Source organism: Neoarius graeffei, chromosome 15, assembly GCF_027579695.1.
Source record: "Neoarius graeffei isolate fNeoGra1 chromosome 15, fNeoGra1.pri, whole genome shotgun sequence".
In the NCBI taxonomy this organism is placed as follows: domain Eukaryota; kingdom Metazoa; phylum Chordata; class Actinopteri; order Siluriformes; family Ariidae; genus Neoarius; species Neoarius graeffei.
In genome coordinates this window covers 71,177,150-71,249,238 of record NC_083583.1, presented here as the reverse complement: position 1 = coordinate 71,249,238, position 72,089 = coordinate 71,177,150, and the positions used below count along the sequence as shown (strand labels likewise).

The 72,089-nt window shown below is 44.1% G+C and overlaps 1 protein-coding gene across 1 annotated transcript; it reads left to right on the top strand.

Moving 5' to 3' along the window:
• The first annotated feature begins 25,560 nt into the window (after positions 1-25,560).
• On the top strand, positions 25,561-61,321 carry onecut3a (one cut homeobox 3a). The gene is made up of 2 exons (XM_060940626.1): positions 25,561-26,587; positions 61,017-61,321. The coding sequence occupies exons 1-2, from the start codon at positions 25,561-25,563 to the stop codon at positions 61,319-61,321; spliced, it is 1,332 nt and encodes a 443-aa protein (XP_060796609.1).
• The last annotated feature ends 10,768 nt before the right edge of the window (positions 61,322-72,089 follow it).

Genomic DNA, 72,089 nt, shown 5'->3' with positions numbered 1-72,089 from the left:
TCTTTTGGTGGAGAGGGTGGAGACTTCGACTGGCTCTCGTAGCCTGCAGGGAATTGGCCGTAAGACATTCTGTCGCATGTCCCAGACCCGGTGAAACGTAACTGAATTGTCTTGGCCAGCCCTAAGGGTCCCATCTGCATCTCATCATTGCTGAGGAGTGTGCTCCCATCACCCAATCAAGCATCCAGCCAGAGGAGGTCATGATATTTTTTAACCATATTAACATGCCATTGTTGTGTGTTATCCCTGATGTCAAGAGACTCGTCTCTGCGAGCCTACCACACAGATTTAATACTTGTGTCATTTTTAGGGCATACCTAACAACCTGTGTTTTCTTTCTCTCTCTTTCTCTCCCCCCCATCTGTCCCTCTGAGTTACATGTTGGTCCTGGGATTGAGATGCTGGCCTCTTCTGCCCCTCGGACTTGCTTGATCCATCCTGGTGCCCTGTGTCTGGTTGGAGTTTTATCGCATTGCTCCTGTGGAGGATGGCCCCATGAGGACAGTTGAGGGTTATACCTGGAGGATGCTCTGGACTCTTACAATAATGCTTTTATGGCTGAGGACTACAGTTGACTTGCTAACTTTAGGACTGCAGTTGTCATGAACAGTTTTGCACTCAAGTTACCATCAATGAAGAGTTATAACATCAATGAAACTGTCTTCATGTTAAAACTGTTAATGTTATAGTCATGCTGTCTGTTGTTGCCCAAATGAGGATGGGTTCCCTTTTGAGTCTGGTTCCTCTCGAGGTTTCTTCCTCATGTCGTCTGAGGGAGTTTTTCCTTGCCACCGTCGCCATAGGCTTGCTCATTGGGGATAGATTAGGGACAAAATTAGCTCATGTTTTAAGTCATTCAAATTCTGTAAAGCTGCTTTGCGACAATGTTTATTGTTAAAAGCGCTATACAAATAAACTTGACTTGACCATTTTTGAGAGCCGACTCTCTTTTTGTCGCAGCAAGTGTCTGAGCAGCTTGAGCCTATCTGTTTGACTCTTTCTGATGGTTTCCAAAGCCCGCCGATCACCGTCATGTTTTGATCGACTTCTAGGTATAGCTGCTCATTCGTTTTGTGGTCCTGCCACTGATATCCCAGTATCCGCCTCAGAAACTTTCGCTCAGCTGCATCGAGTCTTTCCATGTCAACGGCAGTCATACTCCAGCTTGACGAAGCATACATGAGGACCGGCGCGATCGCTGTTTGGTAGACTCTCAGCTTGATGTTTGTTCTTATTTTGCTAGCCCATAGACATCACTGCAGCATATTGAATGCGCTTGTCGCCTTCCCTATTCTGTAGCTGATGTCCTCCATGCAACTTGATGATGATGTAATCAGTGATCCGAGATAGCAGAACTGGTCGATGTACTCCAGTGCTTCACCAGATATCGATATCGGCAGATTCAGCCTTCTTGAGTATTGCAAGATCAACACTTTACTTTTGGAAGCCTTCAGAACGAGACCGTAGGATGCACCATACCGTGTCACTGCATCGACTCCTTTCTGAAGCTCACTGATGGACGAAGCCCCCAACACCACATCATCTGCATAGTCAAGGTCACTTGCCTTCTTTACCTCAGTATGTCTAGAAATATCACCATTTACATCAACATACTGATAGCAATCAGTTAAATAAGACCTGGGCCAGGAGAGGACTGTTTCCCTAACTCCCACAATATTTTCTAGTCTGTCCAGAAGAATGGAATGATCAATGCTATCAAATGCTGCACGAAGGTCAAGCAACATAAGCAGCGAGACACAGCCCTGATCAGACGCCAACAGTAGGTCATTTACTACTTTAACCAGAGCTGTCTCTGTGCTATGATGAGGTCTAAATCCTGACTGATACATTTCATGGATGTTATTCCATTTATATACATTTCATGGATGTTATGTAAATATAAGCATAACTGCTATGCCACAGCTTTTTCAAGGGTCTTGGAGATAAAGGGGAGGTTTGATATTGGCCAATAATTGGACAGCTGATGGGGATCAAGGTCAGGTTTTTTAATCAGGGGTTTGATAACTGCTAGTTTAAAGGATTTGGGTACATAGCCAATCATAAGAGAATAATGAATTATTTTTAGGAGCGGTTCAATTACTTCAGGTATTATCTGTTTGAATAGACGTGTAGGTAAGGGATCTAGTCCACAAGTTGAGGCTTTTGATGCTGAGATTAATGAAAGTAATTCAGTTTCTCTTAGGGGAGTAAAACATTCTAATTGCTGATCTGATACAGTTATACAGTGGTGCTTGAAAGTTTGTGAACCCTTTAGAATTTTCTATATTTCTGCATAAATATGTCCTAAAACATCATCAGATTTTCACACAAGTCCTAAAAGTAGATAAAGAGAACCCAGTTAAACAAATGTGACAAAAATATTACACTTGGTCATTTATTTATTGAGGAAAATGATCCAATATTACATATCTGTGAGTGGCAAAAGTATGTGAACCTCAAGGATTAGCAGTTCATTTGAAGGTGAAATTAGAGTCAGATGTTTTCAATCAACGGGATGACAATCAGGTGTGAGTGGGCACCCTGTTTTATTTAAAGAACAGGGATCTATCAAAGTCTGATCTTCACAACACGTTTGTGGAAGTGTATCATGGCACGAACAAAAGAGATTTCTGAGGACCTCAAAAAAGCATTGTTGATGCTCATCAGGCTGGAAAAGGTTACAAAACCATCTCTAAAGAGTTTGGACTCCACCAATCCACAGTCAGACAGATTGTGTACAAATGGAGGAAATTCAAGACCATTGTCACCCTCCCCAGGAGTGGTCGACCAACAAAGATCACTCCAAGAGCAAGGCGTGTAATAGTCGGCGAGGTCACAAAGGACCCCAGGGTAACTTCTAAGCAACTGAAGGCCTCTCTCACATTAACATTAGCCAATGTTCATGAGTCCACCATCAGGAGAACACTGAACAACAATGGTGTGCATGGCAGGGTTGCAAGGAGAAAGCCATTGCTCTCCAAAAAGAACATTGCTGCTCATCTGCAGTTTGCTAAAGATCACATGGACAAGCCAGAAGGCTATTGGAAAAATGTTTTGCGGATGGATGAGACCAAAATAGAACTTTTTGGTTTCAATGAGAAGCGTTATGTTTGGAGAAAGGAAAACACTGCATTCCAGCATAAGAACCTTATCCCATCTGTGAAACATGGTGGTGGTAGTATCATGGTTTGGGCCTGTTTTGCTGCATCTGGGCCAGGATGGCTTGCCATCATTGATGGAACAATGAATTCTGAATTATACCAGCGAATTCTAAAGGAAAATGTCAGGACATCTGTCCATGGACTGAATCCCAAGAGAAGGTGGGTCATGCAGCAAGACAACAACCCTAAGCACACAAGTCGTTCTACCAAAGAATGGTTAAAGAAGAATAAAGTTAATGTTTTGGAATGGCCAAGTCAAAGTCCTGACCTTAATCTAATGGAAATGTTGTGGAAGGACCTGAAGCAAGCAGTTCATGTGAAGAAACCCACCAACATCCCAGAGTTGAAGCTGTTCTGTATGGAGGAACAGGCTAAAATTCCTCCAAGCTGGTGTGCAGGACTGATCAACAGTTACTGGAAATGTTTAGTTGCAGTTATTGCTGCACAAGGGGGTCACACTTGATACTGAAAGCAAAGGTTCACATACTTTTGTCACTCACAGATATGTAATATTGGATCATTTTCCTCAATAAATAAATGACCAAGTATAATATTTTTGTCTCATTTGTTTAACTGGGTTCTCTTTATCTACTTTTAGGACTTGTGTGAAAATCTGATGATGTTTTAGGTCATATTTATGCAGAAATATAGAAAATTCTGAAGGGTTCACAAACTTTCAAGCACCACTGTATTGTTAACTACAGGGTCACTTATATTGTCTGACCTTAAATTAGTAGTTTGAATTTTTTGTCGGATATTCTCAATTTTGTCATTAAAAAAATTCATGAAGTCGTTCACATCTCAGATCCATAAAGCAGGAGCTTTACGTGTGTGTGTGTGTGTGTATATATATATATATATATATAATCTCATCATCTCTAGCTGCTTTATCCTGTTCTACAGGGTCGCAGGCAAGCTGGAGCCTATCCCAGCTGACTACGGGCGAAAGGCACTGTGTATACACACACACACACATATATATATATATATATATATATATATATATATATATATATATATATATATATATATACACAGTGCCTTGCAAAAGTATTCATACCCCTTGAACTTTTTCACATTTTTCCACCTTACAACCACAAACTTAAAAGTTTTTTTATTGAGATTTTATGTGATAGACCAACACAGAGTAGCACATAATTGTGAAGTGAAACGAAAATGATAAATGGTCTTCAAAATTTTAAACAAATACAAATCTGAAAAATGTGGTGTGCATTAGTATTCAGCCCCCTGTACTCTGATACCTCTAAATACAATCCAGTGCAATCAATTGCCTTCAGAAGTCATCTAATTAGTTAACAGAGTCCTACTGTGTGTAATTTATCCTCAGCAATACACTTGTTCTGTGAAGGCCTCAGTGGTTTATTAGAGAACACTGAAGAACAAACAGCATCATGAAGACCAAAGAACTCACCAGACAGGTCAGGGATAAAGTTCTGGAGAAGTTTAAAGCAGGGTTTGGTTATAAAAAATGTACGTGAATGTACGTTTAATACAGTAGAGTGATGAGGTGCATATATTATTACTCAGACATAGTTTGAATGAGATGAGATAATGATCTGAGATAACTTCAGACTGTGGAAGTATGACTATATTGTCTACGTTTAATATGAATGTTAGTATTAGATCAAGGGTGTGACCACCATTATGGGTCAGTCCTATGACATTCTGCTTAATCCCTACTGAATCTAAGATGGACACAAATGCTGTTTTTAAAGGGTCTTCTGGGTTATCAAAGTGAATATTAAAATCTCCAACAACTAAAGCTTTGTCTAAGGAAATAACCAGATCTGAGATAAAATCTGCAAATTCAGAAAGAAACTCAAAATATGGCCCCGGGGGTCTGTAAATAATAAGCAATGGAATTGACTGGGTAGACTTATTTTTTGAGGCTACATACATTATATGAGTATGAAGAACTTCAAATGTATTAAATTTATAACCAGCTTTTTGTGTTACACCTAGATAATCATTATAAATAACCGCAACGCCTCCTCCTCTGCCAGTTAGACGAGGCTGGTGTATATAACCGTATCCAGGAGGACTCGCTTCATTTAATGTTATATATTCATTTGGCTTAATCCATGTTTCAGTTAAACAAAGTGCATTAAACTCCTGATCAGTAATGAGTTCATTAACCATTAGCGCTTTAAATGTAAGAGATCTAACATTTAATAGCCCCACCTTTAGATCAAAGGTGCTGGCAGCAGCTGTACAGTCAGTATGATCTAATTTTATATTGATTAGGTTACTGGAACAAACTCTCTGAAAATTTCTACCTTTTTGTTGAGCTCGGGGAACAGACACAGTCTCGATGTAGTGGACCCTGAGTGACGACTCTGTGCAGCTAGCAGACAGTCTCTGAGGAGTGGAAAACGTGCCTCTGGTAGCAGTCTCCAAAATGAAATTACCCTCTCATTGCGCTTTGCTTGAAAATACGGATCTGACTGCAACTCGCAGTGTTCGAGCTGCAGTTCTGATGGTTGCTCGCTGACAGCAGCAGAGACGGGGTCCGTGAATAGCGCAGTTCGTGGTTTCATCACATGAAAATCTTGGAAACGATTGTTAAACTGCTCCTGCAATTTTTCGGTGTCGGCCCTATACTTCTGAAGTAGTTTCTTGCACCTGGGGTTATCTTTTCACATCTCCTCACAAGCAGGAAAGTGTGCCAAATTTGAACGATGGGAAGAAAATCCTTCTATGCTGGCACGTAATTTGCATGGGGGTTATGGGGGTCATGACCCCTGCAAAAATCAGATCCAGCCAATATAACCCCCCCAATATAATCACATCATTCAGATTAATAAAAATATGAAATATCTTGCATGAATAACTTGTTTATTTTCTCTATTCATTTCATTTGCCAGCAAAATAGTAGCATGTTTAATCATCTGGTAATGTAACCCCCCCCCCCCCCCCCCCCCACACACACACACACCCCAAATACTTGGTATTACCCAACCCGCTTTCTCTACCGATTCACCATTTTGCGCAGTCCTGTATGAATTGTTGGAGAAAGTAGTGGCAGGCTCATGCTAACTGAATATGGTAAGATGAAAAGAGCACTAAAAGGCACCCAGACAACAATTTTTCATTGTTGGTCGACACCAATCCCAAATAAAAAGAGAAAAAATCCTGACCAAAAGGAGGTAAATACCCATATTGTTAAGTTAGCTGTTAAGTTAGCTGATGATTTGTTGACTGGAGTTGGCTAGCTAGTTGTTCAATTGCCAGTGTCCTGTGAGGTAAAGCCAGAGGGTGCCAGGGGATCTACTGGACCAATGTCAGTTTTGAATTGCAACTTAAGTTGCTGTTTGCTCCAATATAGTCAAACGTTTTGGGGAGATTGGCATAATTTACTTATAGATGCCATCCGTTCATTGCTGCTGAGGGCTAGTTCAGAGATTACTCCACTCATTTTGAGTGCACGCGCCTGTGTAACACACAGACACACAGTGAATGACGGTGCATGTGAGTAGGCTAGCTCCAAGGTATAAAAGACAAGGATGCAGTCTATGACTGAAACGGTGTGTTGAGGATTACCAGAAACATCTGGTTAGTTGTTCAATAGTTTATGCAAAAAATCCGAAAGATTTAATGTAAAACAATGGGCGTAAAAAAAAAATCTAATGTAAGGGAAAGGAAATGTTTGCCCTATTTACTGGTGTCTTCCACCCCAAGTCACTGCAAACTTTGATGTTAACTAGCATGTCTGACATTTAGCTTGTTAATTATCTACAATCACAGCATTAAAGTGGTCACTAAGAAAACTCCTCTCTTGACACAATAAAATCTTGAAATAATAAAATGAGTCTAATATTTTCCTCATGGGTTAGACAAATTTCAAACCCAGGTAAATTCATGTGAGCATTATAACCAGAAAAATTAAATACCTAAAGTATAACATTGCAAAAAAGATTGTAGGCTGAATATTACAGTATGACAGTAAAATTATGGGAAACACTGAAAGAACATTTAAATTTTTTGTAGCAATCTTAATATGCTAGTAAGACAGCAAAAGGTATTTAAAATGCTTTCTAACTTTTTTGTGAGGGAACATGCATTCTCCAAAACTGATGCGGATATACCCCCTCTCTCAAACCATTTGAACATTAACTGAGATTTTTTTATATATCAGAAGAAGAGGGAAAGAGAGGGCCAAGGAGGTACAGGTGATGAGAGAGAGACAGGTGGCCAGAGAGAGAGAGAAGGAGGCGACAGAGGAGGTGTGGCAGCTGAGTAGGAGAGAGGAGGAGGCGATGGAGGAATTGCAGCAGTTGGAGAGAGAGAGAATAGGAGGCAGTGGAGGGTCAGGTGATCAAAGAGAGGGAGGGAGAGCACAGAGACAGGCGAGACAGGCAACGCAGGAGGCACAGATGACCAGGTAACAGACCTTAAAAAATGAAATTGTGCATGCAAGCACACACTGTCAGGACACTAAACTGATTTATATTTGGTCCATGTGGTTTCCTCACAGAGGGACACATAATGAGGGCAGCAGTCAGGCAAATGAGCAGGTGAGAATGCAAGGAAACATAATTTAGCTGTGAATAGTGTTATTGATATGTACAATACATTCATTTAATAGGATTATTATTTCAGAGAGTGACAAGTTTTCTTGTCATGTTTACCACAGGATCTTGAGCCCCATGTCAGGGACCAGCTGAATACCGGCAACAGGGACAGGGAAGGATTTGATGTTTCAAACATTATCACCTGCACAAAGCCTGTGCAACCTGATCCTAAGTGTATAATAGTGCAGAAGCAAGCTAAATGTGTGTTGTCTTTTCAACAGAAATGGTTCATAACTTTTCCTTGGTTGCATTACAGTGCCACCTTACAAGGGGTCATATGTTTTCACTGTGCCAAAGTTTTTTTTAAATCAGTCAACATTTGCAAGCGTGACCCTGCCTTTGTGAGTGTAGACTTTAGAAATTGGAAAAAGGCTATCTAGAGGTTCTCAGAACATGCAAAAAGTCAGTTGCATATCCATGCCATGAACATCTATGCACAAGGAGGGAACACTGTAGCTTCACAGCTTTCTTCAGCTGTTGCCAGACAACAGGAGGAAGCAAGGTATGGATTGTTGAAGATTGTAGGCTCCATCAAATACTTAGCTTGGCAAGGTTTAGCTCTACGAGGTCATGTGGAAGAGAAGGGTAATCCATCCCAACATCTTAAAGACAAGGCAGAAGATGACCCTGCTTTTCAGAAGTGGTTAGAGACACACAAGCAGGATTACACAAGTCCTCTCATTCTGAACGAAATACTAGGCATAATGAGCAATGACATTATAAGAGGAATAGCTGACACTATTCAATGCCTCCCAGTCACACAGTTTGCCTTGATTGTTGATGGGACACAAGACATATCAGGTCAAGAACAAGAATCTGTATGTCTTCATTATGTGGATCATGACTTAAATCCTCATGAGGAATTTATTGGGATGTATTCAGTGCCCGAAACAACAGGAGAGTATCTTGCAAAAGTAGCATTAGATGTACTTTGCAGACTAAATTTGCCATTGTCAGCACTGCGTGGGCAGACATACGATGGTGCAGCGAATATGTCTGGCAAATATTCTGGTACACAGGCTCTTATTAGGGAGAAACAGCCACTAGCTTTATATGTGCACTGTGGAGCACACTGTGTGAATTTGATAGCACAGAAGGCATGCACAGCTTCTAGAGTTGTGCAAGATGCCCTTGATTGGGTTCATCAATTAGGAGTTTTGTGTGGACAGTCCGGCAAACTCAAACAGATGTTTCATCAGATAGCGATATCTGACCATGGAACCCCAAGTGCCCTGAAACCACTGTGTGAAACTAGGTGGACTGTTAGACATGGTGCCATCCGTTCCGTTTTAACACAGTATGATTCTATCCTCACTGCCTTAGAGGAAATGGCAGGGACTGACTCTCCCACTGCAGCCACTGCAAATGGTCTGTTTCAGCAGTTTATGAGAGGCAGTACTGTACTTGGTCTTGTGATGGCACAAGCAGTTATTGGAGAGCTAGAGTGTCTCAACAGTTCTCTTCAGAGAAGGACACAGACTGTTTCTGGTATGCGGGCTGCTGTTTGTAAGGTTCAGTCTACTCTCAATGACAAGAGAAGTGATAAGGCCTTCCGAAGCCTTTTTGAGAAGGCATTTACAGTTGTAAATTCTTTGCCAACAATGCCAAGAGTTCGACAACCACCCAAGCGCTATAATGAAGAATCAAGTGGTTTCAGTCCTAAAACGCCTTTGGAATACTACAGAGTTGAGTTTTATAAGCTACTTGACACCATTCACACACAGTTCACAGAACGTTTCCAGCAGGGTGGTCTTCTTACCTTGCAAAAGCTGGAGAACCTTGCTTTCTGGAAATATTGATCTGGTGGTTCATGACTATCCAGAAATTAATGCCCAGCTGCTGGAAATCCAGCTACCCATGTGTGGCAGCGGGGGCGTGGTCAAGCGCAGGTCTGTGACAGGAGGGCGGAGTTGGGGAAGGTAAGTGGCAGAATCGCTTCACCTGAGTGTGATTAACCTATGTTTTGTGTGTGTTCTCCCCAGTAAACCGCACCCTATTTAAGGAGGGAGAGTGAGAGCAGAGGGGAGCTCATCCCCGGATGAGACGCTGTGTGTGTGTGTGTGTGTGTGTGTGTCTCTCTCTATTGGGAAAGTTATTGTTAGACTGAAAAGTGTGGCAATAAAGCCTGTACGCAAACCTGATCTCTGTCCTGCCGTCCTCTGTGCTCCACCCACTCAACGGAACTGCCACAGTGGTGCTGAAACCCGGGAAAGTGGAGCACCTGTCCTGCAGCCCCATGGAATCCTCCCCGTTCGCGGACTTGGTCCACGCCCTCGCCACGGCTCAACAGAGCCAGCACCAGGCACTCGTCACGCTCCGGAAGGAGCAGGAGCGCCGCTTCGAAGCCCTGGTGCTGGCTCAACAGGAAGACCGAGAGGCGTTCCGGCACCTCCTCACGTCGGCAGGGTCCACCAGCGCCCCGGCCGCGGGCCCATCTCCCATCACCTTGACTAAGATGGGCCTGCAGGACGACCCTGAGGCGTTCATCGCATTGTTCGAACAGGTCGCCGAAGCCTCGGGGTGGCCGATGGAGTAGCGCGCGGCGCGCCTCCTCCCCCTCCTGATGGGAGAGGCGCAGTTAGCCGCACTACAGCTCCCCGCCGACCACCGGCTGGCCTACGCCGACCTTCGCCGGGCTGTCCTCCAGCGCGTGGGGCTCACGCCAGAGCAGCAGCGCCAGCGCTTCCGCGCGCTGCGAATGGAGGAAGTCGGCAGCCCGTTCGCGTTCGGCCAGCAGCTCCGGGACGCCTGCTGGCGGTGGCTGAGGGCCGAAGATCGCGACGCCGAGGGGATCATTGACCAGGTGGTGCTGGAACAGTTCATTGCCCGCCTACCCGCCGGAACTGCGGAGTGGGTCCAGTGCCACCGCCAGGCGTCGCTGGATCAGGCCGTAGGACTGGCGGAGGATCATCTGGCGGCTGTCCCGGCGGCAGGACAACGGATGTCATCATCTTCTCTCTCCTCTTCTCTCTCTCTCTCTCTCTCTCTCTCTTCCCCCTCCTCCTGTGTCTCGTCCTCGCCCCATTCCCCCACCACGGAGGCGGGGGCCGGCTCCACCCCAGCCGGCCCGCCGCACCCGTGGTGCCCTCCTGTTTCTCCCTTCTGTGTCTGTCTCTCCCCCCCCCTCAGGTGAGTGACCCTCAAACCACAGCTGCAGAGGGGAGGCCCGGGCCGGTTTGCTGGCGCTGCGGGGAACCGGGCCACCTGCAGCAAGTGTGCCGCGATGGAGGTGGGGGCGGTGGTGTGGATCCCCGACGCACCAGAGGCTGCCCTCGATCAGGCCGGAGCGTATCGCATACCGGTAAGTGTACAAGGGGCGACATATCAGGCGTTGGTGGATTCGGGTTGCAACCAGACCTCGATCCGCCAAAGCCTGGTGCAAGACGAGGCATTGGGGGGAGCACAAGGGGTGAAGGTGTTGTGTGTGCACGGGGATGTTCACTGCTACCCGTTGGTGTCGGTCCACATACATTTCAGAGGGGACAAATCCATAGTAAAGGCGGCGGTTAATCCTCGCCTTACCCACTCTTTAATCTTGGGGACTGATTGGCCGGGATTCCGGGGGCTGATGGCACACCTAGTAAAGAGTGGGTCCTGCCAGTTAGCGGGGGGGGGGTCCTGGGGTCGTTTTGGCTGGAGCTGCGGTCGCAGAGCCATCTACGTCATCTCCGCGACAGAGTGAGGAGCCCCCGGCCCCTCCTCTTTCTATTGGGGAATCCCTTGCAGATTTCCCACTGGAACAATCGCGAGACGAAACTCTGCGACACGCGTTTGACCAAGTGAGAGTAATCGATGGTCAAACGCTCCAGCCGAACACCACCCCAACCTTCCCCTATTTTTCCATTTTAAAGGATAGGTTATACCAAGTGACGCAGGACACTCAGACGAAGGAGCGTGTCACCCAGTTGTTAATTCCAAAGAGCCGCCGGGAATTGGTATTCCAGGCGGCTCACTTTAATCCCATGGTGGGACACCTCGGGCAGGATAAAACACTCGCCCGGATAATGGCCCGATTCTATTGGCCGGGGATTCGCGGCGACGTCCGTAAGTGGTGTACGGCGTGCCGCGAATGCCAGTTAGTAAATCCAGCGGCCATTCCAAAAGCGCCCTTGTGCCCCCTACCACTAATCGAGACCCCGTTTGAAAGAATTTGGATGGATCTCGTTGGGCCATTAGATCGGTCAACACGAGGGTACCGCTTTATATTGGTTCTGGTGGACTATGCAACGCGATACCCAGAAGCGGTGCCTCTTCACAATATCTCCGCACGTAGTATTGCAGAGGTCCTCTTCCACGTCATCTCCCGGGTCGGAATCCCGAAAGAGATTCTGACTGACCAAGGCACCTCGTTTATGTCACGAACACTGGCCGAACTGTATGGGCTACTGGGTATTAAGCCAATCCGCACCAGCGTGTATCACCCACAGACGGATGGTTTAGTCGAACGGTTCAACCGCACCCTCAAGAATATTATCAAAAAATTCGTAAGTGAGGACGCACGTAACTGGGATAAGTGGCTCGAACCCTTGTTGTTTGCAGTGCGAGAGGTCCCCCAAGCCTCCACGGGGTTCTCCCCGTTTGAATTATTGTATGGGCGTAAGCCGCGCGGCATCTTAGATGTACTGCGGGAAAATTGGGAGGAGGGACCTTCGCAGAGCAAAAATGAAATTCAATACGTTATGGATCTGCGCGCAAAACTCCACATGCTCACCCACTTAACTCAGGAGAATTTGCGGCAGGCCCAGGAACGGCAAACCCGCCTGTACAACAAGGGCACGCGCCTTAGAGAGTTCACTCTGGGAGATAAGGTACTCGTCCTGTTGCCCACGTCGAGCTCCAAATTAATCGCCAAGTGGCAAGGGCCCTTCGAGGTCACACGGCGAGTCGGGGACGTCAACTATGAGGTTAGGCGAACGGACAGGGAGGGGGCGCTACAGATCTACCACCTCAATCTGCTGAAGCTCTGGAACGAGGAGGTCCCCGTGGCGTTGGTGTCGGTAGTTCCGGAGAAGGCGGAGCTGGGGCCGGAGGTCCAAAAAGGGTCATTGGCATCTCGCACCTCTCCGGTCCCCTGTGGAGACCACCTCTCCCCGACCCAACTCACGGAGGTCGCCCAGTTGCAGGCCGAGTTTTCGGATGTGTTCTCGCCCCTGCCCGGTTGCACCAACCTCATAGAACACCACATAGAGACGCCCCCGGGGGTGGTAGTGTGTAGCCGTCCTTATAGATTACCCGAACACAAAAAAAAGGTGGTTCGGGAAGAACTTCAGGCCATGCTCGAAATGGGCATCGTCGAGGAGTCCCACAGTGACTGGAGCAGCCCAGTGGTCTTGGTTCCCAAGGCCGACGGCTCGGTCCGGTTCTGTGTGGACTTTAGAAAAGTCAATGCGGTGTCTAAATTCGATGCGTACCCAATGCCTCGTATTGATGAGCTGCTCGATCGACTAGGCACGGCTCGCTTTTACTCGACACTGGATTTGATGAAGGGATATTGGCAGATCCCCTTGACTCCATTATCCCGGGAAAAAACGGCCTTTTCCACACCGTTCGGCTTACACCAGTTCGTCACACTTCCGTTTGGGCTGTTTGGGGCGCCCGCTACGTTTCAGCGGCTGATGGACAGGATCCTCCGGCCCCACGCCACCTATGCGGCCGCTTACTTAGGCAGCTGGGCCATAGAAGGTTCACGCTGCACGCTGCATGCTGCACGCTACACGCTACACGTTCACGTGAAGAACCGGACCCTGGGCCATTAAACTTCATGCTTGGATGTTCACGTGTTGCGCCTGTTCTACTTTGACCGAGTAACCAACAATATGGACTCTTCGGATGACGACGATTGCCTCATTCTGCTTTTACTGAGACAGAGGAAGAGAAAAAGGAACAGAATTTGGAGCCGAGAACACTTCCTTCTGAGAGAAACCCGTGGTGAATTTCACCGAACATTCTATAATCTGCTTGACAATCCCGATGAAGAACTATTTTTCAATTATACCATTCAATTATATTTTTTCTGAAGTTTTCCCCTGAAAGCATAGAGTTATCTCCCTAGACCCGTTCTGATTGGCTGGCGCGGCGGTGACCGCATGCATTGACTGGAATTTCCATCTTCACGCCTAGAAAAAAGTGTGCATGTTCATTTCTCGCTTCACGCGTGAAGTGTGCAGCGTGCAGCGTGCAGCGTGAACGCCGTTCTATGGCCCAGAGCAAGTCATGCTACGTTTGTCCACTTTTCTTTACACGCGTGTAGCGTGCAGCGTGCAGCATGCAGCGTGCAGCGTGAACCTTCTATGGCCCAGCTGCCTTAGATGACATCATCATTTATAGTAATGACTGGCAGCGGCACCTGCAACACCTGAGGGCCGTCCTTAGGTCGCTGAGGTGGGCGGGGCTCACTGCCAACCCGAAGAAGTGTGCGATTGGGCGGGTGGAAGTACGGTATCTGGGCTTCCACTTGGGTAACGGGCAGGTGCGTCCCCAAATTAACAAGACAGCAGCGATTGCGGCCTGCCCGAGGCCCAAGACCAAAAAGGGGGTGAGACAGTTCCTGGGGCTGGCTGGCTATTATCGTAGGTTTATACCTAATTATTCGGACGTCACCAGCCCGCTGACTGACCTCATTAAAAAGGGGGCGCCAGATCCGGTCCAGTGGACGGAGCAGTGCCAGCGGGCTTTCTCTGAGGTAAAGGTTGCACTGTGTGGGGGGCCACTTTTGCACTCCCCTGACTTCTCTCTCCCTTTTTTGTTACAGACGGATGCGTCGGACAGAGGGCTGGGGGCCGTTTTGTCCCAGCAGGTGGGGGGAGAGGACCGCCCAGTATTATACATCAGCCGAAAGCTGTCGGTGCGTGAGGGGCGCTACAGCACCATCGAGAAAGAGTGTCTGGCGATCAAGTGGGCGGTCCTCGCCCTCCGTTACTACCTGCTGGGGCGCTCTTTCACCCTCTGTTCGGACCACGCGCCCCTCCAGTGGCTCCACCGCATGAAGGATGCCAACGCGCGGATCACCCGTTGGTATCTAGCGCTCCAACCTTTCAACTTCAAGGTGGTCCACAGGCCGGGGGCGCAGATGGTCGTGGCGGACTTTCTCTCCCGTCAAGGGGGGGGGAGTCGGCTGCGGGCCGGACGGGCGCCCGGCCTGAGTCAGGCGGTGGGGGTATGTGGCAGCGGGGGCGTGGTCAAGCGCCGGTCTGTGACAGGAGGGCGGAGTTGGGGAAGGTAAGTGGCAGAATCGCTTCACTTGAGTGTGATTAACCTATGTTTTGTGTGTGTTCTCCCCAGTAAACCGCACCCTATTTAAGGAGGGAGAGTGAGAGCAGAGGGGAGCTCATCCCCGGACGAGACGCTGTGTGTGTCTCTATTGGGAAAGTTATTGTTAGACTGAAAAGTGTGGCAATAAAGCCTGTACGCAAACCTGATCTCTGTCCTGCCGTCCTCTGTGCTCCACCCACTCAACGGAACTGCCACACCATGTTCAAACATAATTACATGTACAGTTCCTGTGGAGAGGCTACAAACATTCTCAAAGGTTTGCCATTAGAGGTGCGAGGCTTATTCACTGAAATTGAAACTCTGATGAGGTTACGCCTTGTGGTACCAGTCTCGTCCTTTGAGGCAGAGAGGAGCTTTAGTGCTCTTAGACGATTAAAGACTTGGTTACGCACAACTATGACACAGCAGAGGCTGAACCATGTTGCAGTGTGTCACATACATCAGGACAAATTGGACCTCTTAACTAAGAAGTCAGTGTGTACACAGTTCATTTCTTTTACACCGAGACGCAAACAGGTATTTGGTGCTTTTATCTGAATTGCCCAACAATATCTATAGTCTGCTAGTAGTAGTAGTATAGTTGCTGGCAGAATAGACGTCAGTATGGCATCCTGTTTATTTTAGTCAAATACTTGGCATGGTATGGTATGTGTGTTAAGTTGCAGTCTAATATGTTGTAACATACCTATGTGATTCACAGATACTGTAGGCCTACTTTTGTATTTTCATGCTTTTGTTTGGATTTTGTTAGTTTGAACTGGTGATGCCCACCGATATGTAAAATTAGTTTGCCATGTTCAGAATAGAGATGCAAGCTGCACTCCAGTGTGCTACCCTGTATTGTGTGATGTATTGAATGTTGTCATGAATTGTGCATAAGACATTTGCTGTGTGTAGTTTATTGGTGTCAATACAGTGATGCAATTGATTAATCTTTAAGTTCTTGTTTTTTTTTTCATAGATAGTGAACACACACAATCAATTGAGTGGAAGCTGCCACAGTCTTGCTAGCTAGTGCTTAAACATTATGAATTAACTACTGTGTCATTGTGGTATCAAGTGCACAGCTGCAACTACGTTAAGTAAATCAGAGTAAAAGTATCACAATGTATTTCTAATACAGGAATGCCAAATTAGCATGATTCCTTTTAAGCAAGTAAATGATTCAATAAATAAATAAATAAATAAGAGTTTAACCCCCAGTGGTAGACCCAAAGTTACGCCCTTCACTGTAAACCCGAATAAGTTGAGTTTACTTAAAAAAATTGAGGAAAGTGGTTGCCTTAAAAAAAATAAGTAATTATTAATGATTGAATTGAGTACCTTAAACTTACCAGAAGATTGTAAGTTTAAGGTACTCAATTCAATCATTAATAATTACTTATTTTTTTTAAGGCAACCACTTTCCTCAATTTTTTAAAGTAAACTCAACTTATTCGGGTTTACAGTGTTGCTTCTATGAACAGGTCGAGTTTACATTGGAATGCGGTTATGTGTGCATACAGCTCGCAAACAGTTTGGTCTCTCCCCTGCAAATGTGTGTTAAGGTGGTTGAGATGCGAGGTGATGTCTGTCAGAAAGGCCATGTCGCAAAGAAACTGTGTGTCTTTGAGTTTTCTGCAGTAGGCGCTTGTATCACCACTAACACTGTTCTCCAAGAACACTGGTAGTTCAGAGCGCAGTGCAAAAAAACGCTCCAGACACTTCCCTCGACTCATCCATCTGATCTCAGCGTGCATTTGTAAATCCCCATACGCAGCGTCCACTTCATCCAAAAAGGCAATGAACCTCCTGTGATAAAGGTACCTGTTCCCACCTCTGATGAGATTTGTTACTTTGGTCACTAAATCCATAACGTGGCTAAAGTTCAGTGTCTTCATGCAGAGGGCTTCCTGGAGAAATAAAATGCATGGCATGTTAAAAAAATATTTTTGTCCTGCCATGCCAAACTCAGGCCTACATCTCACAGTTAATATGAGGCTACTCACCTGATGTACGATACAGTGCAGTATAGGGCAGTTTACCCCGCTCTGTCAGAGGAGCCCTACGAAACCTCTGTGTCTTCCCTGCATTGTGGGTGCGCCATCCGTAACAACAGTTGACAGCTTGTCAAAGCCACCATATCCACTTGCACCACTGTCAATGGCGTTGAATATATTGGTGCCCTTAGTCGTATCATGCAGAGAAACCAATTTTAATAGCTCCTCGTGCACTTCAAATGAACTGTCAATAGTTCTCGTAAAAATCAGTAGCTGGCTAACATCCATCACATCTGTACTCTCATCCCAAGCCAATTAGAAGTACTTGCAATCATGCATGACTTTTCTCAGCTTAATTTTGACATGATCGTGAATGTCAAAAATTCTGCATGTCACTTTGTGTCGGGACAAAGAGACCGTTTCAAAGTGTTTAACCATGTTATCGTCACCAAAAGCTTTGGCCATTTCCACGGGGCAAACACCTTGACAATTTCCCCATCTAACAATGGCTTCTTTGCTTTGGCAAGCTCATGTGAAACAGTATAAGAGGCTTTGAGTGCTGATTCCTGTGTAGTTGTGGCTCTGGTGAAAAGTTGCTGTTGCTGGTTTACTTTTGATTTGAGGTCAGCTATGACAGCGGCCCTTGCAGCTCCAGTGTACTTCTCATATTTAACTTTGTGCGAGGTGTTGTACTGGCGACTTAAGTTGAAATCTTTCATGACTGCTATGGTTTCTAAGCAAACCAGACACATGGGTTTGCCTTTGAATTCTATGAAGAGATAATCTGCTTCCCATCTTGACTGAAAGGTACAGTTTTCTTGATTGAGTTTTCTTTTTTCTTTTTTGCACTGCTAGTAGCCATGACTCTCTTGTCTCTCTTCCTTGCTGAAGGGGGTAAGGCCCAGGGCCCCGATATTGTTTGTATAGGAAGCGCCTTCTATCGGTCAACAGTGTAATTACAATGGTAAAAAAAAGGCCCCGGTTAATTTTTTTCCTGATAATTAATAATAATTAATAAATGATCGATGGACTGCACTGAGTAAGGAGGCGGGCTGCATGCGGCCCGCGGGCCACCAGTTGCCCATCCCTGATCTACAGTATATAGGTAACACTAGGTCACAAATCTACATTGTTACTCCAGTTATTTTGAGGAATTATGTACAGATCATAACCACTAATAAACTCTAACTTACACGTATATCTATTCTTTATTTCCTTCTGACTTAGATTATCCAAGTAATCCGGTAGTAAAGCTTTTTTTTAGCTATAGTTTTCTTCAATCTGTAGATGTCTGACATCTTCAATATTGCTTGTCTTCAGTATGTAAACAAAGTTCGCTTGTCCCCCAGGACAAGTGTAGCAATGGTTGTTAACCTAAGTGTGACGTCAGTGCAAGGGGTCTATATCTCAAGGCTAACTTAGGACTGTAGCTAAAGTATCAAAAGACACTTTGTCTTCTCTAATCACTATAAAAATAACATTTTGAAAATTTATACCTAACAAAGTCTTATTATATGCAATGTGAATTGCCATTTTTTCTACTTTTCAAAATCAAAAATTGGAAAACATGAAGTCAACAGAAAACAGCTATTTTCTTGAGTCCAACACCTCACCTGGTGTTGGAGACATAAAGCGTGACATCTTACCCCGCTCTCCCCTATAACAGAGACATGAGCGTCGAAGGAAGCATAATTCATTTATGGATTTTTTTTTTGAAAGCCACACAATAATCAAGTATAGGAAATGGCTACACCTGCCAGCCAAGGCGTAGCTGATGATCTTCAAAAGGGACTGCAGGACTTACATGAAAAAAGACATTATAGCTACTGTGAAGAGTAAGCTTAAAGAAATGAGAGTAAACGGAGAAAAGAGAAGTGTGTGTAAAGCGTATATAAAGGAGCAAATTATGAGCTCTTTTTCAATAAGAGAATAGCATCATTATTTCATTACCAGTTGATCATGTCATCCATCGTGATTTGAGAATAAGAGAAGCAGAAGATTTTTCCAGCCGGGTTCAAAAACATCTGCAGCTATTCAGTCTGATCAGTCTGATCTGCAAACATTCACCAGCATGAAATATCACTGCGTAGGCTAAGCATAATGGAAAAAAGTAAACAAAGTATTATTATTATTATTATTATTATTATTATTATTAAATAATAATAATAATAATTTTATCCCACCAATAATATTAATTGTTTTCAGGGTAGTAGAGATCAAGGCAGCGTTTAAAAAATGATCGCCTCACAAAGAATAGTTAATGGTAGAATGAGTATTAAATTGAACACTCTCTTTGTTTAGGTCCACCAGTGAATATTGTCTTAATCTTAAAATATTAAAACCGATTGCATTTTTTTGTAGAATCACAAGATAAATAGCTTTATTCCACTGAACACTGTCGTTTATAGCCTGTAAAAATAAGTTCAAGTTAATAAATTTAATTGACATTAATACACATCGCACTATATATATATATATATATATATATATATATATATATATATAGTGTGTGTGTGTGTGTGTGTGTGTGTGTGTGTGTGTGTGTGTAATTTCTTTTGCGACTCAGTTTAGCTAACTCTCAGAATTATTTTTGATTCTTTGTGTGAATATAACAAATAAACATAAAACATGAATCGTTGATGCCATTTCCAAAACTATCAGAATGCTGATATATTGATCAGGCCGAGATGGTTGCCATTTCTTTTAAAGAGCAACATCAAATACAGAGGAGATCTGAAAATGAACTATCCGAATTCTAAAACACGTAGACATGTATGTTTGTTTGATGATGATTGCTACTGGCATTAAAAACTGCAGACGGGTGACAAATTAAGGGAAACCGATCATCGCGCCACCAGAATAGCTTCAGCAGCTTCAGTGTGCAAATTCGACACGATTTTCATCGTTTTCATCCTCATCCAACCATCCAGTGAGTCTTCGTGCCCTGGTGGATGTGGGAGTTGTCACAGACTACTCTCATCAGGATAGAAATATTTCATCGCGGTATTGATTGAATCCTCCCTCCAGTCTATATGCCTTAAAGATTAGCAATGCGTGACATGTAAAATCCAAATTTCATGGTTTTACTATATATTAAATATTTTGCTTTAAATATTAACTATTTAAAAGTTACACATTTCTTAACATTTCATTTTAATTTAAGACCTAGGCTACAGCCTGTGTATGCAGTTAATGGACCTTGCAATAGGCTATAGGTCAGGTCTGACACAAAGCATCGCAAGTCCATAGCCAAACAATCGATTCATAGACGAATTCATAGAGGCAAATTCTGTACGTGGATCAGAGACTGAAACAGGCTCTGTAGATAGTATACTCATACTGGTCATACCTCATGCTGGTCTCTTATTGCACTCGGTATGACAGCTTCAGACTGGCTTTTGTATACAAAGCATAGCTATTTCCGGTGGTATAAAAATCTTTGCTCGTTCATTTGTTTATGCATGAAGCTGTGTATCTGTAAAAACAGTATGCAACTGTATCAATAAATTTAACAGTGCCAAGGAACGTCAGGGCACATTTTCTGCATGTTCTTTATGTACTCAAGCTGGTAGGGCCCTTATTATTATTTACCCCTGGATGACCTGTTTATCTTCATTAAAATGCTTTTCGAGGAGTGACCAAATAGATGGCACTAGGTGACAGTTGCCACCCTAGAAATAAATCTGCCACACCAATGCTTCTTCAACCCTGACTTCAAAGCAAATCTTAGAGATCTGGAATCTAGAAATCTTAGAATCACACAATTCATTCAGACTTAATAAATCATTTCCAGTATCATGTTTACCTACACCACCATCATTGCCATGTTGTATAAAGAGCAATACCCACAACACTACATTGTATTTAGGCTAAAAAGAAACGATGAAGGTATTACAGGTGCTGTTGTCTGCTCATTTGTTGTGCACCATAAGCACATTTTTTTTTAAAAAAGTAGGTTTGTATATGACTGCACCAAGGTATGTAGTTACCTGACTAAACACACCCACATATGCTTGTTGATTATTGATTTATGTTATAATAACCTCCACCCTGGCATGCAGTCCTTATTCCAGTTCATCCTAAAGGTGTTCAGTGAGGTCGAGGACACTCTGTGCAAGCCACTTGAGTTCTTCCACACCAACCTTCGAGCTGTCTTTATGGAGCTCGATTTGTGTACAGTGGTGCTGGAACAGGTTTAGGCCTCTTAGTTGCTATCTATCTAATTAGATAGATAGATAGATAGATAGATAGATAGATAGATAGATAGATAGATAGATAGATAGATAGATAGATAGAGTATTATATCAAAATGTGAACTTAATGTAGCGTTGGACGAGACGAGCCAAATAATATCACAGTTATTTTTTATTGGAATGTGAAGTAAAATGCAGAGATGAAACTACAAAACAATTATGTTAATAATAATAATAATAATAATAATAATAATAATAATAATAATAGATGGATGAGATTTAGGTTATCTGCTGTATGTGCATTTAAAAGGTAAATACCGGGATACGTTTATTTATTTATTTATTTATTTATTTTTTACAATTCTAGAATGAACATAACATTTATGTACTTTTTAGTCTATTGGCTGAATTTAATTTGATTTACATGCCTATATGTCTATAAGAATTAACATTTGATTTCAAGTTGATTGATTTCATATTTTATATTTCGAATATTTAATATATCACCATGTTTGGATTACTTTAAAATCTTCGTTGTCTAATTTGCTTTTAACTGCGCAATATATAGCCCATATAGTATATATCTGGAGAAACATTTATTTTTCACAACCGATGTAACGGTCCATTAATTGTCCAGGAGCACGGTATGATTATCTATCTATCTATCTATCTATCTATCTATCTATCTATCTATCTATCTATCTATCTATCTATCTATCTATCTATCTATCTAAGGGGAGAATGACTAATCGATGTGGGGTGAGTTTCCCCAATAACGATTAATACAGTGAATAACGAAAAACTTAAAGAAAGATGTTATGTATGAGTCAGTTTTGTGAGAGTTTCCCCCAAAAGTCTTTGCTATCAGAGATGTAACGAACGACTACTATAAGAAGCTATTTGTTTAAAGAACCGAGCCCGAGTTTAGCGAAAAGCAGCACAAGGCGAGAATCAAACAATCGATTCACAGTCCGTAGGCAAAATTAATAAATTAATCAATTATTTATGCAGGAAAAAATAGACGGATAATCAGGAATTAGAAATAGTGGACGATAGACGTCAGAGTAAACAACAGCTTTACAACAGAAATGGCGTTTGTCTGAAAGAGATAGCAAATTATACCAAGTTGGGCCTGTGCCATATTCTAAACAGCAGGGCATGCAGAAACAAAAAAGGAAGAACCGTGTTTGAGGCTATGAGGAAAATTATATTCAGAGCAATTCTTGCAAAGTAAGTGGAGGTTATAACATAGCAGACCTTCAATATCAGAACCAAATATCTTGCCCAATAAACAAATAAATTATAAAATGTTACTCTGTATTCATTAAACACTACTTAGGTTTTCTTTTGAGTGCACGGGGTTATCTTTGTTACATATTTTCTTTGTGTGACACAGTTATCTAGTTAGTCTTTGCACATTTGTATAATTTATATTGCTTTATTTTAGAATCACCTCTTCCATTTCCCGTCCAGTCCTCCTGGCCTTCTAAATTAGGCAGGAGTGTTAGTTTCCCCCCTCCGGTATTCTCCTAAGGCCTTACTGTGAGTGGATGGAAAGAGCTATGTAGACTGTAGGGCCTGTGTGAGAAACTTAGCAAAGGAAATTCACTATACAACCATTTCAGTTGGCTAAAATAAAAGGAATAGACTATACTCCCCAGCAATTTGGTCATAATTGTCTGTAAAAACAGCACACGTCACTCACATTTATTTTTTATGCCACTCACCCATACCTGCACACTTATTACGGATATGGTAGCTGCAGATGGGGTTTTAGAGTCAGGCTATAGGGAAAAGGTATATAGATTGCACAGCATTTCTCTATGATTGAATTCCCCACTGGCATAGCACTGTTAGGGCACATTTTCTGCAGGATTCTCCTGTACCCAAAGAAATAGGGTCATTATTTTACCCAGGAGGACCTTGTTGTTAATCTCTATTAGCATGTCAAAAGGGTGCCTTTGGGTGACAGCTGCCACCCTTGAAATAAACCCTGCCACCCCAATTGCCTTCTGACCTCAAATCACAGATCTCACAGATGTATTTGTCCTGTACAGTTTATTCAGACTTAAAGGGGAATTAGGTAAGACTGCTCTTTCTTTCTTTCTTTCTTTCTTTCTTTCTTTCTTTCTTTCTTTCTTTCTTTCTTTCTTTCTTTCTTTCTTTCTTTCTTTCACATTAAGTTTCTGATTGTTAGGTGTGTTTGACATGCGTGAGAATAGTTTCTTTACTCTTTGATCCCACTCCCCCAATCCTGCCCCTGTTCACGAAGCTCCGCCCCCGTGGCACAATGTCGAGAGAAAGACTACCTCTAAACACAAACAAGTTTTCCGTACCGGAAGGAGTTTTTTTTTTCTTCTTCACCGAGTTAATAAGCCTTTGCAAAGTCTACCGCTTAATCTGTTAATGTTATCATATTTTACATATCTTCCAGATTATTTGTAATATTAAAAAAAACGCCTATTGCACCTTTCATTAAACATAAAGTTGATTTACATTATCATTCTCATGCTGTATAGTGAACAAATTACAATAGGCATACGGAGTTAAAGATAAACTATAATAATAATAATAATAATAATAATAATAATAATAATAATAATAGTTGTTGTTGTTATTATTATTATTATTATTATAGTTCGTAGTTTATCTTTAACTTAATGTAAGTACTTTTAATTTGAGTACTCTTCATATAAAATTATTTTTAAAACAGGTAATAATAATAATAATAATAATAATAATAATAATAATAATAATAATAATAATTTCTTCGTGAAGAACTGTCGGATCACGTTACTCGTTAATTTTACGACCAAGTTTACAGGCTACTTTAATTACGGAAGGTTTCGGGAAACGCTCGTTTATTAAAGAATACGAAGATAAGACATTTCGGGAAACCATCCGTTTCTCAAAGAGCTCACAAACCTGCTGCACAGTTTAGAGCAGTTCTGGGCTGTGAGTTCACAAAAATAAAAATATAAAAATATAAAAATAAAATTAGCTCATTTTTTAAGTCGTTCAAATTCTGTAAAGCTGCTTTGCGACAATGTTTGTTGTTAAAAGCGCTGTACAAATAAACTTGACTTGACTTGACAGCAGTATAGAATATTAACAACAGCTAAAGAGATTAAAGTTACAAATTGTTTGACTAAATATTTAAAGCTATATGAATGACAGTAGGGTTCTGCCAGAACTCAATTGTAAGATCATTACTTAAGAAGTCACATTTTACTCGAATGTCTAGGCTTATTTATAAATTGAATCTTCAGTTTAGCTTGTGTAATAGACTAGTCCATATTCATTAGAAATTTCCTAAGATATGTGTCGAAATAATATAATTAAAGACTGAAAATTCGCTTTTATCTAAAAATGGATATATGATACTTGTTTAAAAAATGACGACGTAACACCAAATTTGCAGAGGCCAGTGATGTCAGTGGTAATGTAGGCGTGCAATAACACACAGCTGCCCTAGCAAGCAACAAACAAACAAACAAACAAACAAACAAATAAATAAATAAAGTTAATATTAACATACAGTATGTTAGCATACACTTTTTATATTAATTTTGTCAATACAAACGTGTTAAGGAATTTTCTTCATTTCCTTTTCCACTGATGGACTACTGTCTGACAGAGTGGTGTGGTCTGTCAGTGGTCTGACAGAGTGGATTTCTACATCTCACTGAACTGTTTGTCAAATCCCTAGTGCATAAGATGAAATAACAAGGTACTTCACAATGGTTACAATTACATGTGTCACATGTAATTGCAACCATTGTGAAGTACCTTGTTATTTCATCTTATGCACTAGGGATTTGACAAACAGTTCATTGAGATGTAGAAATCCATTAATAATTAACCGTTTAGATAAGCTATTTCAAGCTGGCGCCAGGTTTATCAGGTTAAACCGATGACCCAAGGAATCCCCAACTCAACCCTCTCACGGTGTGTGTACGTGTATGCATCCTTGTAATGTGTGCTGAAGCTCAGTGATAGAAAAAGTTAGGTTAGTTCAATGACACTGAGAAAATTTCTCATAACCTGAAAGGTGGCTCGACACCAAGCCAGACAGGTGGCGTCAGAGGCTTCGGGTGAGTTTTAATATTCACACAGACACAATCGCTGCACAATCCTGACTTCCAGTAGTACAGGCGGCACAGAAGGTAAAATAAGCGTGTACTGCTGCGAAGAAGCGTGCATCATGCTGAATTAACTGGATTCAGTACTTCGAGCTCGTTCAGGATTTATTAGCTGCAGCGTGAGACAAGAGGGACAGTGGAAGAGGAAGAGCGTGTGTGTGTGTGTGTGTGTGTGAGAGAGAGAGAGAGAGAGAGAGAGATCGGTGGGCATTTTTCAAGTCATGGAACTTAGGATGGAGAACATCGGGAACCTTCACATGGGTTCACATTCTCATCAAACGGACAATTCGATGAATTCTCCTCACACGAGACAAACGCTGTCGCACCGGAACCTGGTGCACGGCCGATCATCCACTATGGTGTCTAGCATGGCTTCGATACTCGACGGAGCTGGGGAATATCGCAGCGACCACTCGCTGTCCGCTCCTTTTCCCACAGCTATGACTATGTCCTGCGATTCTGGCATGAGCATCAGTAGCACGTACACCACTCTGTCACCGCTTCAGCATCTGCATTCAATATCTACGGTATCGGAAAAATTCGCACATCACCATCATCCGCATCCGCATCACGCGCATCACCAGCCCGCGCACCAGCGCCTGACCGCTGGAAACGTCAGCGGCAACTTCACGCTAATGCGCGACGACCGCGGCTTGGCCTCCATGGGCAACCTGTACACCCATTATCCCAAAGACGTGTCCTGCATGGCGCAGCCGCTCTCGCCGCTGTCCAGCGGTTTAGGTACTTTGCACAACGCGCAGCAGCCTCTTGGAGTTTACGGTCCTGGTCCTCACCTCTCCAATGACAAGATGATTTCGTCAGGAGACTTCGAGACTCACGCGGCAATGCTAGGTCGGGGTGATTTGGGGGGCCACGGTAGCGGAATCATGTCCACTCTGAACGGCCTACACCACCCAGGTCACTCACAGTTGCACTCTAGTGGATCTATGCTATCGGAAAGTGACAGGCACGAAGCCGGAGGCACCCACGCAGGCGGATCCAGCCAAGCAGAGGAGATCAACACGAAAGAGGTGGCACAGAGAGTAACGGTCGAACTGAAACGGTACAGCATTCCGCAGGCTATCTTCGCCCAGCGGATATTGTCTCGGTCCCAAGGTACTCTATCTGATCTCCTGCGAAATCCTAAACCGTGGAGTAAACTAAAATCCGGACGGGAGACGTTCAGGAGGATGTGGAAGTGGCTGCAAGAGCCTGAGTTCCAGCGCATGTCAGCCCTTAGACTCGCAGGTGTGTAAAGGTGCTCGTGATGACACGTTCATATCTGCAAGACGATAAAGATACAGAAACTGTAATACAGGAAATATTTTACCGACGCCAAAACTTGTCGGCCTATCCAAAAATTGTTGATTTCAGAATAGCGTTCCTTCAATTTTCCAATGCTACAAGCCTTTACTCTGTTGTGTCAACTTAAATGCTCTATATTGATTTAAAATATATTACATATACAGCCTATAAAAAGGAATGTATTCGCAAAATTGTTTAGGTGACTGCTTATTGCCTTCTAATCATCAGAATATTGGGAGATGATGGCAAACAGTCCTTAACTCCTTAAAATCAATTTGAAATTACTATATTCCTTTCTTTCTTATTTACTGAATAGAAGGAATGTGAAAAAAGCATATATTTACGAGATTACACAAAAACTCGTGCTCCACCTTTCCCACTCGATAGATCGGTGAAAAGCCACTGCTGAAATTTAAACTGTTCCTTTGCGCATTCAAAGTAGTGCGTGTAAATAACGTGTAAATAAAATTTAAAGGCTAATAAACAGTCCAATTCATAAAACTGTCGCCACTCTTAAAGCTAATAGTTCCTCGAGATGTTTTTTTTCTTTTTTCCCCTCTTTTCAACACTCCATTTAAATCAAGAAGCTGTTTATGTAGTTGATAGTCTGAGCTTCTGAGGCCAGGGGAAAGCTCCCATAATAAAGATTGGGTTATATAATCGATATAGTTTTGTTTATCTGTATTTTATTATAATCGTGAGCAGCATTTAAAACCCGAGCTTTTACTAAATTGTATTGATTATTTCCTCAATATAATATAATATAATATAATATAATATAATATAATATAATATAATATAATATAATATAATATAATATAATATAATAGTCAAGTTTATGTGTATAGCGCTTTTAACAATAAACATTGTCGCAAAGCAGCTTTACAGAATTTGAACGACTTAAAACATGACCTAATTTTGTCCCTAATCTATCCCTAATGAGCAAGCCTGTGGCGACGGTGGCAAGGAAAAACTCCCTCAGACGACATGAGGAAGAAACCTCGAGAGGAACCAGACTCAAAAGGGAACCCATCCTCATTTGGGCAAAAACAGACAGCATGACTATAACATTAACAGTTTTAACATGAAGTCAGTTTCGTTGATGTTATAAACTCTTCATTGATGGAAACTTGAGTGCAAAACTGTTCATGACAACTGCAGTCCTAAAGTTAGCAAGTCAACTGTAGTCCTCAGCCATAAAAACATGACTGTAAGTCTCCAGAGCGTCCCCCAGGTGTGACTTTCAACTGTCCACATGGGGCCGTCCTCCACAGGAGCGATGTGATAAGACTCCAACCAGACACAGGGGACCAGGATGGATCAGGCAGGTTCGAGGAGCAGAACAGGTCAAGTCAAGTCACGTTTATTTGTATAGTGCTTTTAACAATAAACATTGTCGCAAAGCAGCTTTACACAATTTGAACGACTTAAAACATGAGCTAATTTTATCCCTAATGAGCAAGCCTGACGGTGGCAAGGAAAAACTCCCTCAGACGACATGAGGAAGAAACCTCGAGAGGAACCAGACTCAAAAGGGAACCCATCCTCATTTGGACAACAACAGACAGTATGACTATAATATTAACAGTTTTAACATGAAGTCAGTTTCGTTGATGTTATAAAAAATAGAGGTCAGCTTCTCGATCCCAGGACCGACATATAACTCAGAGGGACAGATTTTTTTTTTGGGGGGGGGGGGGGGGGGGGGGGAGAGAGAGAGAGAGAAAACACAGGTTGTTAGGCAGTGTCACCTGAATAAGTAGGAACAGTATACATTTTGCACTGAGTAAGCAGGGACTCCGGCAACTAACTATGACAGCATAACCAAAAGGGGAGAGCCAGAAGGTAACAGGCATGAGGGAGCCCCGGGACATAAAGCAGCAGCCACTACACCGTCAACAAACTCGAGTGAGCAAGGGAGTGGGGACTGACAGCATCCATACATCCCAGTTTACCAAAACACTATGTCTGAGGACCCTCCAGATCTACCGTACACCTTCACCTCATAAACACCATTAACAAAAGGCTTGACTAAGCAGATATGTTTTCAGACTAGACTTAAACGCTGTGACTGTGTCTGATTCCTGAACACTACTTGGAAGGCTGTTCCATAACTGTGGGGCTTTGTAAGAAAAGGCGGTTACGGATGATGAATGGATAATGGAGCTAACCCGTCTGAGTACATTAAATTTTCATCCCATCAGCGTAGGCATCCAGTATAATTTAATTCAACTGAAAATGCAATTGAATCAACTTAAAACAACAACAATATTGCGCATTTAAGCGCAATAAATTACCTCTATTACGGAACAAATTAGGTTTGCAGGCTTGCTTGCTTTATTTGTTTGTTTGTTTGTTTGTTTGTTTGCGTATTATAATATGCGCATGTGCGCAGGTGCCGCGTGGCAAGAGGGGGACTGAGTGTGGCATCAATCAATGCATTTAAATTAGATCACTATTCCAGATTCATCACAGTCACAGAAATCAATGCCGTTGTTAATCTCAAGTAGCCTGTAAGTGCTGAATATAACGTACCGATGCGAAAAATGTTTTGCTATGGCATTAAATTAAGTTTTAGCAATTTGATGCTTAAGACAACAAGAAATAAATTTATCCCAAAATAGGCAGGACAAGACAGGCATTTAAATATTGTATTAACTCTGAAAAAACAATTCAGAGTTCGACGTCTAATCTCAGTGTATTTGGTCAGATCAATACAGCGATCAATAAGGACAGCCAGGCTATCTATCAATTATTCCAGTTCAGCTCTCTTCCCCATGAGGCTCTCCAGAGCAAACTGGATTGTGTTGTGTGATTTCTGTTCTAGTTAAAGAAAAACGGAATACATTTCGTTTTTATTTGCCCAACAGGAAATTTAAATGGAGCAAATTAAAACGTAAGAAAACAATGGCATTTATTTCAATTTTCAACGCTTGAATCAAAAAATAAATAACACCGACATATAGCATGTTTACCCAAAATAAGACTTCCAGATCTGGATTATTTAAGATTTGGAATCCCTTTTTTTTTTTCTTTTTGTGAAAACAGGCTTCGGTAAGAGCTGAAAGTGCAGTATGTCTAAATGACTGAGATGGTGTGATTATATGGAAATATCTGAGATTCAAACAATGAATCGTGAAGCAATGAATTCAGGAGAAAATATCCTTATTTAGTCAACTGCTTCCACCTAACACAGTAATGGCGTATTGTAAATGCAGGTTAATGTAAAAGGAAAAAGAAGAAGAGGAAGAGAAGAAGATCAACCTATACAGTAACATTGTTTATTAAAACGCCTGGGGCTGTCCAGGATATAGGCGCCCCCCCCCCCCCCCCTTTGGTTTTTAAGATGTTTTATTTGTCAAAGGGACGACAAGTAGGACTATTTTCACCACACACGTAAAACTAATTTTGTAGATTATGGTTTACATTGTTTGTCCTTAATATAAATTATTTACAATTAATCCAACATGTCTGTTTCATATAATCATGATAATGAATTGTTGTAGGTGTATCTCAGGAGTGTTTGTTCACACTCAGCGTCCACGTAAGCGCTGCGTATTTCAACATCGACACAAACAATAGCCACGTGAATAGGGCGATGGTAAACACCTCCACAAGGTCCAGCAGTGTTGTCCAGTCTGGCGTTGATGTGATCAATCCCTGCGCTATTCATAGTTCACTCGCCAAACCGATCGATAGGAGAGAATGACCTTTAAATAAGAGTGTAAAGAGGTCAACCGGTTGGAAGCAGCGCATCAAAGGCTTAAATTGCATTTCTTCATCTGCCTTCTAACAAAGGGAGATGTAATAGCCTCCTTTTTCTGTACTTATCAACCCTGAATTTAAGACTAATGACCCGACTCATAAACTGATTTACAAAGACCAATTAAACTGAATTTCTCTTAAATCTGGTCATACATTAACGCGAAACAATGTCATATCTCACAGTAGCAAAGGGCTTTTGGGCAATCTTTTCACTGATCAATGCGTTGAACCATGATAAAAAAAATATAATAATAATAATAATAATAATAATCATCATCATCATCATCATTGACACTGAAATAAAATAGTTAATTTTAAATGTTAAAAATGCGATGAAGATTTTGGTGAGAAATAATTTGTAATGCTTTATTTATTTGTTTGTTTGTTTGTTTGTTTGTTTGTTTGTTTGTTTGTTTGTTGGTTGGTTGGTTGGTTGGTCGGTCATAATTAGTCATGGAATACACAAGCATTAATGTCTTCCCTGTCAATCTGAATACTGTATGTTGGTACAACTCAAAAACAGGCAATTAGTTGCCTAAAAAAGTGTCACAAGTTCGCACAACTTTCAGGCTAAAGATTGGAAATGAAAATATTCTGAAAACTGTTTGAAATAGGCCTATAAATGTATTCAGGTTTTCATAAAGGAATATATAATTAATATAAATGTGTTCAGCAGGTTTTCACAGGCAAGGATCCTTTCTGAACACACATTTTTTGCACAGCAATGTACAAATACATGAGTGCACAAGACCGATAAACTAATGAAACCATCAGTGTATTTTTAGGCCACAAAATAAAGTTAACCTTTATAATCCAACAAAACTTAGGCCAATTATCTTCAAGTAGTGGTGGGTAATGGCAAAAATATGTCCATGATACACAATATCCATGTCACATTAAATACATCGATGATATGTATCACAGTATAAAGGTTTGATGATACTTTAATTTAATGTCTACACAAATCAATACTCAAAATTAAATGAGAATATGAATTAATTTTATACTTTTTGGTAATAATAATAATAATAATAATAATAATAATAATAATAATAATAATAATAACCAAACCTAACTGAGCATGCCAAACTCAGAAAACTCCATCTGACAAACACAGGCTAATGGCCACACTGATAGCCACACATCCAGCAGTTGGTGCTGCTTGGAGTTGGTCAGTGTTTGTCTGGATCAACAATGTGCAGCCACCTTAACCTAACTCTACAACCCCAAAAGCCTAACCCTAAGCCTAAAATGACTGAAATGTTGATTAGCCTAACAGTTGTTAAGATAAATCAAAGAAATTGTCAGCAAACGTGCTGAATGCTCCTGGCCTGAAACTGCTTTTGTAAAACTGCTGGGCTGTAAAACTGCGGCTCTGCAGTCAGAAAAAATGGGAAGAGATCTTTAAGCTATTTAGGAAGATTTATGAAAATTACCTGTGGCAAAATTGCCTTAATTTATGTTATTTGGTAAATATATATTTTATCATCATCATTATTTATTTATTTAATTAGGAATATGATTTAATACGGCGGCACGGTGGTGTAGTGGTTAGCGCTGTCGCCTCACAGCAAGAAGGTCCTGGGTTCGAGCCCCGGGGCCGGCGAGGGCCTTTCTGTGTGGAGTTTGCATGTTGTCCGCGTGGGTTTCCTCCGGGTGCTCCGGTTTCCCCCACAGTCCAAAGACATGCAGGTTAGGTTAACTGGTGACTCTAAATTGACCATAGGTGTGAATGGTTGTCTGTGTCTATTTGTCAACCCTGTGATGACCTGGCGACTTGTCCAGGGTGTACTCCGCCTTTCGCCCGTAGTCAGCTGGGATAGGCTCCAGCTTGCCTGCGACCCTGTAGAAGGATAAAGCGGCTAGAGATGATGAGATGAGATTTAATACTTGAATGAACAGATTTTATGATGTATTTATCACTTTAAATTTTTATTTTGGGTATAACTGATGTTCTGATACATTTCAATGTAATACATTTTAGATGTAATACGATGCAAATAATGAATAATAGTTCTTTTTATATCAGCGGCTGAACAGCTGCTTGCACATTTGCTTTTTAATCCTCTAACCCTGTCAATGGACTGACCTTTGGATAATTAGAATTATTCTGTTAACAGTAGCTACCATCTAATTAGTCCAGACAGGAATCAAGAGTGATAAACAGAATGCACAGTATTTAAATCAAAGAAAACGTAGGCTGTTGTAGCAGTTCCTGATGTGGGTTGAGCACAGAAGCACGGCAGGTGAGAGTTGATGTTTACACAAACCACTTTATTCAGCTTTTCAGCTTGCTTTCCACTCACTCACTCACTCACTCACTCACTCACTCACTCACTCACTCACTCACTCACGTGTTGTGGTCGGGGAGAGAGCCCCTTTCTCTGCTCTCTCTCTCCTTTTATGCTCCATCCCTGTAACTAACACACACACACACACACACACACACACACACACACACACACACACACACACACACACACACACACACACACACACTAATTGACAGCAGGTGGAATGACTTAGCCACTTACCTTCCCCGACCCTGCCCTCCATTCCCAGACTGCTGCTTGGCCATGCCCCCGCTGCCACATACCCCCACCGCCCGATGCAGGCCGGGGAGCCGTCCGGCTTGAAGCTGACTCCCTGCTCCCCCCAACAGGACAGGAACTACGCCACCACCATCTGTGCCCCTCGGCCTGTGGATCACCTCGAACTTCAATGGCTGGAGGGCGAGAACCAACAGGTGATCCGCGCATTGGAATCCTTCATGCGGTGGAGCCACTGGAGGGGCGCGTGGTCTGAACAGAGAGTGAAAGGGTGCCCCAGCAGGTAGTAGCAGAGGGAGAGGACTGCCCACTTGATGGCAAGACACTCCTTCTCAATTGTGCTGCACGTGTTTTCGTGCATCGACAGTTTCCGGCTGATGTACAGCATGGGGCGCTCCTTGACCTCCACCTCCTGGGACAAAACAGCCCCCAGCCCTCTGTCCGATGCATCAGTCTGCAAAATAAAGGGGAGAGAGAAGTCAGGGGAGTGTAAAAGTGGCCCTCCACACAGTGCAGTTTTTACCTCAGAGAAGGCCTGTTGGCACTGTTCCGTCCACTGGACCGGATCTGGAGCCCCCTTTTTAGTAAGATCAGTTAGCGGTCTGGTGACATCCGAGTAATTAGGTAGAAACTTATGATAATAGCCAGCCAGCCCCAAGAACCGTCTCACGTCCTTTTTGGTCTTGGACCTCGGGCAGGCCGCAATCGCTGCAATCTTGTTAATTTGGGGATGCACCTGCCCATTGCCCAAGTCGAACCCCAGATACCATACTTCCACCCGCCCAATCGCACACTTTTTTGGGTTAGCTGTGAGGCCCACTCGCCTCAGCAACTTTAAAATGGCCCTCAGGTGTTTCAAGTGCCGCGACCAATCATGACTGTAGATCTGTATGTCATCTAGATAGGTGGCCGCGTAGGCAGCAAGAAGTGGAGGACCCTGTCCATAAGCTGCTGGAACATAGCGGGCGCCCCAAAAGGGAACGTGACGAATTGGTGTAAACTAAACGGTGTGGAAAAGGCCGTTTTCTCTCAGGATAGAGGAGTCAAGGGGATCTGCCAATATCCCTTTGTTAGCTCCAGTGTCGAATAAAAGCGAGCAGCGCCTAACCGATCAAGCAACTCATCAATGCGAGGCATTGGGTATGCGTCAAATTTAGACACCGTGTTGACGTTTCTATAGTCCACACAGAACTGGACCGTGGTCTTGGGAATCAGGACCACTGGGGTGCTCCAGTCACTGTGGGACTCCTCGATTATGCCCATTTCGAGCATGGCCTTGAGTTTGTCCTGAACCACCTTTTTCTTGTGTTTGGGCAAGCGGTAAGGGCGGCTACGCACTACCTCCCCCGGGGGCGTTTCGATGTGGTGTTCTATGAGGTGGGTACGACCAGGAAGGGGCAAGAACATGTCAGAAAATTCCTTTTGCAACTTGGCTACCTCCGTGAGTTGGGCCAGTGAGAGGTGGTCTCCACAAGGCCCCAGCTCTGCCTTCTCCAGGACTACTGACGCCAACACCATAGGGACCCCCTCATTCCAGCATTTTAAAAGGTTGAGCTGGTAGATTTGCAGTGCCCCACCCCTATCCGTTCGTCTCACCTCATAGTCGACGTCCTCGACTTGCCGTGTGACCTCGAAGGGCCCTTACCACTTGGTGACTAATTTGCAGCTCGACGTGGGCAATAATATGAGCACTCTGTCTCCCAGCATGAACTCTCTAAGGTGCATGCCCCTGTCATACAGCTGGCTTTGATATTCTTGTGCCTGCCGCAAATTCTCCTGGGTTAGGTGCGTGAGGGTGTGGAGTTTTGCACGCAGGTCAAGAATGTACTGGATTTCGTTTTTACTAGGTGAAGGTCCTGCCTCCCAATTTTCTTCAATCACAGCCAGAATGCCACATGGCTTACGCCTATATAATAATTCAAAGGGAGAAAACCCCGTGTAGGCTTGGGGGACCTCTCGTACTGCGAATAACAGGGGCTCAAGCCACTTATCCCAATTATGTGCATCTTCACTTATGAATTTCCGGATTATGTTTTTGAGTGTTTGGTTAAATCACTCAACTAAGCCATCTGTTTGTGGGTGATAGACACTGGTGAGGATAGACTTAATCCCCAGTAACCCATACAGTTTGCACAGTGTGCGTGACATAAACAAAGTGCCTTGGCCTGTCAGGCTTTCTTTTGGAATCCCGACCCAGGAGATAAATCAGAAGAGCACTTCACAAAAAAAAGAGTGCTGAGATATTGTGGAGAGGCACTGCTTCCGGATATTGCGTTGCAAAGTCCACCAGAACTAAAATAAAGGGATATCCCTGAGCTGACCAATCTAATGGCCCCACGAGATCCATCCCAATTTCCTCAAACGGAGTCTCGATTAGAGGAAGAGGACGCAATGGCGCTTTTGGAGTGACCGCGGGATTTACTAATTGGCATTCACGGCATGTCGCACACCACTGACAGACATCCCTGCGAATCCCTGGCCAATAGAACTGGGCCATTATTTGGGCTAGTGTTTTGCCTTGCCCTTAGTGTCCAGCCATGGGAATAAAATGAGCTGCATGGAATACAAGTTCCCGACGGATCTTTGGGATTAACAACTGGGTTACTTGTTCATTAGTTTGAGTGTTCTGCATCACTCGGTACAATCTATCTTTAATAATAGCAAAATAAGGGAAGATCGATGCTGCACTTGGCTGAAGAGTTTGACCATCAATTACTCTCACTTGGTCAAATGCATGCCGCAGAGTCTCATCTCGTGACTGCTCTAACGGGAAATCCCCAAGGATATCCCTGAGAGACGGAGGAGGAGCGGGCTGCTCCTCACTCTGATGCGGTGTTGACGTAGATGGCTCTGTGACAGCTTCTCAAGCCAATGCCACACCGGGATCTTCCCTTGACCTACTAGTGCAGGACCCACTACGTGTTAAATATTCCATTCATTTTTTAAACCCTGGCCAATCAGTACCCAAAATCAACGAGGGGGTGAGACGAGGACTAACCGCCACCTTTACTCTATGCATTTGGCCCTGGAATAGAATATGGACAGACACTAGAGGGTAATGGTGAACATCCCCATGCACACACAACACTTTCACCACTTGTGCTCCCCCTAATGCCTCACCTTGCACTAGGTGTTGGTGAATTGAGGTATGATTACAACTGGAATCCACCAAAGCATGATATGTATCCCCTTGAATACTCACCGGTATGCAATACTTTCCGGCCTGATCGGGGGCGGTTTCTGGCATGTCAGGGATCAGGATTACAGCAACCACCTCCCTTGCGGAGCTCTGACTCTAGAGATGTTCTGGTTCCCTGCCGAGCCAACACACCGGCTCAGACTTTCCCTCTGCACTGGTGTTATGGGTGTCACTCAAATGAGGAGGAGACAACACAGACATGGAAGAGGGAGATGGAGGGTGGCCCCATGTGGACAGTTGGGGGTCGCGCCTGGAGGACACTCTGGACTTTTGCAGTGGTGCTTTTGTGGCTGGTGACTGCAGTTGACTTGCTGACTTTAGGACTGCAGTTGACTTGCTGACTTTAGGAGTGCAGTTGACTTGCTGACTTTGGGACTGCGGTTGTTGTGAACTGTTTTGTGCTTGGGTTTCCATTGGTGGGGGGTTTATAGCATCAATGAAGCTGACTTTATGTTAGGACTGTTAATGTTTAAGTCATGTTGTCTGTTGTTGCCCAAATGAGGATGGGTTTCCTTTTGAGTCTGGTTCCTCTTGAGGCTTCTTCCTCATGTCGTCTGATGGAGTTTTTCCTTGCCACCATCACCACAGGTATGCTCACTGGGGATAGATTAGGGATAAAATTAGCTCATATTTTAAGTCATTCAAATTCTGTAAAGCTGCTTTGCGACAATGTTTATTGTTAAAAGTGATATACAAATAAACTTGACTTGACTTGACTTGAGGTAGGAGGACACCACAGTTGCAACGGGCCAGCTGGGGAGGAGCTAGCTGCTATCTCCGTGGCAGGGGAATGGGGTGGAGAGGGACACAAGAGATGGGGGAAAGAGAGAGAGAGAAGAGAAGTGAGGGGAGATGCCTTGTCTGCCTGCCATCAGAGCCGCCTCCAGATGGTCCTCTGCCAGCTCGATGGCTCATTCCAGCCACGCTGGGCGATGACACTGGACCCATTCTGCCGTTCCTTCCGGAAGTCGAGAAATAAACTGTTCCAGTGCCACCAGATCGATGATCTCGTCGGCATCGTAGTTTTCCGCTCTCAGCCACTGCCACCAGGTGTCCCGGAGTTGCTGGCCAAATGCAAATGGCTGGCCAACCTCCTCCAATGCCAGCGTCCGGAAGCACTGGTGATGTTGTTCCGGGGAGCGGTTGAGCTGCTGCAGGATGGCTTTCCTCAGGTCTGCATAAATCAGTCGGCTGCCAGCAGGGAGCTGCTGTGCTGCGAGCTGTGCCTTGCCAGTCAGGAGCAGGGGGCGGCACACCGCACTCTGCTCCAGTGGCCACCCCCACACCTCGGCTGCTTGCTTGAAGAGGGCGAGGAACACTTCTGGATCATCCTGCGGTCCCATCTTCATGAGGGTAGCAGCAGCAGTGGCCGACACCCCTGCTGACATGAGCAGGTGCCAGAACGCCTGGCGATCTTCCTGTTGGGCCAGCATCAAGGCTTCGAAGCGTTGCTCCTGGTCCTCTCGGAGGGTGATCAGAGCTTGATTCTGGTTCTGCTGGGCGGTAGTGAGGGCAAGGATGAGCTCTTCAAATGGGTAGGACTCCATGGGGTGGTTCTCTTCTGTGTTCCTGGGTTTCCGCACCACTGTAGCAGTTCCTGATGTGGGTGGAGCACAGTAGCACGGCAGGCGAGAGTTGATGTTTACACAAACCACTTTATTCAGCTTTTCAGCTTGCTTTCCAGTCACTCACTCATTCATTCACTCACACATGCATTGTGGTCAGGGAGAGAGTCCCATTCTCTGCTCTCTCCTTTTATGCTCCATCCCTGTAACACACACACACACACACACACACACACACACACACACACACACACACACACACACACACACACACACACACATTAATTGACAGCAGGTGGAATGACTTAGCCACTTACCTTCCCCGACCCCGCCCTCCATTCACAGACTGCTGCTTGGCCACGCCACCGCTGCCACAGCTGTCATATGTATGCTGTCAAAATATGGTTATATTCTATAAAACTTTGTGCTACTATTTAGGTAAAGTAGGTGGGATGCCAAAGAGGTGACTTTGAAACATGATTTGGAGAATTACGTCCTCTCAGGAATAGAGGAAAGAGTATCCAGAAAGTGGGGCAAGGCAGGATTACACCCTGGATTGGATGCCAGCTCATCACAGGGCCTCACTCTCTCTTTCTGTTATGCTGATATAATTATTTGGGGCGGCATGGTGGTGTAAGTGGTTAGCATGGTCGCCTCACAGCAAGAAGGTTCTGGATTCGAGCCCAGCGGCCAGCCAGGGCTTTTCTGTGTGGAGTTTGCATGTTCTCCCCATGTCTGCGTTCCTCTGGATGCTCCAGTTTCCCCCACAGTTCAAAGACATGCAGTTAGGTTAATATAGGACAGCTTTGGGCTGAGGTGCCCTTGAGTGAGGCACCTAACTCCCAACTGCTCCCCGGGTGCTGTTAGCATGGCTGCCCACTGTTCTGGGTATGTGTGTGCACTCATTGTGCATGTGTGTGTTCACTACTTCAGATGGGTTAAATGCATAGAGGAATTTCACAAGTGTGTGATGAATCAATTTTTGTTGTTGTTCTTCTTCTATTTATGCAGCTAATTAATTCTAGACTATACATAAACCTAACCTCTTCCTTAATCTCAGTAATCGAAATGAATACTTGCAGTTCTTTTACTATTTCTTTTGGCTCTTCTGGACAACTTCTTCTTTATGTTTACATAGCCAGACCCTCCACTAAAGACTTTTGAGTAGTTGATGGAGGAGGAGAGCAGAATGGCTACTGTGTCTGTTGTGGTGCATTTGCAGTCTCCGTGTTTGGTTGTTGAACTTCCTGAGGAAGTGATCCTTCTTACTGAAAATGGCAGTTGACTCATGAGCTTTTCTTGGGTGTACCATCCTTCATCTTTGCTGACTGAAGATTAGCATTGAAAATGTGTTCTCACACATTGCTGAAGATGTCCCAAAAGTCACTCCATGTTTTGGTGTAGTAAGAATGCTTGGCATGGTGATGAGAGTCCCAGTGTAGCACTGCAGGATAGCAGCAGGGGTCCATTTGTCTTCAGTAGAGCAGACCATTTCAGACTGTAAAAAGTGTCAAGCATGTTTTGGTTGTGTCCAGTCATTTCTACTTTTTGGACTCATGTAAACTCTGTTTTATCAGATCTGCTTGAAATTTCTTTTATTCCTAATCCTGTTTTTTGCCTGCTTAATGATAACACTGATAATACTCTAAAACAAATTCAATATATAAATTTTTTTTTGCTAGGTTTACATCTGCAAAGAAAACAATTATTAAACACTGGTTTACTCCTGATATTTGTATGAAGTCATTTTGGATCCATAGCCTTATTAGTGTTGTTAATCTTGAACATTCTACTGCATGACTAAATAAAGCTTGACCAGTAACTATAGAAGCCTGGAAAAACTTCTCATCAAATATAATTTTTTGGATGAGACAGTACTGTACACTTGCCAATTTGTACTACTGTACTGTACACTTGCAATTTTTACTGTACAATGCAGTAATAAAGCATAATAATAATAGAACATAAAGCATAAAGCATAATAATAAAGCATCTTCCCAAGTGACGCTGTCCAGGATGCTGAAAGAATAGTTGCTTGCTTTATGCCAGTTCCTCTGTCCTGCTGCTGCCAGTGGTTTACAGTGCTCGCCACCATGTACTGCTTCAGCTGTGTAGGGACTTGGAGCATTATCTTACTTGATAGAGGATCTACTACTGCTTCTGAAGTAACAGATGAGCCAGTGGTATACTGAGCCCAAATGACTTGGAACTCCAAGTCATACCTGAGCTTCTCTATATAATTGAACCTACTTTTTACAACCTTCACTTGAGTGTAGATTTTTTTTTTTTAATTTTGTAACACTGTAGGATTTGGACCATAACTACAGTAAACCTGATATGGGTGTCACTGATTGCTTTTAGGAGCCATGCTGCCTCTAGTTTCAATTCTGTGAGCTGAAGCCCACTGCTGTCAATCCATGAGGAATTGGACAATAGCATCAAAACTGTAAACAATGACTGACACAGTCGCCATTTGACCAGTCCAACTTTGTCCAGTAACCTTTTCAGATGTTCTCCTGTGTACTCTGCAGTCACAGTTGGCTTTTTCAAAAACCGGTAAAGTATGTCACACTTCAAAAAAGGCTTATAGTGCATGCTCGCTGGACATGGCATTATGTGCACTAGACATAGATGATGGTTGAAACTTTGCACATATGGGATTCTCATTCAGCTTTCTCCTGTAATATTTTCTGTACATTGGTTGAGGATCTTTTCTGTGCTCAGGCCTGCTTTTCCCACCACAGAAAAGACCAGGTTTGTCAGACGTAATGCATCACAGTGTTCTGTAGTGGCCATTGCCAGCAGCTTTTTGTGTGTCTCATTATCCATGTCTAGATAGCGGAGCACAATTAACATATTCTTGCAACCAATTCTATCCTTTGTCCTTTCCACCTTCAACATGTACCAGCTATCCCCATTTCCTCAACTATTTCACTGGTCACTATTTCATGCATGAGCGCAGTTATTTTTATTTGAATTTCATGTGATGTGTAGGTAGCATGTTTGGGGATGGCATTAAAGACCTGGGCCAGGGCATTGCTTTTCTTCATCATGTATTCCATCATAGACATAATTAGTCCACACAGATATAAGAAATTCCTTGCCAGTTGCCCATGATTGAGTGTGGAGACCTCATCTCCTGTGGTACTATGAGCACAGTATTGCCTCCAGAGAGCACTGCATTTCAAATATTCCCTGCTAGATGCAAGTTCTGCAAAACCTTTGGTGCTTTCTGTCACAGATGTCCAGTTAGAGAATGCAGTTCAATTAAAGTTTTTGTCACCATTAGCACTAGAGCCAATACTAAACTTCGACATGGAAAGTAAAAGGCAGCATCAGCAACCACTGAATATTCCAGCCACCCCCTTCAATTAAACCACTTCCTGTTAAACAAGCATTTTTGGGTATTGTTAAATATCTGAATTGAGTAGGATTGTGGTGCACCTGGGCTGGCACCACTATCCCAAGATCGACAGGAGCAGTTGAAATGGTGGGGCGGGGGGTGGGGGGGTTAGGGGCTGTAGGCCCAGTTCGACCTTGCTTGCTGCTGGAGTAATGTCTTCTCTGGCTGGTGGAAGTAGCAGATTAAGTTCAGGCTCTGTGCTACTGAGTATTCTGGCCTCGGCTGGGGTCTCTATGGTGTTTTGATTTTTTTCTTACAAAGCCACATTCTCAAATCCAATCTTATTCCTGAACTGCTTTTTGGTTAAGAAAACAAACTCGGCTATGTAATGCAATGGCAAAAGATCAACAAAGTACTTAGCAAGGTAGGTACCTTGAGTGTTAATGATTTTAACTTTTATTATCATATCAAGTTAATAAAACTTAACTTTTATTATCATATCACATACATCATGAGGTTCAAATTTAAGAAATACATTTCTTGGCAATGCACCCTTAACAAACAGCACTGTCCGTGGTTCTGAAATAATAGCACTCTATTTCATAATCATGTTTTAATGCTGTTTGTGCAGTGGGAAAAGAGACTGGATCAGATAACAAGTGTCAAATATTTTATGGTGGAAAACTTCAAAGAATGTGTTTCATTACTGTCATCTCTATGACACTTGCATCTTGGCCAGTGTTGTTTTTATTTATTTTTCTGTAGTGTACAGAAAACTTAAACTGTGTTTTAATGCTGTTTGTGTGTGTGTGTGTGTGTGTGTGGGGTATCACAACATACAACTGAATAAAAAAAGCAAAAAAGCAAAGCCTCCTCTTGTTTTATGGTTAGAATTAGCCAAGGAGGTTGCATTTGGTTACCATACTGACAGTTTGATAGATTGTGCATAATGACATTTAATTGTGCAATTGGCGGGGCTTGTTTCTCTCCTGGGGGCACCCTCCTGTCTGGGATTAGGTCAATGGACTGGGCACTTGGCTAGGAGATGGCCTGGTTCACCGCAGTGAAAGCAAAAACCGTCTTGGTGCTTTTAGTCCCTTTTGGAGCATTGCAAGTGGGTATGGGAGATCTCCATGGGAGTTGGGCACTGGGGAGAAGGTGCACAGACTGGGTCATGCTGTAGTGAGGGTCAGTTACTGAGCAGATGATCCAATCTGATTGACAGGTCAATAAGGGAGTCAAGAGTAGGCTGTTTGTCACAGCAGGTCAGCTCCATGAGCACTTCTCAGTTTAGCCCCTGTCAGAAGGTCACCTTCAGTGCTGGCTTATTCCAGCCACTTCCTGTCACTAGTGTACAGAACTCTAGGGTGTACTCAGGTACTCTCCTATCTCCCTGATGAATAGTGAGTAGTTTTTCACCCACTTCTACCCCCTCAGCCCAGTGGTCAAACACTCACATGAAAAATTGAATGAAACGATCATTTAGGAGGTGGTGTGCTCACCACCATGCTCCCAAACAGCGCTGGTCCATTTCCTAGCCTTGCCAATAAGGAGATTGATGAACTGGGCTATCTTTTGGTCCTGTGTGGCTCCCGTAAGGGTCATGAAGTATAACGACCATTGAAGCAGGAAGCCCTTGTATTCAGAAACCTCTCTGGAGAATTTTTCTGGTCGAAGAGCCATCACAGCTGCACCAGCAGAGGATGAGGGGCATGTCAGGAGGGTTGTGAAACAACAACTGTTATTTGTGACATTCTGGTGTTTAATTCACTTATCATCTGTTGATGTTCTCCGAACAACCATCCCTGAGAATTGAGGTCAGTCTGCTTCACTTCCTCTGCTGCATCCATAGCAGCGAAGTATCCTGTCACAGTGCAGGCACTTACAGATGCAGGCGCAGGGGAGAACAGGTGCATCGCTAACTGGTAACTAAATCGGCAAATGGAAGACGTAGTCAGGTTTGGCCGAGGGTCGGTCGATCAGCAAACAGTATATCAAAAGGCAGGTGAGGAATCAAAGTGAAATAAATGTAATCAAAGTCAAAAAGCACTAGAAGTTGGGCAGAAAGTCAGAAGGCTCAGTATATCCAGGTATGGGACACAGAACGATACTTTGCAGTGAGTGTTTGTGAATGCTGGGCTAATATAGAGTGATGATTAGTGGGATGATGGAAAACAGGTGTACTTCCTGGAATTTAGGAGATGAGGGGTGCTGGGGCATTTGGGAAATGTAGTCCGGAGTGGCCATATTTTGAGACCACTCCAAACTCAGATTTTCAGTGCTATTAATGACAACGTGCATCACAACATGGTTGAGCCTCACAAACAGTCACTTTCACATTCAAAGTCATCTGATTATTGATCACACACCTGGATCTAATCGATCTTTCCATTTGTCCAGATCAGCTACTGCAAAATTGGAGAGGAAAACTCACTGAGAAAGTCAAAATTCATATCACCAGCCCACCTGAATCCATGGAAGTAAGCCAAGTAAGGCTCACTTGTCCTCTCAAGAATGCACCACTGTACTCCCACGAGCAGGTCAAATCACCTTGCTCAGATATGACAAGTCCACCTCAGTACCTATCCAGACAAACATTTGCAATAGATGTGCTGATAAGATGTTCAGTGATTTTGTCTGCTATTTCAGTATTGATGGACCCCATTGTTCTAGGACTCCCCTGATTATCCACCAGCAACCTGAGTCAAAGTGCCTAATGTCATTGTTGCAACCACTTCAGGCAAGTGGTTAAGGCCAAAACAATTGGTCTACTATCTCACTAAAGACTAAAGCCTGTGACTCCTAGTCCCTTGTCTGAGTGAAAGCTTCAGTATCTGATTAACTGGAAGGATATGACCCAGAGGAAAGATGCTAGGTCTCAGCTCAAGGCGTGCTCAATCCCCTCCTCTGTTAATATTTTCATGTGTACACATACACAGTACCAAGTCTCACTCTGGGTATATCTCATGGTGATTCTAGGCTGTAACAATTCCTGTTGTGGGTGGAGCACAGAAGCATGGCAGGCTAGAGTTGATGTTTACACAAACACTTTATTTAGCTTTTCAGCTTTCTTTCACTCACTCACTCACTCACTCACTCACTCACTCACTCACTCAAGTGGTGTGGTCAGGGACAGAGCCCCTTTTCTTTGCTCTCTCTCTCCTTTTATGCTCCCTCCCTGTAACAAACACATACCCCCACACACATTAATTAACAGCAGGTGGAATGACTTAGCCATGTACCTTCCCCGACCCCACCGTCCATTCACAGACTGCTGCTTGGCCATGCCCCCACTGCCACATACCCCCACTGCCCGACTCAGGCCAGGGAGCCGTCCGGCCTGAAGCTGACTCCCCCCCCCCCCGACAGGACAGGAAGTCCACCACCACCATCTGTGCCCCTGGCCTGTGGATCACCTCAAACCTAAATGGCTGGAGGGCTAGATATCAATGGGTGATCCATGCATTGGCATCCTTCATGTGGTGGAGCCACTGGAGGGGCACGTGGTCTGAATAGAGAGTGAAAGGGCACCCCAGTAGGTAGTAGCTGAGGGTGAGGACTGCCCACTTGATGGTGAGACACTCCTTCTTGATTGTGCCATACTTGCTTTCGCACATCGACAGTTTCCGGCTGATGTACAGCATGGGGAGCTCCTTGCCCTCCACCTCCTGGGACAAAACGGCCCCCAGCCCACTGTCTGATGCATCAGTCTGCAAAATAAAGGGGAGCGAGAAGTCAGGGGAGTGTAAAAGTGGCCCCCCACACAGTGCAGCTTTTACCTCAGAGAAGGCCTGTTGGCACTGCTCTGTCCACTGGACCGGATCTGGAGCCCCCTTTTTAGTGAGATCAGTTAGCGGGCTGGTGACATCCGAGTAATTAGGTAGAAACCTATGATAATAGCCAGCCAGCCCCAAGAACCGTCTCACCTCCTTTTTGGTCTTAAACCTCAGGCAGGCTGCAATCGCTGCAATCTTGTTAATTTGGGGATGCACCTGCCCATACCCCAGGTGGAACCCCAGATACCGTACTTCCACCCGCCCAATCACACACTTTTTTGGGTTAGCTGTGAGGCCTGCTTGCCTCAGCGACTTTAGAATGGCCCTCAGGTATTCCAAGTGCTGCAGCCAATCATGACTGTAGATTATTATGTCGTCCAGAGAGGCGGCTGCGTAGGCAACGTGAGGGCGGAGGACCCTGTCTTTAAGCCACTGGATTGTAGTGGGGGCCCCCAAAAAAACAAAAGGGAGCATGACGAATTGGTGTAAACCAAACAGTGTGGAAAAGGCTGTTTTCTCTTGGGATAGAGGAGTCAAGGGGATCTGCCAATATCCCTTTGTTAGATCCAGTGTTGAATAAAAGTGAGCAGCACCTAACTGATCAAGCAACTCATCAATGCGAGGCATTGGGTATGCGTCAAATTTAGACACTGCATTGACCTTTCTATAGTCCACACAGAACCGGACCGACCCTTCCGTCTTGGGAACCAGTCCAAGACTGGGCTGCTCCAGTCACTGTGGGACTCCTTGATTATGCCCATTTTGAGCATGGCCTTGAGTTCATCCCAAACCACCTTTTTCTTGTGTTCGGGCAAGTGGTAAGGGCGGCTACGCACTACCACCCCCGGGGGCGTTTCGATGTGGTGTTCTATGAGGTGGGTACGACCAGGAAGGGGCGAGAACACGTCAGAAAATTCCTTTTGCAACTTGGCTACCTCTGTGAGTTGGGCCAGTGAGAGGTGGTCTCCAAAAGGGGCCGGAGTGGTCAGAGATGTTATCTTTTTCACCTCCGGCCCCAGCTCTGCCTTCTCTGGGACTACTGACGCCAACGCCATGGGGACCCCCTCATTCCAGCATTTTAAAAGGTTGAGGTGGTAGTTTTGCAGTGCCCCGCCCCTATCCATTTACCTCACCTCATAGTCGACATCCCCGACTTGCCGTGTGACCTCAAAGGGCCCTTGCCACTTGGCGACTAATTTAGAATTCGACACGGGCAATAATATGAGCACTTTGTCTCCCGGCCTGAACTCTGTAAGGCGTGTGCCCTGTCATACAGCATTGACGTTCTTGTGCCTGCCGCAAATTCTCCTGGGTTAGGTGCGTGAGGGTGTGGAGTTTTGTGCGCAGGTCAAGAACATACTGGATTTCGTTTTTACTAGGCGAAGGTCCCTCCTCCCAATTTTCCCATAGCACGTCCAGAATGTCACGTGGCTTATGTCCATATAATAATTTAAAGGGAGAAAACCCCATGTAGGCTTGCGGGACCTCTCGTACTGTGAATAACAGGGGCTTGAGCCACTTATCCCAATTATGTGCATCTTCACTTATGAATTTCCGGATTATGTTTTTGAGTGTTTGGTTCAATCACTCTACTAAGCCATCCGTTTGTGGGTGATAGACACTGGTGCGGATAGACTTAATCCCCAGTAACCCATACAGTTCGTGCAGTGTGCATGACATAAACAAGGTGCCTTGGTCTGTCAGGATTTCTTTCAGAATCCTGACCCAGGAGATAAAGTGGAAGAGCGCTTCCACAATACTGTGTGCTGAGATATTGCAGAGAAGCACTGCTTCCGGATATTGTGTTGCAAAGTCCACCAGAACTAAAATAAAGCAATTTCCCCATGCTGACTGATCTACTGGCCTGAATAGATCCATCCCAATTTGCTCAAACAGGGTCTTGATTAGAGGAAGAGGGTGCAATGGCACTTTTGGATTGGCCGCGGGATTTACTAATTGGCATTCACGGCATGCCGCACACCACCGATGGACATCCCCGCAAATCTCTGGCCAATAGAACCAGGCCATTATTTGGGCTAGTGTTTTATCTTGCCCTAATTGTCCAGCCATGGGATTAAAGTTAGCCGCATGGAATACGAGTTCCCGATGGCTCTTTGGGATTAACAACTGGGTTATTCGTTCATTAGTTTGAGTGTTCTGCGTCACTCGGTACAATCTATCTTTAATCCTAGAAAAATAGGGGAAGGTCGGTGTCGCACTTAGCTGAAGAGTTTGACCATCGATTACTCTCACTTGGTCAAATGCATGCTGCAGAGTCTCATCTCATGACTGATCTAATGGGAAATCCCCAAGAGGGGGAGGAGGAGCAGGCTGCTCCTCACTCTGACGCGGTGTTGATGTAGACAGCTCTGTGACAGCTTCTCCAGTCAATGCCACACTGGGATCTTCCCATGACCTACTAGTGCAGGACCCACTATGTATTAAATATTCCATCAGTTTTGTAAACCCCAGCCAATCAGTACCCAAAATCAATGAGTGGGTGAGACGAGGACTAACTGCCGCCTTTATGCATTTGGCCCTGGAATAGAATACGGACAGACACTAAGGGATAATTGTGAACATCCCTGTGCACACACAACACTTTCACCACTTGTGCTCTCCCCAGTGCCTCACCTTGCATTAGGCGTTGGTGAATTGAGGTATGATTACAGCCAGAATCCACCAAAGCGTGATATGTATCCCCTTGAATACTTACCGGTATGCGATACATTCCAGCCTGATCAGGGGCGGTTTCTGGTGCGTCGGGGATCCGGATTACAACTCCCACCTCCCTTGCGGAGCTCTGACTCTGGAGATGCTCCAATTCCTCGCTGCACCAGCACACCAGCCCAGGCTTTCCCTCTGCACTGGTGTTATGGGTGTCACTCCCCTGAGGGGGAGACAACACAGACACGGAAGAGGGAGATGGGAGGACACCATGAATGTGACAGGCCGGCTGGGGAAGAGCTGGCCGCACCTACACGGCAGGGGAACGGGGTGGGGACGGAAATGAGAGATGGGGGAAAGAGAGAAAGAGAGAGAAGAGAAGTGAGGGGAGACGCCTCTTCTGCCTGCCATCGGAGCCGCCTCCATATGGTCCTCCACCAGCTCGATGGCTCGTTCCAGCGACGCCAGACGATGACATTGGACCCATTCTGCCATTCGTTCCAGAAGTCGAGAGATAAACTGTTCCAGTGCCACCAGATCGATGATCTCATTGGCATCGTGGTCTTCTGCCATCAGCCACTGCTGGCAGGCGTCCCGGAGTTGCTGGCCGAATGCAAACGGCCAGCTGACCTCCTCCAATGCCAGTGTCTGGAAGCGCTGGCGATGTTGCTCTAGGGAGTGGTTGAGCTGCTGCAGGATGGCTTTCCTCAGGTCCACATAGACCAGCTGGCTGTCAGCAGGGAGCTGCTGTGCTGCGAGCTGCGCCTCGCCAGTCAGGAGCGGGAGGAGGCGCACCGTGCGCTGCTCCAATGGCCACCCCCACACCTCGGCTGCTTGCTTGAAGAGGGCGAGGAATGCTTCTGGATCGTCCTGCAGTCTCATCTTTATGAGGGTGCAGGCAGCGGTGGCCGACGCCCCTGCTGACATGAGCAGATGCCGGAACACCTGGCGATCTTCCTGCTGGGCCAGCATCAAGGCTTCGAAGCATTGCTCCTGTTCCTTTCAGAGGGTGATCAGCACTTGATGCTGGTTCCACTGGACAGTAGTGAGGGCAAGGATGAGCTATTCGAATGGGGAGGACTCCATGGGGTGGTTCCCTTCTGTGCTCCTGGGTTTCGTCACCACTGTAACAGTTCCTGATGTGGGTGGAGCATAGAAGCACAGCAGGCGAGAGTTGATGTTTACACAAACACTTTATTTACGGTAGCTTTTCAGCTTGCTTTTCAGCTTTCTTTCACTCACTCACTCACTCACTCACTCACTCACTCACTCACTCACTCACTCACTCACACATGCGGTGTGGTCGGGAGAGAGCCCCTTTTCTCTGCTCTCTCTCTCTCCTTTTATGCTCCCTCCCTGTAACTAACACACACACACACACACACACACACACACACACACACACACACATTAATTAACAGCAGGTGGAATGACTTAGCCACTTACCTTTCCTGACTCCACCCTCCATTCACAGATTGTTGCTTGGCCATGCCCCCACTGCCACATAGGCCTTTGTATTTTATGCATGATATCTGATTTAGATCTTGTTTCTTATTTTCTAATTTTGATTCTTGTTTTAGGTTTTTAAAGTCTGTTTGCAAGTTAAAATCTGACCCTAGCTGTCATGTCTGTGTGCGTTCACACTTGGTGCGCCTCACACTGTAACCCACATCCAGACACATTTGCACTCTGTACGCACAGCATGGGTCACAAGGCCTTATCACTATGCACTTGTTCCAGATTAGAAGGCAATCACAGCATGCACATATAAGAAATGTACATGCACACATACTTGGTAAAGTATATGACAGGACCTAGCCTCTGACTATACCAAGCCTATTATTCAGTGTATATACTCTGGTTCTTGACTTTGTTTTGTTTGTTTGGGATCTACCTTTTGTCTTACCTCTGATGTTCTGTTTGTACCTCGTATTACCCTTGCCTGTTTCCTGACTCTGTCTTCACCTGATGTTTTTGTATTGTTTGCATATCTGTTATAAATAAACTCTTCCTGTGATTACATCCGTTTTTGGCCACCTTTACTGACACAAGACAGTTTTTTGAAGGTGATGATGATGGGATAATAATAATAATAATAATAATAATAATAGGGCGGCATGGTGGTGTAGTGGTTAGCGCTGTCGCCTCACAGCAAGAAGGTCTGGGTTCAAGCCCCGTGGCCGGCGAGGGCCTTTCTGTGTGGAGTTTGCATGTTCTCCCCGTGTCCGCGTGGGTTTCCTCCAGGTGCTCCGGTTTCCCCCACAGTCCAAAGACATGCAGGTTAGGTTAACTGGTGACTCTAATTTGACCGTAGGTGTGAATGTGAGTGTGAATGGTTGTCTGTGTCTATGTGTCAGCCCTGTGATGACCTGGCGACTTGTCCAGGGTTTACCCCGCCTTTTGCCCGTAGTCAGCTGGGATAGGCTCCAGCTTGCCTGCGACCCTGTAGAACAGGATAAAGCGGCTAGAGATAATGATGATAATGAAAGGTTCAAAGTGCTTATTGTCATATGCACAGTAAGGACATGTTCACTTGCACAATGAAATTTTTAGTTTGCTGTCCACCATGAATGCCAATAATAAATAAATAGGCAGAAGAAGTAATTACACAGTAAGGCAATATAGTGCAAAAATAAAAGCAAATAAAAGCAAAAGCAACAAAAACAAACACCCAGTGTAGTACAAAATAAAGGTTAAATGTAGTGCAAAATAGGTAGTGTAATACAAAAATAAGGCAATGATCAGATGTAGCTACAGAAGGGCAGTTATGTGCAAATGTGCAAACAATGTAACCAGATGTAAACAGTCAAGAAAACAGCAGCAAAATGGCAGTAATGTGAAAATATGTGCAAACAATGTAATCAGATGTAAACTGTCAAGGAAACAGCAGCAAAATGGCAGTAATGTGCAAATATGTGCAAACAATGTAATCAGATGTAAACTGTCAAGGAACAGCAGCAAAAAGGGCAGTAATGTGCTGTGGCAGTGGAGTCGTGGTCAAGCGTCAGCCTGTGAATGGAGAGTGGAGTCAGGGAAGGTAAGTGGTAGAATCACTGCACCTGATGGGAATTAACCAGTGTTTGTGTGTCTTCCCCAGTGACCGCGCCCTATAGGAGGAGAGGTAGAGCAGAGGAAAGGAGCTCTCCCCCAACCAGAACATTTGTGTGCGTGCATGGGTGCCTGGGAGAGTGAATGGTTGCAAAACTGAAAAGCTACAAATAAAGTGGTTTTTGAGAACTCAGTTCTGGCCTGGGGGCAGCACGGTGGTGTAGTGGTTAGCACTGTTGCCTCACAGCAAGAAGGTCCGGGTTCAAGCCCCGTGGCCGGCGAGGGCCTTTCTGTGTGGAGTTTGCATGTTCTCCCCATGTCCGCATGGGTTTCCTCCAGGTGCTCCGGTTTCCCCCACAGTCCAAAGACATGCAGGTTAGGTTAACTGGTGACTCTAAATTGACCGTGAGTGTGAATGGTTGTCTGTGTCTATGTGCCAGCCCTGTGATGACCTGGCGACTTGTCCAGGGTGTACCCCGCCTTTCGCCCATAGTCAGCTGGGATAGGCTCCAGCTTGCCTGTGACCCTGTAGAACAGGATAAAGCGGCTAGAGATAATGAGATGAGATGAGTTCTGGCCTGCTGTGCTTCTGTGCTCCACCCACCTGGTCTGATTCTACAGTGGTGCGTGAGTGTGTGGAGTTTGGCACGCAGGTTGATAACGTATTGAATTTCATTTTTACTGGTTGAAGGTCCCTCCTCCCGATTTTCACATAGCACATCCAGAATGCCACGTGGCTTATGCCCGTATAATAATTTGAATGGGGAGAACCCCGTGGAGGCTTGCGGGACCTATCGCACTGCGAATAACAGGGGCTCAAGCCATTTATCCCAGTTGCATGCATCTTCGCTTACAAATTTCCTAATTATGTTCTTGAGGGTGTGATTAAACCATTCGACTAAGCCATCTGCTTGTGGGTGATAAACACTGGTGCGGATAGGCTTAATTCCCAGTAACCCATACAGTTCTTGCAGTGTGCATGACATAAACATAGTGCCTTGATCAGTCAGAATCTCTTTGGGGATTCCGACTCGGGAGATGATGTGGAAGAATGCTTCTGCAATACTACGTGCTGAGATATTGCGAAGAGGCACTGCTTCCGGAAATCGCGTTGCATAGTCCACCAAAACTAAAATAAAGTGATATCCTCATGCTGACTGATCTAATGGCCCGACGAGATCCATCCCAATTCTTTTGAACAGGGTCTCAATTAATGGCAGAGGGCGCAAAGGCACTTTTGGAATGGCCACGGGATTTACTCACTGGCATTCGTGGCATGCTGTACACCACCTACCATACGGACATCGCCGCAAATCCCTGGCCAATAAAACCAGGCCATTATTCAGGCTAGTGTCTTATCCTGCCCTAAGTGTCCGACCATGGGATTAAAGTGAGCTGCCTGGAATATAAATTCCCGGCGGCTCTTTGGGATTAAAAGCTGTGTTATTGGTTCCTTAGTCTGAGTGCCCTGCGTCACTCAGTATAATCTATCCTTAATAATGGAAAAATAGGGGAAGGACAGTGTGGCATTTGGCTGGAGAGTTTGAGCATCGATTACTCTCACTAAAAAGGGAGCACCAGATCCGGTCCAGTGGATGGAGCAATGCCAGCGGGCTTTCTCTGAGGTAAAGGCTGCACTGTGTGGGGGGCCACTGTTACATTCCCCTGACTTTTCTCTCCCCTTTATTTTGCAGATGGACATGTTGGACAGAGGGCTGGGGGCTGTTCTGTCCCAGGAGGTGGAGGGGGAGGAACGTCCTGTGCTGTATATCAGCCGGAAGCTGTTGGTGCACGAGGGCAGGTACAGCATAATAGAAAAGGAATGCCTCGCCATCAAGTGGGTGGTCCTCGCCCTCTGCTACGACCTGCTGGGGCACCCTTTCACCCTCTGTTTGGACCACGCGCCCCTGCAGTGGATCCACCACATGAAGGATGCCAATGTGCGGATCATCTGTTGGTATCTGGTACTCCAGCCATTTAAATTTGAGGTGGTCCACAGGCCAGGGGGACAAATGGTCGTGGTGCATTTCCTCTCTCGTCGGGGGGGGAGTCGGCTGCAGGCCGGACAGCTCCCCGGCTTGAGTCGGGCAGTGGGGGTATGTGGCAGCGGGGGCATGGTCAAGCGTCAGTCTGTGAATGGAGGGCGGAGTCAGGGAAAGTAAGTGGTAGAATCACTGCACCTGATGGGAATTAACCTGTGTTTGTGTGTCTTCCCCAGTGACCGCGCCCTATAAGAGGAGAGGGAGAGCAGAGGAAGGGAGCTTTCCCCCAACCAGAACACTTGTGTGTATGCGTGGGTGCCTGGGAAAGTGAATGGTTGTAAAGCTGAAAAGCTAAAAATAAAGTCGTTTTTGAGAACTCAGTTCTGGCCTGCCATACTTCTGTGCTCCACCCACCTGGTCTGATTCTACAAGTGCAAACAAATGTAAACAGATGTAAACAGTCAAGGACAGTTTACAGGGAGGTAATCCATGGTTATAGACTCCTGTCAGCTGTTCAGGAGTCTGATGGCAGTGGGAAAGAAAGAGTTCTTTAGTCTGACAGTCTTACATTTCAGACTTCTGTACCTCCGGCCTGAGGGTAGAAGTGTGAACAGTTCGTGCTGGGGGTGGGTGGGGGTCTTTGAGGATGGAGGCAGTTCTCCTGTGGACTCTGCAGTAGTAGATGCTCTGAAGAGAGGGCAGTGGAGTTTTGGTGATCCTCTCAGCAGTCTTCACCACCCTCTGCAGGCATTTGCGGTCCATTGCTATAGTGCTGCCATAGCACACAGTGATACAGTTGGTCAGGATGCTCTCAATCATGCAGCTGTAAAAGTTGCTGAGGATCTTGGGTGACATACCAAACTTCCTCAGCCTCCTCAGAAAGTACAGCCACTGTTGAGCCTTCCTAACCAGCTGTGTGGTGTTAAGTGTCCATGTGAGGTCCTCACTGATGTGAACACCCAGGCATTTGAAGCTGCTCACCCTCTCCACCTCAAGCTCTTGGATGAACAGTGGCCGATGAGGTCTCCTCTCCTTCCTCATGTCCACTATCATCTCCTTTGTCTTGTCCATGTTGAGGGTGAGGTTGTTGTCTTCACACCATGACACCAGACTGGCCACCTCCCTCCTGTAGGCCGTTTCGTCACTGCCAGTGATGTGTCCTATCACTTCGGTGTCGTCCACAAACTTCAGGATGATGTTGTCCTTGTGGGAGGTGACACAGTCATGGGTGAACAGAGTGCAGAGGATGGGGCTGAGGACACATCCCTGTGGGGTGCCAATGTTTGTGATGATGCTGGATGAAGTCCTATTACCAATCCTGACAGTCTGGGGCCTGCCAGTCAGGAAGTCAATGAGCCAGTCACAGAGGGTGGGGTGCAAATGAAGTGTGGACAGTTTATGGATGAGTTTGTGAGGGATGACGGTGTTGAAGGCAGAGCTGTAGTCAACAAAGAGCATCCTGATGTAAGAATCTTTGTTTTCCAGGTGGGAGAGGGCATAATGAAGGGCAGCAGCAATGGCATCTGAGGTGGACCAGTTGGGCCTGTAGGTATACTGCAGGGGGTCCAGGGTTTCTGGTATGCTGTTCTGAATGTGGGCCAGTACCACTCTCTCAAAGCACTTTGAGATGATTGGAGTGAGTGCTATCGGCCTGTAATCATTCAGGAAGGTGGGTGGGCTCTTCTTGGGAAGAGGGACGATGGCTGTGGTCTTGAAGCAGGAGGGAACGATGCTCTGGCTGAGGGAAAGGTTGAAGATGGTGGTGAAAACATCAGCCAGCTCATTGGCACATACTCTGAGGGCCCGCCCAGGGATGTTGTCTGGTCCTGCTGCCTTCCTGGGGTTGATCCTCCTCAGAGCTTTGTGTACTTGGCCTGATGAAACTGTTGGGTGGTCCATGTGTGTGTGCGCACGCCTCCTCTCTGTGCTGTAGCTGGTGGTCTCAGAGCAGGTGTAGTGACATTATATTTCTTATCTTCAAATTAAAGACTGAGTCAATAATCACACCAAGGTCACTGACTGCTGCACATGATGTAACTGAAAGGCGATCCAGAGTGCATCCAGCATGGAATATCCTTTACACATTCCTCAACTTTATTAAGCTGGTGTCTTTCATCTAGCTTGCTGAAACTTACAACTGTGTGTATCAGCACAACAGTGGAAGCTAATACCATGTTTACAAATAATTTTATCCAGAGGTAGTGTATATATATATATATATATATATATATATATAAAATCAGTGGGTCTAAAACATAACCTAGCAGAACACCAAACATACCTTAGATACATCATCATTTACATCTACAAACAGATAATAATCAGTCAAATAAATTCTGAGCCAGGAGAGGGCTGTTCCCTTAACTCCAACAACATTTTGTAGTCTATCAAGGAGAATAGTAGTGTCAAAAGCTGCACTAAGTTCAAACAACCAAAGCAAAGACCCATGACCCTGATCAGAGCCCAGTGGTAGGTCATTTTCTGAGTTGAAACAAAGATAATCATCAAATTGAGCTAACTTGCATTTTCAAGGCAGCAGGTGAACTTGCATTTCCAAGTTAAGGGCCCGGTCACACCGCCCGAACTTTGCTGGAGCATTCCTTGAACGGTAGGGAGGGGGGGCCGAATTTCGACAACGCTCGTCACCGCGCACAAAATGGGAAAAAAATCGAAAACATGGGCGTTGGCTTAGCAGTGCACTGCTGAAGCCGGTGTTGCTTTAGCGTTGGTTTAGCGGTAGCGAGCGTTGGTTTAGCGGTGACGCGAGCGTTGGTATAGCGGCGTTCTGCGCATGCGGGCTTTGGCTCGGCGGGGGTAGCTGCTTCAACGCCCGACACCATTCCAGCAACCCCGTGTCTGCTCGTAAAATGCTTACAACCGCTCCACCGAAGTTTGTGCAACGTTTAATCGCCGCCCGGGCAACGCTGGCGAAGCAGCGGTGGTCCAGCATTCAAGATTTCTGTGTTGGCCTAGCGGACCCAAGCGTCCACGAACTTGCGTCTAGCGGTGCCAAACTTTGACTGGGCGTTGGTGGAGTGGGGGTGAACTTTGCCGGGGCGGAAAATTGCCCCCTCCTCACCGCTCGCAATATTTTGTGCAGCTCAAAACTTTCGGAGCGGTAGGAGGGCCCCTCGAGAAACATCAGCGGTGGCCGAGCGTATACGGCGTTGCTTTAACGGGGGCCAACTTTTGTTAAACGGTGGTGAACGGTTACGAGCGGTGATGAATTTTTTTCACCGCTCCAGGAACGCTCCAGCAACGTTCGGGAGGTGTGACCGGGCCCTAAACCAATTTGAATTTTTTTTACAGTGAGAGTGTACAGAACAGCTTTCAAGAACATCACCTCTAATGTTTTAGCTAATATTAGATGATAAAATATGGGTAAAGCCTTCACAAGTTTTTGTTGATAAAAAAGATTTGTATAGTAATTTATTTCACATAATTATTCAGATGATCATGAAGACTAAATCAGTAAATCAGGTATTCTGCTTATTGTGCATTGTAGGTCCAACCATACTGCACAACATGACTATAACTAGATATCAGTGGCAGCTGGTAGTCTTTCAAACAGGGGAGGCTGGTCGGTTACGATATTTCCAGATTTTAAAAGAAAAAAGAAAAAACACATCAATTTTGCCCATACTCTTGCCTCTGATCTGGCTGATTGTTGGCAGGGTCACAAACTGTGAAATAACAGGTTCTTTTGGCCCATTAGCCTACTGTCCAATATACATGATGGTGGCATTGGGGGGGTATATTTTAACATTTTATATTTTAAAATTGTGGCATGTTGTTTAAAAATTGATCATTATTGAAAGCAGCTCTTTGTCAGGAACCTCAGCAGTAACAGCAGAGTGTTCTGGAATAGGCACAAGCACTGACCTTGGGGAGCCAAACATAGAGCTGGGTGCCACACATTTCATTCAATGACACTTTCCCTATATTTTACTTATTTTGATTGAGAAATGTTTTATTGACAATTTTGATAACCCTTCACTTTTAATCCAGGTCTGTAGTGTGAAATGTTCTCGGCTGTGTTTTTGTTTAAAAATGTTTTCCAAATTGTAGCTGTGTTTAATTCATATCCAGAAAAATATATATTCCAATATAATATATTCAGCATAAACATTTTAAATAGATTCTATATTTTTGGTCCATCCATGACATATTACTAAAGTAGCCTATTTACTGTTGTTGATGTGGGTCACTTGCTGTTAGCCAATTCACTTTCTCGTACCAGGAGAGCTGAAAGGAACAAGTATAGACCCTTTTCAGTCACGTGACCTTTGTAAACGCGACCACCATTTTGGACATGTAGTGGACTTCGGCTCGAATCAGTTTGAATGCGAGGAAGGCGACAAACGGAGAACATGCAAGAAAAAGGAGTGAGATGCAGAAAACACCTTCACTATCCAGCGACGTAGGGCATTTACAGGGCGAGCAGAGGGAGAGGTATTTGCAAAAATTGAGGTTAGCAGGCTTAGAGAACGACGTTTACCTGCTTCCACCAGGATTGTTCACTGACGTACGGAAGTACACGAAGCCCTCATCTTTACCTGACTTCGGCCCACATGATCTGTATACCTATGTCGTTAAAAACCCATCGCCATACACATACACGCCAACGTCCGAGGTTCCGGAGCGCGCTCCGGCTTGCTCCCGGAGTGCTCCGGCTGAGGTTCCCCTCAAATTAAGCAGCGCGCGCCGGCTTGCTCACGGAGTGCTCCGGCCGAGGTTCCCCTCAAATTAAGCAGCGCGTGCCGGCTTGCTCACGGAGTGCTCCGGCCGAGGTTCCCCTCAAATTAAGCAGCGCGCGCCGGCTTGCTCCAGGAGTGCTCCGGCCGAGGTTCCCCTCAAATTAAGCAGTGCGCGCCGGCTTGCTCCAGGAGTGCTCCGGCCGAGGTCACGGAGCGCGCTCCGGCTTGCTCCGGAGCAAGCCGGAACGCGCTGCTTAATTTGAGGGGAACTTCGGCCGGAGGGTGCTCCGGAACCTCGGCCGGAGCACTCCGGGAGCAAGCCGGCGCGCGCTGCTTAATTTGAGGGGAACCTCGGCCGGAGCACTCCGGGAGCAAGCCGGAGCGCGCTCTGGAACCTCGGACGTTGGCTCCAGCAGCTATTTATACTGGATCCGGTGTAAATAGCTGCCGGATCATAATTACAGTAAACTAGTAAATACAGTAAAGGAAAAACTTGAGACTGAAAGGTTTTAACAGTCATCCAAATGACTGAACGTAAACATTGCTACAGTAACATACCAGCTACTTGTTGACATTAGCTAGTCAACAATAGCTACTACAGAAGAACAAAGAGGTTACAATGGGTTATTTTAACCTATTTGGTTACACACTCGCAACCACAGAATGTTAACAGCAATGTAATGCCTTTTCTGGCTAATTTTATTCATCTTACCTCCAACAAAGTGGTCACTACACAAGCGTTGGTATGCCGCTATCCATCTTCTCCGTCGGTCAGCATCTACCGGGATCCGATAAAATGATAACCCTTGCCTTGTTTGTTGATGGTTACTACATCCAGGTGCACAACAATATAGTGGCATGATGGAAGTCTTGCTGAAAATAAAAACTTTCTTTGCTGCCGTTCCTCAATGTTGGCTGTGGTAAACTACTGGTAGTACATGTCCAAAATGGCGGCCGCGTTTGTCGTGACGTCACGTGAAAAGGGTCCATAGACGAGTTCACAAACACGGCAACGCGCAAGGAGTTGTGGGAAAGGTCAAAGGTTAAGGCCTCATAAACGAGCGGAAGTAGCGCACGTCAACAATGGCGGAGGCTACAGGCTCGCTGTGGGGACACTGTTGTGTTGTCAATTGCCACAATGGATGTTGACTGCTTGAACAGTGGATGCGAGAAGACTGTAGTGTACATTTAAGTGAGTGTATACAGAAAAAATTATGTGAATCCAAGCACACAGTTTAACACAAAAGTTCGTTTATATTCCGACCTTGTCAGCTGTCAGATTCATGTTCATGGACCCGCCTTGATTTTCACTCTCGCCGATAATCATTGTCTGTATATACAACAGTATTATCTTGATTTTTATGTGCCTTAAAATGTAAAATGTTGGTTGTAATAAAAATCTGACAAGTTTCTGTGACTGTAGTTCTTACACCAGCAATGACTACTACTAGTCCCAAAATGATGGAAGCCTTGTAATTTATATTACATTTTAATTTTTAAATTTCACAGATTTCACAAAATGAAAAGTAAATGGACACAAAAATGAAACATCCTTGTCTACTATTAAATATACTAAGCAAAGAATAATGCATTTCACATATTCCCACTACCTTTTGGTTAACAGGAGTAGATGTTGATCAATCATATTTTTGTTTTAATGAATTAAAAATTTTGCAAGTAATATTTTTACTTCAGTTTACTACATATAATACATGGTTAAATACATAAAACACTAACATTACTAGTACAGCTTAATACATGATAAAGTAATACTAAATGGTATAAAAACACTGAAGTTCTGATGAACTATTGATAAGTATTAACAAAAGACCTGCATACGAGAAGTTCACCAGTAACATTACAATTTAACAATCTGAGCAATTTGAACACAACCAGTCATTATCAAGACAGCAAACATCAAAGCCCACCCCCCCCCCCCAATGATACCACTTATAGCACTGATCACATCCTACGCTATTGTCATCATTTTCTGTTATGTCCCCACTGTCCTTTCGGGTTTTTCTTCGCCTGGTCTTTTTGGCTGCTGGTTTGTTCCTGCCTTTCGGTGGAGAGTCAGGTTTGGGCAAAGTTGATATAGCAAGGTCAGCAGTTGAGGCAGCAGGCTGAGGGTCAGATGTACCTGAAATACATGACTGATGAGTATAGCAAATGATACTAGTACTGATACAATAAAACAGATGACTGTAATCTGGTAGGCAGCACGACTTATATTATTTCTCCGTGTCAGATATTGAACTATAACTATGAGTCATTGACCTGTCAAAAACTGCAGTGGGCGTGGCAGTATCACCGGGTACATACCTCGATTTTTCTTCGTCTTCCTTGGACGTTACAGGCTGGATTTTCAAAATATCTGTGGCATATGCAAGCGCTCTTAACTCTTCTACCCCCATGGTAGTTGGCAATCCCTGTTCTCTCATATGCCTCTGCAATTCTGCCTTCTTCCATAAGGCGTATTTGCTAAGGTTTGGCTTGTTTGCCGCCATGTTTTCATCTCCGATGAGGCCTCGACCTTTGACCCCTGTGCATGCGCGGCGATATGTGTGAACTGGTCTATTATTCCCTACCTTTTTCACCAAGTCAATTTGAGGCATTGGTCTACCCTGCTCTTTAATTTTAATTTTTTCCTCGAAAGGAAGACTGGCAAATGGCTTCGCCAAAATTAAATCAGCAATGCTTGGCATCCGTGCGCAGCTTTCTTGCTAGCTGACTAGCCCCCTCAAGTTCAAGTTCAGTCACTCAAATAAACGAAATTTCTGGAACTAAGATAGCAAACTTGACAACACTATATTTACACTTTATTTACAATGAAAATATATACAAACTAAAAAAGCTGGTAGAAACTGTATGTAATGAATGAAATCGAAATGTAAGCTGATCTCTTACAATACACCACAGCACTTGCGAATCCGCATGGGACTGAACTGAAATTCACCGCTGCCTGTCTATATTTGAAATGAGCTGTCAATCAAAGAAAATATCCAGCCGCTTTCACCAATCACCAGTCTCCTCACGGAAAGCTTTGCCATGTCCCTCCCACTGTGAGGCTGGGAGTCCATGGGGTGGGCGTTTTCGCAGTATTTGTCCAATAACCGTCTTGCATTTTGATATTGAAAAGCGCATAGCTCCCAAATGCCATTGAAGTCCACTGAGGCTGGGAGTCCATGGGACTCTGTGGGCGGGCGTTTTCGCAGTATTTGTCCAATAATCGTCTCGCATTTTGATATTGAAAAGCGCATACAGTAGCTCCCAAATGCCATTGAAGTCCACTGAGGCTGGGCTGCATCGCGCTGTCACGAGGGGGAAAAACTCACACACACATTAGGCGAACTGGGGAAAGTTATAACGGAATGATTTCGCACTATAGTTGGGTTGAGCACATATATTTCTATGATTCTGGATCTGAAATAGCATTGTTATAAGGTCGGCTATAACATAAGCCTAGCGCAATTCATCCTACACGATGTTCGTCATTTTTAGAGGAGGCTGAGCCTCCCTCGTTGTCTTAGAGCAATCGCCCGTGCTAGATATAGTTTCTCATTTGTCAGTGCAGTTCATAAATATGTTTTTGGTCACAATTCTCCATTCATTAACAAGACTGAAATTTATTTCAGGCCAGAAGCATAAGATTAATTAATTGAATGAATTAAATGAACATTTGAATGTGGAACACATGGTGCTGTAGATGTTTTGCACCACTGACAGACCCTCACTCATGATTCCATCTTCCTTTTCCTTCCATTTTCTGTTCTTTCTGCAGCTTGTAAACGAAAAGAGCAAGATCAGCTGAAGGAACGCAGTACAGTCCCTAAAAAGCAGCGTCTTGTGTTCACTGACCTGCAGCGACGCACACTTATTGCCATCTTCAAAGAGAATAAGCGACCCAGCAAAGAAATGCAGCTGACTATTGCACAACAGCTTGGCCTAGAACTCAGCACAGTGAACAACTTCTTCATGAATGCCCGGCGTCGCTGCACTAACCGTTGGCATAATGAGCACCAGCAAGGCCATGGAAGCAGCCCTGGGCCATCTGGAATGTCCACTGACAATTTTTCCAAAGCCTGAGGAGAATGGCTTCCTCCGAGGTGGCACCAAAGTCCTTCAGACATCATACATATTGTGCCATGCATATTGCTTCCAACAATCAGCAAGACTTCTCATCAGTGCAATCTTTAAGCAGGACAACAGGCAAAAATCAGTCACGTGTGTGCCTGAATTGAGTTGGAGTATTCAAAAGAGGCCTTTTGGACCCTCAGTAGCCTCCTTACAGCAACAATGGACCACAAGTAACAGACGGGTGTGTACACAAACAGGCCAAGGTTAAACATGTACACTACCGTTCAAAAGTTTGGGGTCACCCAGACAATTTTGTGTTTTCCATGAAAAGTCACACTTTTATTTACCACCATAAGTTGTAAAATGAATAGAAAATATAGTCAAGACATTTTTCTGGCCATTTTGAGCATTTAACCGACCCCACAAATGTGATGCTCCAGAAACTCAATCTGCTCAAAGGAAGGTCAGTTTTATAGCTTCTCTAAAGAGCTAAACTGTTTTCAGCTGTGCTAACATGATTGTACAAGGGTTTTCTAATCATCCATTAGCCTTCTGAAGCAATGAGCAAACACATTGTACCATTAGAACACTGGAGTGATAGTTGCTGGAAATGGGCCTCTATACACCTATGTAGATATTGCACCAAAAACCAGACATTTCGTAGAATTTAGCTAGAATAGTCATTTACCACATTAGCAATGTATAGAGTGTATTTCTGATTAGTTTAAAGTGATCTTCATTGAAAAGAACAGTGCTTTTCTTTCAAAAATAAGGAAATTTCAAAGTGACCCCAAACTTTTGAACGGTAGTGTAACAGGGCAGCAATACACACAGCAACAGTTGGCTCAGACTTGTCCACTTTTCTTCTCCCATATACTACTGCAATTAAGTAATGGCTGTTTAATGGCACTTCTCTGATCATATGTTATGCTAATCAAAGTGAGGAACTGAAGCAGATGTCTTGATCACCACCAAAGGTGAAGCATATGTCATCCTTCCCAGCAATGACATTGCAGACATGCCAATTTGATTTATTTTGCACAATGGCAGCATGCTCAGGGGACTTTTATCTCCTCTTGTCAAAAACCAAAATAATCACTAACTAAGCCCGGTCTCTGTATTTACAATCAGCCCATGACAACCAAATCTTCCTGTGCTTCACAGTCATTATCCAGAATCTATAGGATTACACTGCCACCTGCTGATAATAACAGTGCATTGCCATCAAAATCAGTGAATTACGACTGAAATTCTAGGAACAAAATGAAGCAGTGCTAGCCCTCATCCTCCCTCCTGTTGGCTGTTTGACAGGCCATAGCTAGCTGGTGGGTGGGAATTGCCAGGTGATCACAATGAGGAGAAAATGGTGGGGGGGAACAGGAAGGCTGCAAAACTTTGACTTCTGTCTGTTTCAGACACTATTGAAATCTTGATGACAAATCAAACCTCAAGCTGAGTTCACTATAATAATGTAATGAGCGGTAAATACATAATCAGATGTTACAAAAGAAAATGTGTGCCAATAATATTTGCCTTAATGTAATCAGAGAAGCTCCTTGCTATGCCAACATAATACTCTCTACTCCTGTGATTGGCAATAATTGCCAAAGAAAACTAAAACCCAATCAGGATTAGACTTTGCTATTTTACTTTTAAAAACAACAAAATGATTAAAAAAATATTTTAACATTTGATACATAAAGTCAAAAAACCTACTAATTCCTTTTTTGTTTTTCTCCCTCTCTTTCCATGCTCTGTTCCACATAATCCACCACTCTCTAACTTTGTAATATTAATGCGGGTAATTGAGACATAACATTTCTTTCTTTTTTTCTTTCTTACTGTTGTGATATGTTGTGCACACGTAAGAGACTTTGCTGAGAATGTGAACCTCTGAAGATGAAGAGACTTTATTCAGAATAAAGTAAACTTAATTGACAAGGAAAAAAGTGAACCTTTGGGAGAAAATTGTGGTGTATTCTCTTCAATCATGTACACTAATTGGGTAGAAAATGAAAAAGAGGTAGATGGACTTTTTCATCTCCACTATGAGATTTTAAACAGTAAAAGAAATCGCCACACCCACAAGGTTCATGGCTTGAGGAAAAGCACTGCACAGTTTCCAAACAAGCATGATGCAACTGTATAGCATTCCTGAACTCATTGCTGGGTAAGCATACAGGAATGCAAAGGGACTTTAACTCATTTTGCTTTGAGTTGTAAACCTTAGAGGTGGTATTCATGGCACAAATATGTACATAAAATATATTTTTGTTTACAGTGAGAACCTTCCTCACTGTGTTGGGTGGTTTATTAACCAGTCACTGATACCATTTTTTTTTCACTTGGCAGTCAAGTTCAGTATTGTCAAGGGAGGACTATAGCAGACTACAGCACAACATTATACACCAGAGACAAAACTTTTCTTTGACACACACATGCACATTTGCAGACAGTGCAGTTAGACTGTAAAGTGCCACACTGCCAAAGAGAGAGGTGGCAACTATGCAGATAACTGAGTGCCTTTTTCCTTCAACTGCAGCTGGACCTATATTTACAAATTTATCTAATATTTCTCATTATGAGATTTTGATAAATATAAGATAATTAAGCTTAGTTCTCAAAATGTTTACTAATTTCTGATGCAAATTTTTCTTATTCTATCTGACAGATAATTTTGCTTATTTTAAGCACTTATTTTGAGTAAGCATCAAAAATACCTTGCCAATAAAAGAAGACAATGGTATGAAGATATAAATTGGTTTAATTTTCATATATTTGCTTAATCATAATTCCATAATCTCTCATAATCATAATCTCAAGATCTCATAATTAGAAATCTGAGTTTTACATGTTTTCATTCTGGACCTCATGTAAGAGATGCTTCAGCTCGTCCCAGAGAAAAGTGACCTGTCCTCCACACAGTAATATAACCATGGTTTCATATGTAACCATCCAATAAATTAAAATTCTACAACAAAGAAGTAAATATGCAACATATTGACTTTTCAATATTGCAAAATTTCTAGGTCACTATTGAAATTTAAGCAAATTCATGATATTGATCATGTTAACTCCATGGTGAAAAAAAAAGGTCTGGTTTTTTTTTCCATGAGATTTTCCATTCTATTGAAGCATGTGTTCTGATAACAAACCAGTGGATTTGATCTAACATGGATCATCAGGTTTTACAAAGTGTTGTGGAGTCTGTGTCAACTTCAGTGTACACTGTTTTTAAAACAACAAGAGAACAAAATTATGAAATTCAGGTAAATATTTCTAAGATTCAACTTTTCATTCATGTTACTGATGATAATATACTTTTTTTTTGGAATTCAACTTTTTATTTGATTTCATGTATAAAACGTAATAATATATAACAACATAGAACAGACAGCATTGGTAGTGTATGTGATAGTATATGTCCCCTTTTTGAGTCAAGTATCAAACCAAAAAAGAAAGGGAAAAGAAATCTTTATCTACATATACACACCAATGATAAATAGTTTCAGCAACCGTAGTAGCACCTTTACTCCTCATAACATCCCTACAATGCCATAGGCAAAAAAGTGGTCCCATGACTTCTTAAAGTTCTCATTTTCATTATTGACTCTTGCCAACATGTCCTCATAGGATACTATCTCTGACATAAGTTGCAACCATTGCCTAAATTCTGGGGGGGGGGGGGGGGGGGGGGATACTTTTCCATAGTCTGAGAATCACTCTGGTAGCTGTTATAGCCCCCAATTTTATTACTGCAATTATTAATTTTATTACTGCAATGTTATTAATATTAACATACTTTGATGCCTTAGGAAGCTCTGTGTGATCCCCTAACAGGCACAACCTTGGAGACTTCAGTATTGTCATACCCATCCCCTTCTCCATATGTCTGTGAAGATTCTCAGTCATCCTGGTCATAGTAAACTGTGGGTGGTAAAAGAGAGCAACTGGGCTTGCTTGAAGATTCTTGAAGACGTTTCACCTCTCATCTGAAAGGCTTCTTCAGTTCTGTCTGACTAATAGGGAGTATCAGGTATTTATCCTCTCATGGATGAAAAGCAATCCTAAGGTGTCGTTGAGCCATCCTCAAGTCAAGTCAAGTTTATTTGTATAGCGCTTTTAACAATAAACATTGTTGCAAAGCAGCTTTACAGAATTTGAATGACTTAAAACATGAGCTAATTTTATCCCTAATCTATCCCCAATGAGCAAGCCTGTGGCGATGGTGGCAAGGAAAAACTCCCTCAGATGACATGAGGAAGAAACCTCAAGAGGAACCAGACTCAAAAGGGAACCCATCCTCATTTGGGCAACAGCAGACAGCATGACTATAATATTAACAGTTTTAACATGAAGACAGTTTCGTTGATGTTGTAACTCTTCACTGATGGAAACTGGAGTGCAAAACTGTTCATGACAACTGCAGTCCTAAAGTTAGCAAATCAACTGTAGTCCTCAACCATAAAAACATTACTGTAAGAGTCCAGAGCGTCCTCCAGGTGTAACTTTCAACTGTCCTCATGGGGCCATCCTCCACAGGAGCGATGCGATGAGACTCCAACCAGACACAGGGCACCAGGATGGATCGAGCAGGTTCAAGGAGCAGAAGAGGTTAGCATCTCGATCCCAGGACTGACATGTAACTCAGAGGGACAGATTTTTTTTTTTTGGGGGGGGGGGGGGGGGGAAGAGGGAGAGAAAACACAGTTTGTTAGGTATGCCCTAAAAATGACACAATTATTAAGATTGTGTGGTAGGCTCGCAGAGGCGAGAGTCTTGACATCAGACATAATACACAACAATGGCATGTTAATATGGTTAAAAAATATCATGACCTGCTCTGGCTGGATGCTTGATTGGGTGATGGGAGCACACTCCTCAGCAATGCTGGGATGCAGATGGGACCCTTAGGGCTAGCCAAGACAATTCAGTTACATTTCACCGGGTCTGGGACATGCGACAGAATGTCTGACAGCCGATTCCTTGCAGGCTACGAGAGCCAGTCGAGGTCTCCACCCTCTCCACCAAAAGATTTCCTGTTGACTCCATGTAACTCAGAGGGACAGATTTGGGGGGGAGGGGGGAGAGAGAGCGAGGAAGAGAAAACACAGGTTGTTAGGTATGCCCAATGTCACCTGAATAAGTAGGAACAGTATACATATTGCACTGAGTACAAGCAGGGCAACTAACTATGACAGCATAACTAAAAGGGGAGAGCCAGAGGGTAACACAGGCATGAGGGAGCCCCAGGACATAAAGCAGCCAGCCACTACACTGTCAACAAACTCGAGTGAGCAAGCAAGTGGGGACTGACAGCATCCATACATCCCAGTTTACCAAAACACTCTATGTCTGAGGACCCTCCAGATCTACATCTTTACCATCCTGTTGGTGTGGGTCACTGGGGGCTGGGTGTGAACGGCCTTGAGAGTCGTTAGGGTGATCAATGGATTGCTGGTTCTCTCTGTCCTCTTGTGAGTCACTGAAAACAGCTGGGTTTTGGTGTGCATTCAGTTGTCTGGGAAGTGTGCCAAGGACTGCATTGTAGGTGGCTTATAAATGATGTCTTAGACCCCCACCTCTGTTCAGTGATGGACGTTCCAGGTTGACAAAAATGGCTTCTTTAACTCCCTGCTCATACCAACAATGTATGGTATATACCGGAATGTTGTGTTTGTAGAAGATCCTCCTGAGTTTCTCAGATAGACCAGAAATGTAGGGGATGACAATGTTCTTGCATTTGTTCCTGTTATCCTCCTTGTCCATTATGTTCCTTTTTCTGCTCTTGAAGAAAGATCAGTTGGGATACCTGCAGTTCTGAAGTGCTTTCTTGATGTGATCAAAATCACATCAAGAAAGCACTTCAGAACTGCGGGTATCCCAACTGATCTTTCTTCAAGAGCAGAAAAAGGAACATAATGGACAAGGAGGATAACAGGAACAAACGCAAGAACAGGCAGCATGGTGGTGTAGTGGTTAGCGCTGTCGCCTCACAGCAAGAAGGTCCGGGTTCGAGCCCCGTGGCCGGCAAGGGCCTTTCTGTGCAGAGTTTGCATGTTCTCCCCGTGTCCGCGTGGGGTTCCTCCGGGTGCTCTGTTTTCCCCCACAGTCCAAAGACATGCAGGTTAGGTTAACTGGTGACTCTAAATTGACCGTAGGTGTGAGTGTGAACGGTTGTCTGTGTCTATGTGTCAGCCCTGTGATGACCTGGCAACTTGTCCAGGGTGTACCCCACCTTTCGCCCGTAGTCAGCTGGGATAGGCTCCAGCTCGCCTGCGACCCTGTAGAACATCTAAAGATAATGAGATGAAACGCAAGAACATTGTCATTCCCTACATTTCTGGTCTATCTGAGAAACTCAGGAGGGTCTTCTACAAACACAACATTCCAGTACATTTCAGACCCAGTAACACCCTGAAGCAGAAACTGGTCCACCCTAAGGACAGAATAGCCAGACACAAACAGGACAACGTAGTGTATGCAATTCAGTGCAGTGAGGAATGCACGGACTCATATATTGGGGAACAAAACAACCGCTTCACAGGCGCATGGCTCAACACAGGAGAGCCAGTTCCTCAGGCCAGGACTCTGCTGTCTATCTTCATCTTAACAACAAAGGACACTGATTTCAGGATTTCAACATATGCATTTTAGACAGAGAGGATCGTTGGTATGAGCGAGGAGTTAAAGAAGCCATTTTTGTCAACCTGGAATGGACATCACTGAACAGAGGTGGGGGTTTAAGACATCATTTATCAGCCACCTACAATGCAGTCCTTGGCACACTTCCCAGACAACTGAATGCACACCAAAACCCAGCTGATTCAGTGACTCACAAGAGGACAGAGAGAACCAGCAATCCATTGAGCACCCTAATGACTCTCAAGGCTGTTCACACCCAGCCCCCAGTGACCCACACCAACAGGATGGCTCAACAACACCTTAGGATTGCTTTTCATCCATGAGAGGATAAATACCTGATATTCCCTATTAGTCAGACAGAACTGAAGAAGCCTTTTGGATGAGAGGTGAAACGTCTTCAAGAATCTTCAAGCAAGTCCCTTCCCCATATGTTCTAGGACTTTTCCCAAAATGGGTTTATCAGCTTGCATTCCCAGAATGCATGTACAAATGTTCCTGTCTCTGTGTGACATTTCCAACATAGGTTATTGGCCAAAATGCCCATTCTATGTAGTTTAGAAGGAGTAAAATAAAACCTGTGTATTAATTTATATTGGATAAACTTTCCCCTGGCCTCCCGTATGTACTTTCCTGTATTTGACAAAATTTTTAACCATTCCTCCTCACTAAATTCACACTGCATATCTTTTTCCCAAATAAACTTCAAATTATTGCACAGATCTCTTGATTGTTCAATAAAGAATTTGTAGAATCCCGATGCCCTGTGTGCTGTGCTTGGTAAGTCCAGAAAGTCCATCGCCGGGTTTTTCCCCTGGTTGAATTTACCCTTATTGATACAGTCTCTGACTTGTAGATATTTCCAAAGGTTCCCTTTGTGTTCCAGATAAAATTTTTGCTGCAGATCAGAGAAAGACATACAATGTCCATCTGAATACAAGTCACTTATTTTATGAATCCTTTTTTTAAGCCATTGATCCCAGTAAATAGTCTTTTTCCCAATCCGTATATCTGGGTTGTGCTATAGAGAGACATAGGGTTGTCTTATGTGTGACACTTTACATATCCTGTGGACTTCTCTCCAGACTGTTTGGGAATGAACCAGTACTGGGTTTGAGGAACAGTTATCCCCATCAGTCCTTGACCTATGTGAGAGAATGTCCATAAATGTAAATGGTGCAACCAGCTCCTGTTCCATTTTTATGCAACTTATTTCTGTGCTCGCTCCTCTCCAGTGTTCACTCAGCCTGGCCATTTCAAATGCCAGGTTATATAACCTGACGTTGGGGAGGCCTAAACCACCTATGTCTCTAGATGACCACATTTTCTTGATATTAATTCTTGGCTTTTTCTTATCCCAAAGAAAATTTTTGACAATAGTATTAAAAGTCTTAAACAATGATAGTGGTATATCTACAGGTAACATCATGGAAACGTAATTGAATTGTGAGGTAACAACCATTTTTACCACATTCACTTTCCCCCATAAAGTGAGCTTTAGTTTCCCCCACTTTTCTAAATTTGTTTTTATCTTCTGTAGGAGTGGTTCTATATTTAAGAGCATTATTTCCTTCAGTTTTGGACTTAGTTTAATCCCTAGGTATTTCATGCCTGTGGGCATCCATTTGAAATTAAACAAAGTGATATCATTTGAGTGACATGTACTCGATATTGGCATGCCTTCTGATTTGTGCCAGTTTATTTTATATCCTGACAGGTTAGAATAGGAATTAATGCATTCAAGTAACACTAGCAATGAGGTAGCAGGGTCTGCTATTACTGTTAAAGGAACAGTCCACCGTACTTCCATAATGAAATATGTTCTTCTCTGAATTGAGACAAGCTGATCCGTACCTCTCCGAGCTTTGTGTGACCTCCCAGTCAGTCAGACTGCTTCGATGTCGAAGCGCGCAGAAGGTGTTAGTACGCCTGTCATTATAGTGCGGACTTTCCATAGCATAGAAAATCGCCACGTTTCAATTTGTGTAACTGAACTTTGTTTCATGTCACTGGTCATATAAACCTATGTAAACAGGAAAAATATGGAAGAGTTTGGTCTCATCTAACTACAGCCCCAAAAAATACCATTGGCCATGCTGAGCCTAGCTACATTGCTAACAGGAGTAACAGCGCGTCTGACTGACTGGGAGGTCGCACAAAGCTCGGAGAGGTACGGATCAGCTTGTCTCAATTCAGAGAAGAACATATTTCATTATGGAAGTACGGTGGACTGTTCCTTTAAGATGTCATCTGCATACATAAATAACTTGTGTTCTCTGCTACCTGTATGTGCACCTTTAATTCTCCCCTCTGCTCTAATGGTTAGAGCCAATGGTTCTAGAGCTATAGTGAATAAAAGAGGTGAGAGAGAGCAGCCCTGTCTCATTCCCCTTGACAGGCCAAAAAATTGGATATCACTCCATTCATAAGGACTGCTGCTCTTGGGTTGGAGAAAAGCACTTTAACCCAGTTGCAAAAACCAGTCCCAAACTCAAATTTAGAAAGGGCTGCCATCAGGAAACCCCATTCCACCTGGTCAAAGGCCTTCTCAGCATCTAGTACGAGGGCTGCAACCGGTATAGGATTAGTACGATTTATATGTACAAGATGCATAAGTCTTCGCATATTATCCACTGATGATCTGTGTTTGATAAAACCTACTTGGTCACCATTTATAATGTCTGGTAACACCCTTTCCAATCGTGATGCTAGAGTCTTTGTCAATATCTTAAAGTCAACCCCAAGCAGGCTTACAGGTCTGAAGTTGGCTGGTTGTGATGTATCTCTGTCTTTTTTAGGGATAAGAGTGATTAAGGCATCATAAAATGTATTGGGCAAAGAACCTGTTTTGAATGCTTCCTTATGTAACATAGGAGCCAGGATGTCAATATATTTTTTATAATACTCAATCAGGAAGCCATCCAACCCAGGTGACCTCCCATTTTTCATGGACAGAATAGTTCTTCTTATCTCATCCTCTGCCAAGGGGGGCATCTATTATTGCTCTTTGCTCCTCAGAGACAATAGGTAACTGGAGGCTTGAGAAAAACTTCTCTACTTCTTCTGTGGTAGGTGTGCATTCAGACACATACAAATCTTTGGAAAAGTCTTCAAATACCTTATTGATTTCTTTTGAGGATGTTACCACTCCATTTCCTCTCTTAATCGTTGGGATATTGTTAGAAATGTCCTGATGTTTTAGTTGCCTGGCTAGTAATCTGCCACTCTTTTCCCCTCCTTCATAAAAATTAGATTTCAGTCTAAATAAGGCATATTCTGCTTTTTTGTTATATATTTCGTGTAACTGATATTTATGATTACAGATTGTTTGATATAGTTTCTCAGTGTTGTAAATTGGCAATTCTTTTTTGAGATTACATATTTCGTTTTCCAATTTTGCCACTTTCATTGTGTAACACTTCCTGATGTGGGTGGAGCACAGAAGCATTGCAGGTGAGAGTTGATGTTTTACAGGTATACAAATACTTTTATTCGGGCTTTTCAGCTTGCTTTCTATAATCTCTATCATCATTCACTCACTCACTCATGCATGCATTGTGGTTGGGGAGACAGCTCCCTTTCTCTGCTCTCTCTCTCTTTTTATGCTCCGTCCCTGTAACTAACACACACACACACACACACACACACACACACACACACACACACACACACACACTAATTGACAGCAGGTGGCATGACTAAGCCACTTACCTTCCCCGACCCCGCCCTCCATTCACAGACTGCTGCTTGGCCATGCCCCCACTGCCACATACCCCCACCGCCCGACTCAGGCTGGGGAGCCGTCCGGCCTGACACTGACTCCCCCCCCGATGGGACAGGAAGTCCGCCACCACCATCTGCGCCCATGGCCTGTGGATCACCTCGAACTTAAATGGCTGGAGGGCGAGATACCAACAGGTGAGCTGCGCATTGGCATCCTTCATGCGGTGGAGCCACTGGAGGGGCATGTAGTCCAAACAGAGAGTGAAAGGGCCTGGGACAAAACGGCCCCCAGCCCCCTGTCCGATGCATCAGTCTGCAAAATAAAGGGGAGAGAGAAGTCAGGGGAGTGTAAAAGTGGCCCCCCACACAGTGCAGCTTTTACCTCAGAGAAGGCCTGTTGGCACTGCTCCGT

Excerpts from the sequence above, each read along its gene's own strand:
- onecut3a (XM_060940626.1), top strand. The coding sequence starts at position 25,561 with ATGGAACTTAGGATGGAGAACATCGGGAACCTTCACATGGGTTCACAT. Across the intron at positions 26,588-61,016 it reads GTCAGCCCTTAGACTCGCAG|CTTGTAAACGAAAAGAGCAA; the intron begins GTGTGTAAAGGT and ends TTCTTTCTGCAG.